Source organism: Micropterus salmoides, unplaced genomic scaffold, assembly GCF_014851395.1.
Source record: "Micropterus salmoides isolate LMB-PRFRI ecotype aquatic unplaced genomic scaffold, ASM1485139v1 Ms_hic_scaffold_8, whole genome shotgun sequence".
Lineage (NCBI taxonomy): Eukaryota > Metazoa > Chordata > Actinopteri > Centrarchiformes > Centrarchidae > Micropterus > Micropterus salmoides.
In genome coordinates, this window is record NW_024044570.1 from 801,251 (window position 1) to 872,126 (window position 70,876).

General features: G+C 44.4%; 3 protein-coding genes and 2 pseudogenes across 4 annotated transcripts in view; 3 read left to right on the forward strand and 2 right to left on the reverse strand.

Annotated features, from left to right (window-relative positions):
- The first annotated feature begins 12,989 nt into the window (after positions 1 to 12,989).
- Positions 12,990 to 18,389, forward strand: LOC119894067 (Fanconi anemia core complex-associated protein 24-like). Its single transcript, XM_038706568.1, has 2 exons — positions 12,990 to 13,198; positions 17,653 to 18,389. The coding sequence occupies exons 1-2, from the start codon at positions 13,016 to 13,018 to the stop codon at positions 17,902 to 17,904; spliced, it is 435 nt and encodes a 144-aa protein (XP_038562496.1). The 5' UTR covers positions 12,990 to 13,015; the 3' UTR covers positions 17,905 to 18,389.
- LOC119894059 lies at positions 14,149 to 16,929 on the reverse strand (annotated as a pseudogene).
- A 357-nt stretch (positions 18,390 to 18,746) lies between the features above and the next one.
- On the reverse strand, positions 18,747 to 25,875 carry LOC119894058 (annotated as a pseudogene).
- Positions 25,876 to 30,693: 4,818 nt separating this feature from the next.
- On the forward strand, positions 30,694 to 56,219 carry LOC119894070 (asc-type amino acid transporter 1-like). Its single transcript, XM_038706571.1, has 11 exons — positions 30,694 to 30,865; positions 37,295 to 37,499; positions 38,975 to 39,126; positions 45,342 to 45,467; positions 45,552 to 45,705; positions 47,345 to 47,468; positions 52,919 to 53,022; positions 53,111 to 53,207; positions 54,196 to 54,345; positions 55,730 to 55,907; positions 55,996 to 56,219. Exons 1-11 carry the CDS (start codon positions 30,709 to 30,711, stop codon positions 56,124 to 56,126), a joined length of 1,578 nt encoding a protein of 525 aa, XP_038562499.1. The 5' UTR covers positions 30,694 to 30,708; the 3' UTR covers positions 56,127 to 56,219.
- Positions 56,220 to 63,514: 7,295 nt separating this feature from the next.
- Positions 63,515 to 70,876, forward strand: part of dus2 (dihydrouridine synthase 2) — an 11,870-nt gene continuing 4,508 nt past the window's right edge. Inside the window, exons 1-13 of one of the 2 annotated variants that reach the window (XM_038706551.1) lie at positions 63,515 to 63,587; positions 64,235 to 64,414; positions 64,498 to 64,543; positions 64,644 to 64,735; positions 64,838 to 64,881; positions 68,161 to 68,221; positions 68,296 to 68,343; positions 68,463 to 68,528; positions 68,727 to 68,797; positions 68,875 to 68,961; positions 70,175 to 70,343; positions 70,427 to 70,548; positions 70,631 to 70,771. In XM_038706551.1, the coding sequence (XP_038562479.1) occupies positions 64,295 to 64,414; positions 64,498 to 64,543; positions 64,644 to 64,735; positions 64,838 to 64,881; positions 68,161 to 68,221; positions 68,296 to 68,343; positions 68,463 to 68,528; positions 68,727 to 68,797; positions 68,875 to 68,961; positions 70,175 to 70,343; positions 70,427 to 70,548; positions 70,631 to 70,771 (1,067 nt within the window). In that variant the 5' untranslated portion in view covers positions 63,515 to 63,587; positions 64,235 to 64,294. The remainder of the gene's footprint in view (positions 63,588 to 64,234; positions 64,415 to 64,497; positions 64,544 to 64,643; positions 64,736 to 64,837; positions 64,882 to 68,160; positions 68,222 to 68,295; positions 68,344 to 68,462; positions 68,529 to 68,726; positions 68,798 to 68,874; positions 68,962 to 70,174; positions 70,344 to 70,426; positions 70,549 to 70,630; positions 70,772 to 70,876) is intronic. The other variant, XM_038706552.1, reaches the window with a different exon arrangement.

Consider the following 70,876-nt stretch of genomic DNA (forward strand, 5'->3'; position numbering starts at 1 on the left):
GTCAGAAGCGTCTCGCCTGGGCTAAAGACAAAAAGGACTGGACTGCTGCTGAGTGGTCCAAAGTTATGTTCTCTGATGAAAGTAAATTTTGCATTTCCTTTGGAAATCAAGGTCCCAGAGTCTGGAGGAAGAGAGGAGAGGCACATAATCCACGTTGCTTGAAGTCCAGTGTAAAGTTTCCAATGTCAGTGATGGTTTGGGGTGCCATGTCATCTGCTGGTGTTGGTCCACTGTTTTCTGAGGTCCAAGGTCAACGCAGCCGTTTACCGGGACGTTTTAGAGCACTTCATGCTTCCTGCTGCTGACCAACTTTATGGAGATGCAGATTTCATTTTCCAACAGGACTTGGCACCTGCACACAGTGCCAAAGCTACCAGGACCTGGTTTAAGGACCATGGTATCCCTGTTCTTAATTGGCCAGCAAACTGGCCTGACCTTAACCCTATAGAAAATCTATGGGGTATTGTGAAGAGGAAGATGCGATACGCTGCATTGCTACAGTAATTATAATTATACATTCTAATTATATGACCAGCACCTGTATGTTTCAGCTGATTACTAACAAGTAGTGTCCTCCAGGGAGCACAGAATATTCTCTCTCTGTAAAATGTCAAATTCAGTTCATACAGTTCTTTAATAACAGAATTTAAGGTTCCTGTTGAACCTTGTTTGAAATGTTTCTTCATGTTCTACATTCTAGGTAAACAAATTTGACACAGACATTTCTAGAAATATTAATGTCTTTCATCCTGTCCAACCAAACAGTGAGTCCATCATTACAAATGCACGTATGGCTGCAGCTATGTTTTCAGTATTGATTCATCTACTGATTATTGTCTTTGTTAGCTGTGTGTAGTTCAAAACTAATCTCCTGTAGACTCCAACATTTGCACAGAGAACAAATATATCAGGCTGAATATTTCCATTTGATGGAATGTTGCAGCCAAAAAAAAGGTGTGATGTTAACATCTTTTTATACATGTCAACTGCTGTGTCCTTATTTTTACAACGGGACAACAAACCTGTTGCCAAGCAGTACTTCCATCTTTACAAATGCATTTATGGCTGCAATAATATTTTAATTATTGGTTAATCTTCTGATTTTTGTTTTGTTTTGCTGCATATAGTTCAAAAACCACAGAGCTTTAAATTTACATTCTAGTGTACATCCTAGGGCTGGGCAATAAAACAATAATGATAATTATCGCAATATAATTTTCCTCAATAACAAAATAACAAATGTTCAATATATCGTCAGTAAATATTTGATTTAATTTATTAGAATCACGAAAGAATTAGCACTTAATTTTTCCATTAAGAGGTTTATTTTGTTGAGGCAAAGAGATTTTTTGAATAAAGATTTTATCATAATAGTTTTGAATGTTCTACCTCAGATTTGTTAAGTGATCCACTGCTTGGCAGAAAGTGTTTGGCACGTTCTGACCATAAAGAATAGTTTAACCACACAATTAACCATCTAGCACTTCAATTTTCATTCGAGGGCAAAAATCAGCCTTGAAACTTGAACACTTGACATTTATTGTGAAAATGATCAATATCTCAGTGTGGACACTGAGTAACTTCAGAGCAGAATAATGACATGTTAAGGATAAAACTGATGTTTTTCTATAATATCCTTATTGTCAGCAGAGAAATAAGATGAATCAGGCTTTGGATCCACCAGTGTTATTCATTAAGGGGAAAACCAGGTTGTGATGTTAAGTAACATAGCAGAAGTTCAGGTTCTGCATTCTTGTGTAGATATGATGTCAAGTTTTTTTACTGATTACATGACGGTCAATGTAAATGCATAAACCATGTTTACTAAATAAAAAGTTGAGCCACAGTGATTTAATGCCTACTTTTTCATATAAAAACACATAATATGCAAAAACTTGCATTAGTAGTAGTATAGTTACTAAAGTAGTGAAGAATTTTAGTCGACATAGAAGCACAAGGAATATAAAAGAACAGCTGCAGTATTATAGAATCCAAAAAAAGTTAAAGTCAAGGGCAACTGGACTTGGTTGACCTCAGCGACACCCACTCCAGCACCAACTCCACACACCCACCCTTAGTTCTAATACAAACACAGGCAATTTTAAAGAAGCACTTGGCCATTAGCTTTATTGTGACACAGCTGAGGAGTGCCTAACAACCTTTTCAAAATTCAGACTCATCCAGGCCATGCTCGCATATATATTCAATAACTCAGTATGAATATAAAACACAAAAGGTCAATACAGTTTCAAATCAGACTGTGACAGTACTGTTCCTCCTTTTAAGTTAAAACAAGACAAGGAGAGAGAAAAAGCCCTTCAATGCTCGAGTAATTAGAGAAAAGTAAAATCAAACATTGAAGAAATTACTGCAAATCATTAAATCATAAAATCAACATACATACTTCATCTATAAAATTCAATCTTGACAGATTATGTGCAGAACTGAAATATAGATAATATGATGACAATAATAATATGAACAGAGGCTTCCCACATGTACAGCTTATTATATTGGAACTATATTTGCAGCTGTATCCTGTGACTTGTGATGTGCTGCTGACTAATGTTTAGGCCAGTTTTCCTGCTGTTACAGGGGAACTTGTGGTTGTTATTCATCTTCATTAATATAAAGGGAAGCACAAAATTGAGGTGGCAGGTGAGGATTCAAAGTATAATAGAATATAATGCAGTTAAGCTCTCAGCCTTCTGTGATGCTTTTAGATATGTTTCTCCTGTAGATCAACCTTTACAAGGTAACAAGGTAGGTTATTTGTCATGATACAACACAAGGTTGCAGAACGAAACAAATGTTTGTAGTCCCTTCTTACTATTTGAATGCACATTAAATGTGTATTCAAATATTTTCTCATGTAATATCATCTCTGCTGAGTCAGCACATGGATGATTTAGTCTTCCCTCCTCTTTTGTCTTTGTTTGGGGAAGTAAAGTTTAAATGTGACTGTGGCACCTTTTCTCACCTCAACGATAAATTTATTCTTTTTAATTCAGTTAGAAATTCCTGGACTTTAGTAGCTCCTGTATTTCAGCAGGACATTTCCTGTGAGCTAACCATTAATAATAACGTTTTTCAATTCAGGGTTTTATTTTATAAAGAATATATATATAAAGTTATTACACTACTATGCCACCATTACATTTTTCCTGTCGCGCACCCCCTAGAAGCAGCCCACCTCAACAGATTATCAATGATGTTGACCACTCCTTTCAGGTCTTCATTAATCTGGACCACGGATCTCTGGAATACTATCTTACATGGTAGATGGAGGAAATGATATCTCTCTATAGGTGTGTTAAAAGTGCACGACTTTGAACCTTTCTCGTCATGCTTGTTCTGCCAGAAACCTTGACTGGAATCCAGTACAGATAAGTACTTTGCATTAGGCTGAAACAACCCCTTCCACTGTGAGCAATGGATAGTGCTCTCTTTGATGGCTCTGTCTCTGAGATCTTGTAAATCCGTGCATTTTCACTGTCTTTTTTCTGTGACCACTCTCACCAGACTATTCACCCAGTCGGTCGGTTCTGTTTGCCTCGTTATGACTGTTCCATTCTGTGCAGCTCCTCCACTACTTTATCCCTAAGAGATACTGGAGTCTTTCTCAGGGCATGCACGACTGGTGCAACAGCTGGATCAGTGTGGATAAAGGTGTCTTCCTGGCAAACATACTAATCCAGAAAACATGTCATCATAGTCTTTGAGAATGTCTTTCTCTTTTCCAACACCATAGATTTGCTTTACCAGGCCTAACTTAAAGAGGTGGTATTATGTTTTTTGGCTTTTCCCCTCTCCTTTATTGAGTTATATCTCTTTTTTTGTGCATGTAACAGGTTTGCAAAGTGAAAAAGCCCAAAGTCCAGCCCAAAGGAGTTCCCATCTCCCACAGAAAGCACTGCTCTGAACTGAAAACAGCTCGTTTGTAGTCCAGCCCTTCACTTCCTTTACTTGTGACGTCACAATGAAAACGCGTCATAAAGCTCGCCAAGCGGCTGGCGGGGTCAGGCACGCCCTCAAACCAAACTAGTCTGAGCGGAGGTCCTTTAGCTCGCCCCCCCTTTGTTTGGTTTTCCATTGTAGAAATGTTGCACCTGTACCTGCTTCCAGGTACTTTTTTTCATATCACCTCACCTCCATCAAGGTTCCAAGCGAGCTGAGGGATACTAAAATGTAATGTGAAAACAGGACAGACTGCTGATTGGTCAGAGAGAATAATCACTATTCACTGCATCATCATCATTGCTGCAGCAACAACGGCAGAGGAAAACACAGCAGGAAGGTTTTCATACCACTTATCTGTCTTTACATTCTGATCGCTGGTGTGTGTGTCGCATTGAACATTACGTCGCGGCAGTTGTGTGTGGCGTCGCTATGACGACAAGCTACGTACTATCTCTGGGTACTATCTGCAATGGAAAACGGAGCAGGGCCGAGTAGAGTCGAGTCTATCGATTTGCGCTGTGATAGCATTTTTCGGCAAGGCAGCACAGATCGTCAGAACACCGGCAACAGTTCAACGTTTAGTCCTGATGGTAAGATGTGGAACAATGATGTTGTGGACTTGTGAGTAACTTATACCATCTGCTAGGTTACGGTCGCAGTCTGAAGCGGCTTTGATTTGGATCACACTACCTTGTTTCTTACGACCCGCCCTTCTCTGCTTCTGATTGGCTAGTAGTCCTTATCTGGGAACCTGGGAAAATTAAACTATGTAAACCTGTTCTGGTACAACCCCTAAATAAGATTTTGAATCTGAAAATGAGCAGAATACCACCTCTTTAAAGCATGTTGTTTTGCCCAGTATTGCTGGAACATGTTGCTGCACTATTTCAAACTCTTATCTTGTGTTTTGTCCTTTAAATGAGTGACTTTTTGCCCAGTGTGGCCAAAATATGCAACAAGCTTGCAGGTGGATTTTTGCCAACACATTCTCGCCTTTTAATGCCCTGGATACCCCTTTTGCATCATTTTTTGAGGGCTCTGCGGTCAAGTTAGCAACGCTTAGCAACAACAAATATGCAACTTCCACAATAAATTCGACAATAAATGTGCAATGTCCGGTGCGACTTTCTAAATAAAACGCTTGCGTTTCGAAACATCGCCATTTTGAAACGTTTGGTTAGGTTTAGACAACAAAACTACTTGGTTAAGGTCACTTGCCTGACTTAATAAAAATATTTAATGTTGACGTTTTGTTTCACACTGGACACGAACACCACTCTCCTGGTTTAAATTCAGGCTTCTGGCCCTCCAGAGACCCCAACCACCTTCTTACCCAGTCTTTTCTGTTAAATATCATATACCTGCCTTTCCCGTCAAAAACTGACGCTACAGGGCTTCCCCCACTGCATTGAGCTATGATGCTAAAGGGATCCCCACTGCGTTACAAACTGACGCCGATGGGTCTTGACCATGCATCCATATGTGACGACTCAGGGAGTGAGAACGGGGTATTTTTGCAGTTTCCCTCTTATGTCCAGTGAGGTAAATGTTTCTGCCAGCAGTACATTACACCTTGCTCCACTGTCAAGCTTAAATGTAAGATTCCTCCTCTTTATTTTCAGATCTTACGTCCAGTCATCATCAACTTCCACCTATGCATTATTAATATTTTAGATCCACTGTGCCAATAAACATGTTATTGTTGCCCTCAGTCTGCTCCACAGCGTGTATTTTCTTGGTGTGCCCCTGTGTTTTGCACATCTTTGCAAAATGGTTTACTTTATGGCATAATATGCATGACTGACCATAAGCTTGACATTTTCTGTCTCCATGTTTTTTACCACATCTGTTGCAGTAAACTTCTTTTGATCATCCTGTGGAGCTGGCGTCTTGTTGCCTCTATGTGTCTTGGGGGTTTTCACAGCTTATATTTTTTGCACTTCAGTTTCTTCATTGAGCATTTTAACCTGGCTTTCAGTAATCTCACTGGTGTGGCATGCATCAGTTGCCTTTTCTAATGTAAGATCTACCTTCCACAGTAGCCTGCCCCTCAGCTGATCATCTTTTATGCAACAAATTCCTGTATTAATGGGTTGTGCAGTTATCCAAACTCATAATTTCTGGCCTTGTTGTGCCAGAATGTACAGTACATTCCTCCTTGGTTTGCAGCTCAGACAAATAGCGTGCACATAACTCAAGAGAGAGCTCACGATTCGGTGGATTTCAATACAGTATCTCACACCCCTCAAATTATTGTATATTTTTGATTCTATCTTTTCATGTGACAAAACTTAAGAAATGACCCTTTGCTACAATGTAAAGTAGTGACTGTACAGCTTGTATAACTGTGTAAAGTAGTGACTGTACAGCTTGTATAATAGTGTAAAGTAGTGACTGTACAGCTTGTATAACAGTGTAAAGTAGTGACTGTACAGCCATTAATGTCTAAACCGCTGGCAACAAAAGTGAGGACACCCCTAAGTGAAAATGTCCAAATTGGGCCAAAGTGTCAATATTTTGTGTGGCCTCTCTGTCTCAAAGTCAAAGGGTTTTTCCCTCAGTGGAGCAACACAGTCCAATATCTCAGTACAAGTACAATCAAAGTGGGAGGGGCCTTTAATTACTTGTTTAATGAAATGTATGGGGCTGATTGTTCTTATGTTGTATATATGATGCTTTGGCAATGTTGTTGTTACATTCATGCCAATAAAGCTAATTTGAATTGAATTGAATTGAATTGAATTGGGAGGTGAGTTCCTCAACAATGAGATTACAGCCATCAAGATTGTACAACAATGAATCTTTAAAAGCAGCAGAAAAGTGTGAGGCAGTTAAAGGGTTAATTGCATTTACACTGCGTGCAGGAGCAAAGGTAGCAAAGGGAAAACCAGGTTGTCATGTTAAGCAACATAGTTCAGGTTCTGCATTCTTGTGTAGATGTGATGACATTTACACTGGGTGTCGTGGGTTGGTCTCTCTCCCCTCTTTTCCTCTTGTTCTCAGTTTCCCCACCCCTGTTGTTTCTGTCTGTGTGTGATTGGGCGTGTCCTGGCCTGGCCTGTGACTCATCAACGCCTGCAGTCTTAAGCTCTGGTTCAGTCTCCACTCGTCGCCAGTTTGTCCGTTTACCCACAGTGTCCTAGTTTGCCTAAATACCTTTTGTGACTTTGCCTAACCTCTTGTTTCCTGTCTGCCACAGTTCCCCCCTAGTGCGGAGTCGCTGCCAGCCTGCCTGTATTCTGGATCGCCAGCCCGTTGCTCACAGCCTGCCTGTATTCTGGATCGCCAGCCCGTTGCTCACAGCCTGCCTGTATTCTGGATCGCCAGTCCGTTGCTCACTGCCTGCCAGTCTGCCTGCCCGTCCTGACACCGTGCGATCGGATCCCCCCCGAGACTGGAAACTCTCCGCCAGCCCCCCAAACTCCTTTGCCATCTCTGAGCTCCTGCCTGTGTGCCTGCCTACTTCCGCTCACAAGTCCTTTCTGTGATCCCTAACACTGGGGACATGTCCCCATCACTTTTCTGAAAGTAGCTTGCATTGGCTGACTGCTGCATTTTATTTTGTTATATTTTTGTTTATGAATTGTCACATTTTATGTTTTCTGTTTCCCTTTATATAAATACAGACATTTCCACCTTACATTGGAGCAGAAAATGTCTCCAGAATGCAGGAAATTAAGTGTTACATGCTCCAATTTTCTGACCCCGCCCCCATATAGTTCAGCATTTCCTATTTCTTCAAAATGGTGTTAAAAATCTTTTCGTCTTGTTCTCGTCACGTCTCGTAATCCAAGTGTATCATCACACCCCTAATCTGCCCTTATGTCCCCACCACTTTTCAGCACAAAGTGACACCCTTGATGTCATAGTTTTTTTAATGATGACTGTCAATGTAAAAACACAACTTGTGTTAACTAAAATTGTTGAGCCACACTCATAATGCCTACTTTTTTTTTTACGGACATGTTATTGCCAGCAAGAAATGGAGAAAACTCGTCCCTCATTCAAAGCTTAAAGGGTAATTAAATCTTCTTTTAAAACAGCCAAATGCCAACAGGTCAGCGTGTAACGCTGTCTAACAATATGTGCCGTCATTCTTACATGGAGGCAACAAACTTGTGCCAAACCTCATTCAAAAAATATCGATGTGTAAGTTTGTTTCTCTTAAATACTTTATATAACCTTATATAATATGACTGCACAGCTTGTCTGTTTTAAATACTTCCACTCTTCAGTTCGGCTCACATGTCATCTATTTTAAATGCCTAAATAATGTAACCACAGCTTCTTGAATCCCTGCGTGCTCCTTGTTAATGACTGTGGGGAAACTTTAACTTGACATTTTACAGAAACAGACGTTGCTAATGAGATGGTATTAGTGCCGACGAGTTGCTGCTAAAGCGTCAGAAGAGTCTGTTAACTGTTTGATATTATCGTCTTTTGGTGATTAGAGTAGCTTTTAATGTGTTTCTGAGTGGAGTTCTGTGTGAAAGGAAAACGCCCACTAAAACCTGCATTCACATTTATTGGATGTTGTTAAATTAATGACCTCCATGACATTTTGTTGAGTTAATGTATCTCATTTTGTATCTGTTTTAACTGTTGATGTGGAATTTCTCTTTTCAACACTTTCTAAAGTTAAACTTCATGTCTCTCAGTAGTCAGTGTAAAAACCACACATGCTCCTTGTAGAGCTAAAACGATCGGTTGATTAATTGATTAGTAGATTGTGAGAAAATTACTGTTTTGATAATCTGCTAAATGTCATTCTTTAAACTAAATACTTTTAGACTGTTGGTTGGACAAGAAACGTAACATTTTAACATATAATAATAATAATAATACATTTTATTTCTATAGTGCTTTTCAAGACACTCAAAGACACTTTACAGGTAAAAGCAGAAGTTATGTACTTTTAAAACCGATTAAAAACATAAATAGCATTATATAAAATATAAGAATAGTAGATAAAAACCTGTGGTGCGGAAATACATGAGAGCAAGTGGCTCTATTTGATGTTAAAAGCTAGTCTAAAAAGGAGGGTTTTGATAAGTGATTTTTGAAAGAGTCCATGTCGCTGCAATCTCGGATGTGTATGGGTAAGGAGTTCCAGAGGGGCGGCTGTGACGGTGAAAGCTCTGTCGCCCCAGGTGCGGTGCTTGGTCCTGATTTGTGTGAGAGGAGGTTGGTGTCAAAGGAGCGGAGGTTGCAGGAGGGATTGTGGTGGTGGAGCAGGTCTGTGAGATAGGAAGGGGCCTGTTATAACTCAAAACAAAGGGGTGTCACCATTATGATAAATAGAAAAACACACTTCAATCATAATACCACTACTGATCCAGAGGGTCGATTCATTATTGTTCATTTCGATTCAAAATACTCCTTTATGCATTGTTAACATCTATGGCCCAAATGTTGACGACCCCTCCTTTTTTCATGCTTTCTTCAGCTCACTATGTGCTCACTCAGACACAGCTCTTATATTAGGAGGGGACTTCAACATGGTATGTAATCCAGCAGTTGACAAGTTGAGTACGGCAGGTGGTCACCGTGTTTGGAAATCAACAGACATCCTTAAACAACACATGAGCGATTTTAGTCTTTGCGATGTTTGGCGTTCTCACCACCCCAGTCTTAGAGAATATATCTTCTTTTCACCAGTCCACCACTCATACTCTCGCCTTGACTATTTTTTGGTTAGCAGCCCAATTATGACAGACATTTCCGACACTCAGATTCACCCTGTCACTATCAGTGATCATGCACCGGTTTCTATCACAAAGGGTCACACGGCCAACTAGAAGTTGGAGATTTAATGCATCATTGCTTAAAGACCTAGATTTTATAAGTTATTTCATAAAGGAGTGGGCAATATATATGGAAATTAATGACCTGCCAGGAACCTCGCCATGTCTTCTTTGGGAGGCAGCAAAAACAGTCATGAGAGGTAAAATAATCTCCTATTCATCATACAAAAAAAAGAAAGAAAGATCTTGTGAATCAGAGCTAGAACAAAAAATAAAAACATTAGAAACTGCCCTTGCTGCCTCCCCACAGGAACACATGCTGAATGATCTGAGAAAATCAAAACTTGAATTAAATGAAATTATTAATAAAAAGACCCAATTTCAGTTGCAAAGACTGCCTCTTTTCTTTGGGGACGGTACCTTCGGGTCTAAGCCCTAGGGGCCTTCCTGGGGCTGGGCGGGGTTGTCACTGACTCGGGGGTGCTGCTGGTGCTAGAGGGGCTCTTGCTATAAGCCCTGGGCTGGAGGCACCTGGCATCCTACTGCTTAGGGGGGTAGGGCACGGGACTGAATGATGGGGCCAGTCAGGAATCTGGTCCCAGTGGGGAGGACCATTCTAGCCTCCCTATGACCTCCTTCACCTTGCCCCCTTTGGTCATGTCTCTCTACATACACCCTTAGAACTCTGGGGGGCGGGCAGGCTGCAGGGCGTTTGGTGGGTGGGGCTGCTTAATTGCGGCCTCGCCCTTCTTCCTCCCCCACTGGCCACCCCTCAATTTTAATTACACACTAGACACAGAGGGCTTGGGGGGCTGGGAGGGGAACGATGGGAGGCTCCACAACCTCAACTCATTTCTGGGCGGGTGGTGTGTCCCTGGGCCTGGGGGCCCGTTGTCTCCTCTCTTCGCCTGGGCCCTGTTCGGCAGGGGTGGGGCTCCCGCTGCTTCCACCTGCCGGCTATCTCACAGTTGGGGCAATCGGGAGTCTCTGGGGCACATGGCCGGTGTTGTCGGGGTGGGTTTTGGTGCTCCTCCTTGGGGGTGGTTGACTGAGGGGGCTGGGCCTCCGTCCAGGGATGAGATCGGCCTCGCGTTTACGGGGCTCGGGGGCTGCTGGCTCTGCCTGCACTCTGGGAAGGGATACCTCTGGCTGGGCTTGGGGATTGTTGGCCTGGTTCTCCCTGGCAGCGGGGAGCATCAAGGCACGGCTTTCTGCTGTTCTTCCTGTTCCCGCGGGACATGCAGTCTGGGGTCCTTTGTGCTTTGGGGGGTCGCGGGGTGCCCTGGCTACTAGGGGTGGGGGTCTCTGGGTTGCGGTTTGGAGGGCTGCGGTGGAATTGTGGGGCGATTGTCGATGCATCTTGATGCATTGTGTTTTTTTTTCCCTTCCCTGTGCAGGGTCTCTGGATGGCTGCTGGGCGTTTAGTTTTTACATTGGAGTCCGGGGGAAGCATTTCCTCGCTGGCTTGGAGGGACCACTTTGCGTCCCTGATTTGCTTCGTTAGCCTCAGATCCATGCTTCCCCATTTCTCTGTCGGCCAGTTGTTGGACTCCTGGATACTGTATAAAGTTAGTATAAAGTTAGTTTTTGGGATGTGCAGTGTGGGTGCGGGGCAGGGCTGTGCTCCGGTTTATTCTGGGCTTGTGCCTGGAGTTCTCGGCCCTTGACGGTTGGGTGGGTTGGTGGTGGCATGCAGCTGAGCTGGTTGATTTTGCCTCGTTGCTGGTTTGGCGGGTGTTGCACGGCAGCCTGGGGGCGTGCTGTGCATGGGGGATGCCAGATGGCGCGGACTGCCTAAGTTTTTCTGGCGGTTGGGGGGACGGCGGACTTTTATTGGCATGTGCACGGTGACCTGCGCGGTGCGTTTGCTGCCGGACTGGGACTTGCTGCTGGTGTTACTCTGCGCTGGCTTTCGCTGTCGTGTTCTGCCGCTCTCTCTCTCTCGTTTGCCCGACCTCGCACGCGGGATTCATGGGGGGCTGCCGGGCATTGGGTGTCGCCGTGCTCGCGCAGTGCGCACGTTGGGCTCGTCACTTGTGCATTGGTGTTGATGATTGCGTGGCATTTGGGCGTTTTGGTTGTTCGGTGCGAGGCGGTGGGGTGCTGGGTGGGGGGCGGCACTGGTCTATGTTGTGTGCGTGCCACGGTCGGTCTGGGCGCTGCTCTTCCGCGGGTTATGCCTCTTGCGTTTCGTCAGCATTGCGTTGTCAACTGGCATTTGGATGGTCGTTTATTTGTTTTTTTGTAACTTTATTTTTGGGCGTCTGTTGGATCGCGCATTTGCATCACGGTGCATCTGGGAGTCATATATTTTGTTTTTTGGGGGGGGGTTTGTTTGTTTTTTTTTCCCCCCCCCCCCCTATTGGCTACTGGGGTTCTTGCCTGCCTGTTGCTGGGGTCGGTGTGGCACAGTCGTGGCGTCCTACTCTCACTAACAACTACATTCTTTAACAGGCTTATGCGCACACACATGTACACATACAGACACACACAGTCTCACACATAGACACAAACAAATGTAGGTTGTCCCTGGTAGAATTATTCCTGATGCTTTTCTTTCAGTTACTTATTTAAATTAATTATTATTCCAGCTCTCGTGGCTGTGCTGTGTTGCTTATCTATTGTGCGTGACTGTTTCTTGTTTTCATTTTTCTCTTAGTTGTCTTACTATGTCAGCTGTTTATTGCTGCTGTTCGGCTGGTTGTCTTTTACTATTATTATTATTTTTATTGTTTGTTTTTGTTTGTGTTTGTTTGTTGTTGTTTTTCTCCTCCCCAAGCCCCCCTCTCTGTTCTATTGCAGGTTTGGTTGCTTTCTGCAATTGGTGTTTCCCACTGCTTTTCCCTGTTGTCCCCACCTTCCATCCTCCTTCTCTTGCAGGTCTTGTCCTTTCTCTGTGCTGTTCTGTTTGTGCCCCCCATCCCCGTGTCTGCCCCCCTGTCCGGCCCGCTGACAAATCAATGACAAAGGAGTATATTAATACTCTCTTGTTAAAGTAAAAAAAAAAAATCCTTAGTTGCTGCCCTACACCTTTGTTACATGTGTGTAGTTGGCTACGCTCAAAATCAATATTAAAGTGTGATGTAGTTCTTCCGGTGACTCCTGCAGCGTGCACTTGACATTATTTAATGTGTTTGATGAAGCCTCTACTATGTGCTGTTTTTTATAAGTCTGTCACATTTAAAATGCAAACTGTCACAGCAGATTGAAGAACGGCGTGTTCTCGGCTTCATCTTTACTCAAACGTTAGGAATTTTACAGTCTCAGTGTGAAGAAAATGCTAAAAGCTCCTGTGTGCTGCTGTGTCTGATATGAACTCTGTCTGTCCTGTTTTAAAGGGCAGCAGTAGTTTCCAGGAGCTGGTGCTGGTGGAGAACACCAGACTCAGTGAGCAGTACTTCTCTGCTGTGCAGAAGTTTGTGGTGTTTGACCTCGGCCTGACTCTACTGCCGGTCAGCGGGCAGACTGAGGCCTCGCAGCTCATTGCTCAGATCGTAAGTAGTGAAGACAAAACAACAGAGCTGCAAGAAATCCCATCCAGCAAGGGATTGAGTTGGCCAATCAAATCCATGCAACCACACATTCCTGGCAAGACACTGCTGCAGGAACCTGAAGGCTCGACCCTGGGTCTTTATCTAACCAGGAAGGTTTGGATTCGATGCTAGTGCAGATACACTTTGGCTCACATGGACACCAAGTCTTTATTTGAACGTTCACTTGACACCAGCTGGTGAAACATGACCAGCTGTGAGACTAGAAATGGGACGTGTGTGTGTGAAAGAGTAATTTAGAAAGTCAGCAGATATTTTCCACATTATGTGAATAAAAACTAAATACATTAGCATGTTTATATACTGTATACAGAAAGCAGTGATGGTGCAGTCAGTGGTTTGTCTGTTAGTAGACTGATACGTGTGGTCAGACGGGTTTTGCACTTTGACGTCAGAGGGCAGCAGTGAAATGAAGGACTGAAAACAAACAGTCCATTTTGCTGTGACATGTAGATTACATAAACTGACCATCAGCATCCAGCTATATAATGACAAGATGCAGAAAAAAGGTTAAATACACGTCCTTATGAGGAAAGCTGTTGTGTATTTATTTCATGCTGTGAAGAGCAACATTCGTCGTCTGCAGTTGCAGTCTGCCAGTATGCAACACTTCTTATAGAAACAATGATCAGACAAAAGTTTTGGATTTGGCAGCCAGACATTTAAGGAACATGCAAAAGATTCTTATCTCTGATTATTTAACAGTCTTGAGGGCAGGTAATGCAGTCAGTAGAATAAATTAGACGACAGTAGATAAAATCAATCAGAGCTGTAAAATTAGTGTGTTGTAGTAAAAAAAGAAAAACAAATATTGAGAAAATTTGACAAATCAACAATGTATCAGAAATAAAAGATACATTTATTACATTAAATGTAGGAAATCAAATGTTTGTTTACTCAGTGTGATTGACAGGAGAGATGATCAGAGGGGCAGAGTTTTTACCACCATATTTAAGACCAGGATTAAAGTATGGGTAGAGTTTCTCAGTGAAGCGGCAGCCAGTAAAGGAGTAGATAAGAGCTGCAGCATCAACGTCATAAAAGGAGACCAGACCCTCCTCAAAATCCACAAACACCCCCACCTTCTCAGGCTGAGACTTCAGAGAGAGAGACTGAGGGTCATCAAAGCGTAGTACTCATTTTCAATCCTCAAACATATCGTCAGTAACCTTTCTGAGGACTCCTTGTGATTTGTCCCTTCCTGTTGATCGACTCTCTGGCCACTCCTAAATCCCACTCAGTCTTCCCTTTAACCTGAACCTCGTAGTAAAATCTTCCTGAAGAGAAACTCTGCTTTGCTAAGACAATAGCAGAAGGAAAAAATCTCTCTGGATTGTCTGGGAGATTCTTCCTTACATCACCAAGTTTAACTTGTTTTCCATCATCAGACAGATGAGCCAGGGATTTGCTGTATCAGGATCGAGGGTCACATCCACTGCATACTGCTGGACCCTCTTCATCTCGGCCTCCAGCAGCTTCTTCATCTGTTCACTGAGCGTCTCCTCCAGCTGATTCACAGCTCTCCTCACAGTCCCCTCATATGAAGGTGGACGGACGCTGACTTCTGTCCAGTCCTTGGTGGGTGGAGCAGCGTTCAGGGACGGGAGGCTTTGGAGGAGGTGGAGGTGGTCTTCAGAGCGTGAGAGCTGCTCCACCTCAGAGCTTCTCTTCTTCAGCTCAGAGATTTCCTGTTCCAGCTCTTTGATGAAGCCTTCAGCCTGTTTCTCTGTCTCTCTCTGCTTCTCTTTGATCGTGTAGATGAGCTCGGCCTGGCTTCTCTCAACAGACTCCTTCAGAGCGCTGAAGACCTGAACACCACCTGCTATCTCTCTGTCTGCATCTTCCTTACTGAGCTCCACTGAGCGTTTGATCTCCTGAATCCTCAGTCGTCTCTTCAGGATTTCAACGCCTTCTTCTTTCAGAGGAACAGCCTCATCTGTCTTGGAGTCTAAAACCATCCAGAGCATGAAGACACACATCAGACCCCCCAGGCAGAACTTAAGGGCCTTCAGTTTGGTGCTGCTGCTGCTGGCTTTCTGTTGAGCTGACTGTCTGAACTGAGCAGCCATCTCAGAGATGAAAGTGTTGACCTGCAGCTCAGGTTTTGTGTTGAAAACCTCTTTACAGTTGGGACACTGACACGGGACATTTGTATTCCAGTGTTCAGTGATGCAGGTTTTACAGAAGTTGTGTCCACATGGTGTGCTGACTGGATCAGTGAACACATCCAGACAGATGGAGCACAGAAACTGATCTTCAGTCAGTAGACAGCTGGCAGCAGACATATCCACACTCTGAGGACAAAAGTGAAAATGAGATTTATTTGAAAACTCGAATTGCCATCACAACACAAAACAGCAATTTTGCATGTATATGATACTCTACAGTTTGCAATAGCGCTCCAGCACAAAGGAGGCTAACGGGCTCACGGCCGATGTGCACAGCTGTAGGGTTAGCCGGTCGACATGCATATATTTACTGACTTAGGTTTAGGCACTAACTTATGCGATGGTTAGGGTAAATTGCCTTGGGGGGTTGTCAACTCCTTAAACTCCTTTAGTTTTGTATTTATTACCAAAGCATTTATCTGTAATACAGTTAAAATAGGGAAAATGTGAAAGGTTGCGTTGCAGGTTAATTTAAGGTGTTCGCCCCTAAATTTTCTGCCTAAAATATTCAGTTAGGGGCCACAGTGCTCCTAGTATAAACAGTTAGTCTGGAGCCCTGAAAGCTGAAGTGTTTTCTTGTTTGTTTCTTTTTTTTTTGTCCTGCCCAGCAGTCTGGTATAAAGTTTGGTGAGCTGGATACCATGTTGTGCCAGACAGATTTTACTTTAACAAGAGAGTATTAATATACTCCATTGTCATTGATTTGTCAGCGGGCCGGACAGGGGGGCAGACACGGGGATGGGGGGGCACAAACAGAACAGCACAGAGAAAGGACAAGACCTGCAAGAGAAGGGGATGGAAGGTGGGGACAACAGGGAAAAGCAGTGGGAAACACCAATTGCAGAAAGCAACCAAACCTGCAATAGAACAGAGAGGGGGCTTGGGGAGGAGAAAAACAACAACAAACACAAACAAACACAAACAATAAAAATAATAATAATAGTAAAAGACAACCAGCCGAACAGCAGCAATAAACAGCTGACATATTAAGTCAACTAAGAGAAAAATGAAAACAAGAAACAGTCACGCACAATAATAAGCAACACAGCACAGCCACGAGAGCTGGAATAATAATTAATTTAAATAAGTAACTGAAAGAAAAGCATCAGGAATAATTCCACCAGGGACAACCTACATTTGTTTGTGTCTGTGTGCGTGTGTGTACATGTGTGTGCGCATAAGCCTGTTAAAGAATGTAGTTGTTAGTGAGAGTAGGACGCCACGACTGTAACAGGCAGGCAAGAACCCCAGTAGCCAATAGGGGGGGAGAGAAAAAAATGACTCCCAGATGCACCGCGAAGTGTTTTCTTAATGTTGTTTGTTGAAACGCAGTAAATAATATCAGCTGTACTCACCAGTGTTCCTCAGAGACTCTGCTGTGTTGTTAAGTCAGCTGAACTTTCTTTCATGAGAAACAGAGACTCTTCTGTACTGCAGGTCTGCTGACACACAGACGAATGTTAAGTTTCATTTGAGAAAAACTCTCATGCTTTTCCAGTGCTGCTCAGCCTCTTCCTGCTCTACAGGTGAGGTTTTGTTGGCCTTCAGATTTGAGCTGATTACGACCTTCTTTTGGCACAAGGTAAGGGGCGGCGCCAGAGGGTGTATTTGCTATAGCAACACCAAGATTTGGCCTAGCAACTGCTAAGCAACCCCAAGGGTTTTTTTTATGAAACCAAAAAGATATTGCAGAAAAACACAGAAATATGCTTATTTAAAAAATCTGTGTATGGTTCTTTCTTTCATTATTCCGTTTTAAAACTTACTTGCTGCTGTGAAAGCTGTTATGCATATTAGGCAAAGCCTTAATGCTGTCTGAAACTCTTTTTTAGATTTGAAAAACTATTTTATTTGCGAAAATGAAAAAAAGGGCAATGCTTTTTCTCCACATGCAGACCACATTAGACCAGGTCCAGATCCAAAACCACTATACCTAGAGCTCTCAAATCGGGACTATATTATTCCTCACAGGTCTGCATGTGGAGAAAAAGCTGTGAAATTGCCCTTTTTTCTTTTTTCACAAATAAAATAAAGTTTTTTCAAATCTAAAAAAGTGTTTCAGACAGCGTTAAGGCTGTGTAAACAGTGATAAACCATCCACGTGACCCGAGTCTGTTTTAGTTTAAGAGAGTCGAACACAGAAGGGGTCAAACTGAGCCGTCTGGCCTGAAGCTCTCGTAGCAGTAGACTTTGTTGTCTGATTTTCCAACCTGCTCTGATCGTCCCCAGGTTCACGGGGAGGGCCGAGAGAACCCCTTCAGGAGGAGGACTTCATCTCGGCTGTTGGACCCGCTGGTCCCGGCTCTGGTCCAGCAGGTCCCCGGGGTCGGCAGGGTCAAAGCTCTGGCCCTGCTGCGGCACTTCTCCAGCATCCGGCAGCTCTGCAACGCGGCCCCTGCTGAGCTGGAGCCCATCGTGGGTCAGGCTGCAGCTCAGCAAATCCACAGCTTCTTCCACAAAGACACTGCTGCAGGAACCTGAAGGCTCGACCCTGGGTCTTTATCTAACCAGGAAGGTTTGGATTTGATGCTAGTGCAGATACACTTTGGCTCACATGGACACCAAGTCTTTATTTGAACGTTCACTTGACACCAGCTGGTGAAACATGACCAGCTGTGAGACTAGAAATGGGACGTGTGTGTGTGAAAGAGTAATTTAGAAAGTCAGCAGATATTTTCCACATTATGTGAATAAAACTAAATACATTAGCATGTTTATATACTGTATACAGAAAGCAGTGATGGTGCAGTCAGTGGTTTGTCTGTTAGTAGACTGATACGTGTGGTCAGACGGGTTTTGCACTTTGTTTTTAAGGAGGACGTCAGAGGGCAGCAGTGAAATGAAGGACTGAAAACAAACAGTCCAGTTTGCTGTAACATGTAAATTACATAAACTGACCATCAGCATCCAGCTCTATAATGACAAGATGCAGAAAAAAGGTTAAATACACGTCCTTATGAGGAAAACTGTTGTGTATTTATTTCATGCTGTGAAGAGCAACATTCGTCGTCTGCAGTTGCAGTCTGCCAGTATGCAACACTTCTTATAGAAACAATGATCAGACAAAAGTTTTGGATTTGGCAGCCAGACATTTAAGGAACATGCAAAAGATTCTTATCTCTGATTATTTAACAGTCTTGAGGGCAGGTAATGCAGTCAGTAGAATAAATTAGACGACAGTAGATAAAATCAATCAGAGCTGTAAAATTAGTGTGTTGTAGTAAAAAAAGAAAAACAAATATTGAGAAAATTTGACAAATCAACAATGTATCAGAAATAAAAGATACATTTATTACATTAAATGTAGGAAATCAAATGTTTGTTTACTCAGTGTGATTGACAGGAGAGATGATCAGAGGGGCAGAGTTTTTACCACCATATTTAAGACCAGGATTAAAGTATGGGTAGAGTTTCTCAGTGAAGCGGCAGCCAGTAAAGGAGTAGATAAGAGCTGCAGCATCAACGTCATAAAAGGAGACCAGACCCTCCTCATAATCCACAAACACCCCCACCTTCTCAGGCTGAGACTTCAGAGAGAGACGGACTGGAGGGTCATCAAGAGCGTAGTACTCATTTTCAATCCTCAAACATATCGTCCAGTAACCTTTCTGAGGACTCCTTGTGATTTGTCCCTTCCTGTTGATCGACTCTCTGGCCACTCCTAAACCCCACTCAGTCTTCCCTTTAACCTGAACCTCGTAGTAAAATCTTCCTGAAGAGAAACTCTGCTTTGCTAAGACAATAGCAGAAGGAAAAAATCTCTCTGGATTGTCTGGGAGATTCTTCCTTACATCACCAAGTTTAACTTGTTTTCCATCATCAGTCAGGATGAGCAGGATGTGCTGTATCAGGATCGAGGGTCACATCCACTGCATACTGCTGGACCCTCTTCAGCTCGGCCTCCAGCAGCTTCTTCATCTGTTCACTGAGCGTCTCCTCCAGCTGATTCACAGCTCTCCTCACAGTCCCCTCATATGAAGGTGGACGGACGCTGACTTCTGTCCAGTCCTTGGTGGGTGGAGCAGCGTTCAGGGACGGGAGGCTTTGGAGGAGGTGGAGGTGGTCTTCAGAGCGTGAGAGCTGCTCCACCTCAGAGCTTCTCTTCTTCAGCTCAGAGATTTCCTGTTCCAGCTCTTTGATGAAGCCTTCAGCCTGTTTCTCTGTCTCTCTCTGCTTCTCTTTGATCGTGTAGATGAGCTCGGCCTGGCTTCTCTCAACAGACTCCTTCAGAGCGCTGAAGACCTGAACACCACCTGCTATCTCTCTGTCTGCATCTTCCTTACTGAGCTCCACTGAGCGTTTGATCTCCTGAATCCTCAGTCGTCTCTTCAGGATTTCAACGCCTTCTTCTTTCAGAGGAACAGCCTCATCTGTCTTGGAGTCTAAAACCATCCAGAGCATGAAGACACACATCAGACCCCCCAGGCAGAACTTAAGGGCCTTCAGTTTGGTGCTGCTGCTGCTGGCTTTCTGTTGAGCTGACTGTCTGAACTGAGCAGCCATCTCAGAGATGAAAGTGTTGACCTGCAGCTCAGGTTTTGTGTTGAAAACCTCTTTACAGTTGGGACACTGACACGGGACATTTGTATTCCAGTGTTCAGTGATGCAGGTTTTACAGAAGTTGTGTCCACATGGTGTGCTGACTGGATCAGTGAACACATCCAGACAGATGGAGCACAGAAACTGATCTTCAGTCAGTAGACAGCTGGCAGCAGACATATCCACACTCTGAGGACAAAAGTGAAAATGAGATTTATTTGAAAACTCGAATTGCCATCACAACACAAAACAGCAATTTTGCATGTATATGATACTCTACAGTTTGCAATAGCGCTCCAGCACAAAGGAGGCTAACGGGCTCACGGCCGATGTGCACAGCTGTAGGGTTAGCCGGTCGACATGCATATATTTACTGACTTAGGTTTAGGCACTAACTTATGCGATGGTTAGGGTAAATTGCCTCGGGGGGTTGTCAACTCCTTAAACTCCTTTAGTTTTGTATTTATTACCAAAGCATTTATCTGTAATACAGTTAAAATAGGGAAAATGTGAAAGGTTGCGTTGCAGGTTAATTTAAGGTGTTCGCCCCTAAATTTTCTGCCTAAAATATTCAGTTAGGGGCCACAGTGCTCCTAGTATAAACAGTTAGTCTGGAGCCCTGAAAGCTGAAGTGTTTTCTTGTTTGTTTCTTTTTTTTTTTGTCCTGCCCAGCAGTCTGGTATAAAGTTTGGTGAGCTGGATACCATGTTGTGCCAGACAGATTTTACTTTAACAAGAGAGTATTAATATACTCCATTGTCATTGATTTGTCAGCGGGCCGGACAGGGGGGCAGACACGGGGATGGGGGGCACAAACAGAACAGCACAGAGAAAGGACAAGACTTGCAAGAGAAGGAGGATGGAAGGTGGGGACAACAGGGAAAAGCAGTGGGAAACACCAATTGCAGAAAGCAACCAAACCTGCAATAGAACAGAGAGGGGGGCTTGGGGAGGAGAAAAACAACAACAAACAAACAAACACAAACAATAAAAATAATAATAATAGTAAAAGACAACCAGCCGAACAGCAGCAATAAACAGCTGACATAGTAAGACAACTAAGAGAAAATTAAAACAAGAAACAGTCACGCACAATAAATAAGCAACACAGCACAGCCACGAGAGCTGGAATAATAATTAATTTAAATAAGTAACTGAAAGAAAAGCATCAGGAATAATTCCACCAGGGACAACCTACATTTGTTTGTGTCTGTGTGCGTGTGTGTACATGTGTGTGCGCATTAGCCCTTTTAAAGAATGTACGAACTATTATTCCTCACAGGTCTGCATGTGGAGAAAAAGCTGTGAAATTGCCCTTTTTTCTTTTTTCACAAATAAAATAAAGTTTTTTCAAATCTAAAAAAGTGTTTCAGACAGCGTTAAGGCTTTGCCTAAAATGCGTAACAGCTTTCACAGCAGCAAGAGGGGCAAAAAACAGAGAATCGGTCGCGAAGAAAGAAAGTTAACTTTCACTTAGGTTTCCCTTAAGTTTCCCCTTAACTGCCGAATCGGAAGCTGACTTCAGCGTCGTCTGCCAGAGGCATTTAAATTCCAGCAGTCTCGCAGAAAATACGGAAGAGAGGCCTCCGCTGCCCATCAGTAGACCTCCGCTGCCCATCAGTAGACCTCCGCTCCCCGGCAGTAGACCTCCGCTGCCCATCAGTAGACCTCCGCTCCCCGGCAGTAGACCTCCGCTGCCCGGCAGTAGACCTCCGCTGCCCATCAGTAGACCTCCGCTGCCCACAGTAGACCTCCGCTGCCCATCAGTAGACCTCCGCTCCCCGGCAGTAGACCTCCGCTGCCCACAGTAGACCTCCGCTGCCCGGCAGTAGACCTCCGCTGCCCACAGTAGACCTCCGCTGCCCATCAGTAGACCTCCGCTCCCCGGCAGTAGACCTCCGCTGCCCATCAGTAGACCTCCGCTGCCCACAGTAGACCTCCGCTGCCCATCAGTAGACCTCCGCTGCCCATCAGTAGACCTCCGCTGCCCATCAGTAGACCTCCGCTCCCCGGCAGTAGACCTCCGCTGCCCGGCAGTAGACCTCCGCTGCCCACAGTAGACCTCCACTGCCCATCAGTAGACCTCCGCTGCCCATCAGTAGACCTCCGCTGCCCATCAGTAGACCTCCACTCCCCGGCAGTAGACCTCCGCTGCCCGGCAGTAGACCTCCGCTGCCCACAGTAGACCTCCGCTCCCCGGCAGTAGACCTCCACTGCCCATCAGTAGACCTCCGCTCCCCGGCAGTAGACCTCCACTGCCCATCAGTAGACCTCCGCTGCCCATCAGTAGACCTCCGCTCCCCGGCAGTAGACCTCCGCTGCCCGGCAGTAGACCTCCGCTGCCCACAGTAGACCTCCGCTGCCCGGCAGTAGACCTCCGCTGCCCGGCAGTAGACCTCCGCTGCCCACAGTAGACCTCCGCTGCCCATCAGTAGACCTCCTCTCCCCGGCAGTAGACCTCCACTGCCCGGCAGTAGACCTCCGCTGCCCACAGTAGACCTCCGCTGCCCACAGTAGACCTCCGCTGCCCATCAGTAGACCTCCGCTCCCCGGCAGTAGACCTCCGCTGCCCACAGTAGACCTCCGCTGCCCGGCAGTAGACCTCCGCTGCCCACAGTAGACCTCCGCTGCCCATCAGTAGACCTCCGCTGCCCGGCAGTAGACCTCCGCTGCCCACAGTAGACCTCCGCTGCCCACAGTAGACCTCCGCTCCCCGGCAGTAGACCTCCACTGCCCATCAGTAGACCTCCGCTCCCCGGCAGTAGACCTCCACTGCCCATCAGTAGACCTCCGCTGCCCATCAGTAGACCTCCGCTCCCCGGCAGTAGACCTCCGCTGCCCGGCAGTAGACCTCCGCTGCCCACAGTAGACCTCTGCTGCCCGGCAGTAGACCTCCGCTGCCCGGCAGTAGACCTCCGCTGCCCACAGTAGACCTCCGCTGCCCATCAGTAGACCTCCGCTCCCCGGCAGTAGACCTCCACTGCCCGGCAGTAGACCTCCGCTGCCCACAGTAGACCTCCGCTGCCCATCAGTAGACCTCCGCTCCCCGGCAGTAGACCTCCGCTGCCCACAGTAGACCTCCGCTGCCCGGCAGTAGACCTCCGCTGCCCACAGTAGACCTCCGCTGCCCATCAGTAGACCTCCGCTGCCCGGCAGTAGACCTCCGCTGCCCACAGTAGACCTCCGCTGCCCATCAGTAGACCTCTGCTGCCCGGCAGTAGACCTCTGCTGCCCACAGTAGACCTCCGCTGCCCATCAGTAGACCTCCGCTGCCCATCAGTAGACCTCCGCTCCCCGGCAGTAGACCTCCGCTGCCCGGCAGTAGACCTCCGCTGCCCACAGTAGACCTCCGCTGCCCGGCAGTAGACCTCCGCTGCCCGGCAGTAGACCTCCGCTTCCCATCAGTAGACCTCCGCTCCCCGGCAGTAGACCTCCGCTGCCCGGCAGTAGACCTTCGCTGCCCACAGTAGACCTCCGCTGCCCACAGTAGACCTCCGCTGCCCATCAGTAGACCTCCGCTGCCCATCAGTAGACCTCCGCTCCCCGGCAGTAGACCTCCGCTGCCCATCAGTAGACCTCCGCTGCCCACAGTAGACCTCCGCTGCCCGGCAGTAGACCTCCGCTGCCCACAGTAGACCTCCACTGCCCATCAGTAGACCTCCGCTGCCCATCAGTAGACCTCCGCTCCCCGGCAGTAGACCTCCGCTGCCCGGCAGTAGACCTCCGCTGCCCACAGTAGACCTCCGCTCCCCGGCAGTAGACCTCCACTGCCCATCAGTAGACCTCCGCTCCCCGGCAGTAGACCTCCACTGCCCATCAGTAGACCTCCGCTGCCCATCAGTAGACCTCCGCTCCCCGGCAGTAGACCTCCGCTGCCCGGCAGTAGACCTCTGCTGCCCATCAGTAGACCTCCGCTGCCCACAGTAGACCTCCGCTGCCCACAGTAGACCTCTGCTGCCCGGCAGTAGACCTCCGCTGCCCGGCAGTAGACCTCCGCTCCCCGGCAGTAGACCTCCACTGCCCATCAGTAGACCTCCGCTGCCCATCAGTAGACCTCCGCTGCCCACAGTAGACCTCTGCTGCCCGGCAGTAGACCTCCGCTGCCCGGCAGTAGACCTCCGCTGCCCACAGTAGACCTCCGCTGCCCATCAGTAGACCTCCGCTCCCCGGCAGTAGACCTCCGCTGCCCGGCAGTAGACCTCCGCTGCCCACAGTAGACCTCCGCTCCAAATGATCCACTTCAAAATAAGTCTCTTAGTCTGTTACATTATAATTTATCTGTCCCAAACACTTTACAGTCTGTCATCCATCACAGCAACTAATCCCTCTGCTCTTCTCCAGAGTGTTGCAGTTTTTCTCTCTCTGAAAGATTAGAAGGAGGAAAATAAGAGTTTCAGACTGAGATGGAGAATCTGATTGGGCCACAGTAGCAGATTAATGGGCTTCTCTCTGATTCTCTGTTTTTAAAAGTGCAATACTTTGTGACAGTAATGTGTTATTTATTTTAGAACGTGCTCTGAAAAAAAGCTCATCAGTGACATTAGACAGAGTTGTACCACTTAGACTCTGATCTCACTGAGCTGCAGCAGTCATGTAATCTGCTGCAGCATCACACTGTGTGGTTATTTATTCAGAGCGCGTCCTCATGGCCACAGGCTGCAGTTTGTTCTGAACTCCACTAGATGGCGTCCTCGGGTGTCACTTATTCTCTACAAACTCATGATCTAAAGTCAGGTCTGAGAACCGCTGATGGTGTTTTTAATCACATGATTTGGTGTCATTAGAAACGTCATCAGCGGTTTTTCACAAACTAATTGAATCAGACACAATAAAATTATTTAAAAGAAAAAGAAAAACAAAAGGCTTTTGTCTCATTTATAAACTGCTTTTCAGTAATTTGTGCCAGTTTGCAACACTTCTTATAGAAACAATGAGCAGAAGGTAAGAGGTTTAGATTTTGGCAGCCAAACATTCAAAGAACGTCCAAATGCTTCTTATTTCTGAGGACATTGTTTTCTGATTATTTGTTGAAGGCAGGTAATGCAGTTATTAGAATAAATTAGACAATATTAGATCAAATCAATCAGAACGGTAAAATTGGTGTGTTGTAGTAGTAAGTAGCAACGAGACACATCAAAGAAACATTTACAGAAAAAAAAACACATTGATCAGATACTGAAAAATTATTACATTAAATGTAGAAATCAGTGTGATTGACAGGAGAGACGATCAGAGGGGCAGAGTTTTTACCACCATATTTAAGACCAGGATTAAAGTATGGGTAGAGTTTCTCAGTGAAGCGGCAGCCAGTAAAGGAGTAGATAAGAGCTGCAGCATCAACATCATAAAATGAGACCAGACCCTCCTCATAATCCACAAACACCCCCACCTTCTCAGGCTGAGACTTCAGAGAGAGACGGACTGGAAGCTTTGTACTCATTTTTATTCAACACTAACCTCCAGTAACCATCCTGAATACTCAGTGTGAAGTTTCGCTTCCTGTTGATCGACTCTCTGGCCACTCCTAAATCCCACTCAGTCTTCCCTTTAACCTGAACCTTGTAGTAAAATCTTCCTGAAGAGAAACTCTGCTTTGCTAAGACAATAACAAAATAATCAAATCTCTCTGGATTGTCTGAGAGATTCTTCTTTACATCACCATGTTTAACTTGTTTTCCATCATCAGACAGGATGAGGTAGGGATGTGCTGTATCAGGATCGAGGGTCACATCCACTGCATACTGCTGGACCCTCTTCAGCTTTGTAGGGCCGTGTACTCACCAGGGTTTGGCAGAGATTCTGCTGTTTTGTTGAGAAAAGTTGAATGTTTCTTTAGAGACAAACAGAGAGACTTGTCTCGACCGCAGCTCTGCTGACACTCAGACTAACTTTGACTTGAGGAAATGTGACGTTGCAGCTCTCCTCTGTCACTGTTGCTCCTCCTCTCAGTGCAGCTCTGAAGTCAGGTTTTATCCTCCTTGAGAAATAACTTGACACAGCTTTGGAACAAGATGAGTTTATACTTTTTGTTTCTTCTTTTTTTTTGTTTCTGGGAGCAGGAGCCCGTTGGCTGACCAGCGCTGTCCGGGTCTCTCTCCAGACCTGCCGACACCAGCACTGGCCAGAACTGAGTGGACTGCCACCTCCTTCTCCTGGTCAGGGAAAAAAGGGGGATTATATTCAAGCATGGCCATGAATGGAGTCATACCTGTGGCAGCGGGAGAGAGGGGGTTATGGGCGTACTCCACCCAGGGTAGCGATCTGGACCAAGAGGAGGGGTTAAGGATTGTGACACAGTCTCCAGGTCCTGGTTGGCCCACTCTGTCTGCCTGTTATTGCCCTGAGGATGATAGCCAGACTTAAGGCTGGCCGTGGCCCCCAGCAAGGTACAGAACGCGTACAGGTGCAGATGGAGCAGGCTACGTCAGAGCTCCTTTCCGCTGCAGAAAGACGTTTGGAGAAGAAGGCGCAGGGATGTATTTTGTGTCCTTTTGTGAGCGCTGGGTCAGCGCAGCTCCAACCCCCGAGTCTGATGAGTCCACCTCCACAAAAAGCTATAACAAGACATCAAGGTGAAACAGGATAGGAGCAGAGGAAAACAGAGGGACAAATGGAACAGCAGGTGAGGTGAGTTGTGTGAGTGGGGCAGCAACTTTACTGTAATCGCGAATAAAACGGCAACAGCAGTTGGCAAACCCCAAAAAACGCTGGAGCTGTTTCCGTGAGACGGGGTGGGCCACTCTGTCACGCCAAAGGTCTTCTTAGGGTCTTAGACGTAATCCTAACGTCATCATTTAATGAGAATTCATAATATTTTCAAGTCCACCTGCCCTGTACTCTGCTGTGCATTTAGTTGTTGCTCTGCTGATAGTGGGCCATCCCCTTTAGACCACTTGACCATCACAGTTTGGGACCGCATGCTGCATGTGAAACCGAAACCAACCGAAACCAACCGAAAACACTTGTGATCAGGCAGAAATCTCACACGAGCAGCTCCGATAAAGTGCAGGTCACAGTTCCAAACAAAGCAAGCTTGTACCTCAGTTTTAGATGTGTATATATTGCAGCCAGTTACGTGACCTCTCGTCACAGCTGTCTGGACTCACAGCGCTAGGGTGCACTTGATTATTATAACTGCCGGTGTCGCATCAGCTTGGCTGAGCTGATTTGCGCTGATTCAAAAAACATCTCTTGCGCTGCCCCCTGACATTTTATGCCCCACACAACTGCCTATGTCGCCTAACTAGAGCAGTCTTCAAACAAGTCTCAGAATTCCTCTCACGGAATGACCTCCTAGATTCATACCAGTCTGGTTTTAAGAGTGGCCTCTCTACTGAAACGGCTCTTCTGTCTGTAAGAGAAGGTCAGCTAAAGCTGCAGCCCAATCAGCGGATCACGGACTGTCTCTCGGGCATATCTGCATGGATGAAGGCTTTCCACCTTCAACTAAACCATAACATCTATCCACCATAACATCAAACTACAAACTGACTCCTCAACCATCACTCCAACCAGGGCGGTGAAAAACTTGGGTGTCGTGATTGATGACCAGCTGTCCTTTTCAGACCATGTTGCTGCTGTCTCTAAGTCGTGCCGCTTTGCTCTATACAACACCAGAAAAATCAGGCCCTACCTTGCTCAGTACGCCACCCAGCTTCTGGTACAGGCCATGGTTATCTCTGTTAACAGGCCAGTTTCTCTTCTATCTAAGAGAAACTGGCCCGTAGTTCTCAACTTGAGTTGGGTCAAGTGAGGGCTTTTTGAGTAAGGGTGTAACCCGAGCCCTTTTGAAAGTGGTCGGGAAGGTTCCTGAAGCCAGAGAAGTATTTATCACGTGAGTGATTGATATGGTTTTCCTGTGCCGTGTTCACACAGTGGGAGCTGACCAGGTCGGGAAAAGGTTGACTAGTTATAGCCGCCACTTTGCCTGTGAAGAAGGCAGCAAAGGAATCAGCAGACAAGTTAATTGGTGGTGGAGGAGGAGGAGGAGGATTTAGTAGCGCTTTGAAAGTGGAAAATAATTTCCTTGAGTCAGCGGCACTGCTTATTCTGTCATTATAGAACGCAGTTCTAGTTTTGGCAGCACTGATGCTTGTTGAGAGGGAGGATAGGAGCAGGTGGTAGCCCTTAAAGTCGGCGGGATCTTTGGTTATTTACCATTTTCTTTCAGCAGCTCTGAGATCAGTACGGAGCCCACGGATGGTATCAGTTAACCACGGGTGGGGCTGGTTCTGGCGAGCAGGCTTGGTGGATAGAGGACGCAGGCTATCCAGGCACGAGCGTAGTGTAGAGCACAGAGATTGTGCAGCATCATTGACCTCAAGTGGGGAAAATGTGTTGAGGGAGGGTAGAGCAGAACTGAACCTCTCCCCACTGCAGCTGAATGCAAACCCCGCCCACCTCCACAATGACAATCACAGAGACCTTTACCGGAGCGGAACCACGACCTGCAGTTCTTAGGGACAGAGATATTGAAGCGAGTATGGCTCACCTGAACTCCCCTCCCTAATGGCGAGCCTGCTCGTTTAACTGGGGACATTTCGCAACTTGATGACCTGTACAGTATATAATTGATCATACCTCTTCAATGTTTCTTCATTTTAAAATAGCCCTAGTAATCCTGAAACAGAAAAGGTGAACTATATCCATAACTGAAGCTAAAGAGGGTTTAGGAAGCAGATAAATGGAAGCCTGGGACTAAAAGGGTTCTTCTGTTTTGCACATTGGTTTGCCATCATTTCTGTAACGTTTCCAGATGCTTCCTTGTCTTCACTGAATGTCTTCAGTGAAAAATGCCTATAGTTCTGATTAATTTAGGAATGTTAAAGAAGCTAGTGTGATCTGATGCTACAAGACAACAACAAATAAGGCAAGAAAAATACTTCTTAATAATGTTCCATGCCATTTTCTGATTCATATGTTAAATCCAATAATTTGTCATGTTCACAGACAACTGGCAAGAGTCCTGTGGTGGTCAAACTGAACTCTGGTGTCGATTATCGATTATGGTGGAAGAAGAACTCAGATATTATACGTGGGTAAAAGGAGTAATACCAATTAAAAATAATCTGTTATATGTACAAGTCCTGCACTGAAGTACTCAGTACTAACTTGTGAATTTCACCAAATGATTGATTATATTTTGTATTATTAATCTAAATCCACAAAGTAACTAGTAACTTAAGGTATCAAATGTATGTGGAGTAGAAGTATGACGTAGAATAACATGGAGCTCAAATGTGTATTTAGGTACAGTAGGCTCACTTTTCACCACTGTTAATTATAAAATCGTCCCGACCCACCCGGATGGCTACGTGCACATTGCCAGAGCAGATTGTGCAGCACATGAAAGGAGTCAGCTAAATACTTTTCATTTTTATTTTTCAGTGAGTTAACTATCGTAGGTTTTTGGTTCTGTAAATTAAAAGTTAAGAACAATGTTCATAATCCATTTAAACTTAATTAGTTTTTGTTTGCTGAAGTACCCCTGAACAATTTCAAGACACAAGATAAACAAAAACTATGATGCCATATGATTGTAGTAAATCAAAGTACTCACCAGTAAATATAAAAGTAGTAGAGGCAGCTCCTACATTGAAATGTTGTTATTTTATTTTTATAGATGAACACTCACTCACTGGAGACCGGGGATGGATGTAAGATTTCTGACATTTCTGTCTGTGGCTCGGAGCTCTTTTAAGCCGGTGCGTTCGAAATGTGAACCAAACTAGTTACAAGTGTCTGCAATTAAAGTGAGTAACTGTTATCTCTGCAACACAGACAGGAATTACATGGTTTAGTCTTAAACACAAGGAGTGAAACGTTACAATTCACCCCTTAGTCTGGGTTAGTTGTAACGTACACCAGGGTGAAATTTAACATTATGTAATAAGGAAATGAGACAAACGTGATATTGAGAGCTTTGTGTGTGTGTGGTCAGTCATAGTACTGATATTAAAAGTTAACAGAACAAATGTGCACTAACTACATATCATTGTGTGTTTGTGCTTGTTTGTCTTGCACCATCAGGCAAAGAAAACATATAAATATATAGTTTACAATAGTTTACTTTGTAGTTAAAACTAACCCAGACCAGCCATAAATTAACATTAGCTCTAACTGGCGTGAAAGATCTACATACACACAATAAACATGATTAAGGTTGATGAGTTTAACTACAAACCCAGCAATGCTAAAATATTAAGTTCACAAAAATGCTTTCTTACCTCAAAATATTTTTCCCCATTTCCCCATTAGGCCTATAGCTTAACTAGCTGTGCTGCCTCAGGGTGGAATAAAGACTAAACTGAGCAAACAGAGGGAATCAGGTGATTCCTAACTTGTTCCTGATTGGAGAAATTCTCCCCTACTGTTCTGAAGTATATTTGTACAGAAGTTAAATACATAAATGGTATTAATGAAGTAGTAGCCTACATGTAACATTTTTACAGCACTGGAGTATTTGTAATGCTGCATTTGAAATCTGTAAAAACAATAATTTGATAACTGCGACCCTCTGAAGATGCGCGCTCAACCTGGAGACGGGAAGAGGAGCAGCGCGGTTCCTCCCGATGTCCCTGAACGCCTCACGGTGAGCCCTGGGTATTTAACATTCTACCCTGGACAGCGGCAGGTTGTTGCGCAAGCGCAGCCCATTCAGTCTGCATGAATACGGAGTGAGGAGAGGACAGGAGCACTGGGAGTACTGGGACTGGACGGACACAGTGGACTGGACGGACCGGACCCATGGATGGACAGAACGGCAGCAGCAGCATCTGCTCCCGGCCGCACGGCACCGGGACGGACGGCAAGAAGAAGAAGAAGGAGAAGGAGAAGGAAATCCCCGACAGAGTGACTCTGAAGAAGGAGATCGGGTTGCTGAGCGCCTGCACCATCATCATAGGTGAGGCAGGAAAACAAGAGGGATCAGTTCTGCCTTTTACTTTATTACTGCTCAACTTTCACTTGACTTTCTCTAAAACTGCTGCAGGACTGATCCGTTACTAACAAATGTTAGAATCAGGCTCAAACTCCATCTGGACTCCTGACTGTTTGGGAGATGATAGTTTTGTGGTCATAAGGGACATGGAGGGACTCCATGTTTGAGACTCGCATCAAACTGGCTTGTTGCGCTTACGTGGCTGAAATATGTGAAGTCCAGAAGCAGGCTGGTGGCCGAGCAGAAGAACATTGTCCGCTGGAGCAGAATGACAGCAGGGCCCTTTTTAAACACACCTAAGCACAGTAAATATGAGCCTGATCCAGGATGGAGGGGGGTGGGGGGGCTCCAGGGAGCCAGGCTGCATGCAGAGGGCCGGCTGCACCTCTTTGCTCTCAGTGCAGGAGGGTGATGGAGATCTGGTTCCCCCAGACTTCAGAACAAAAACCAGAATCTTAATATCAACACCGAAGATTTATTAATCTGATTTCTGAAATTCTATCATGCCTCAGGGGACCCGGAGGCTCCAGGGTCACAGTGGGGCCCTTAGCTTGTGCTAATTTAATAACCTGCAGATGTGTTTGTATCTGTATGCATCACTGAAGCACATCATTAGCTGAAATGAGAGAGGCCTTAAAACAACTACTGCTTATCTTGAGGCCCCGTGTTTTAGAGGGGCCCTGAGGTAAAAATCTGGTCTGGCATATTTTAGTGCACATTTTACTAACTGCTCTTAATCAAGTTATAATAATTGCTCATGGCCAGTGCACACAGAGTGGGCTACAAGGGCCCCACATAGTGTGCTAATATCATGTGTAACTAGACTCCCAGTGGCCCCCAAAGCCCTAGATTCACTGTGTGTTAGTTAGTTTTTAGTACAGTTCGGCACTACTTTAATATCATTTAAATTAAGGCTGCTTTATCACCTGATCTTGTGGCCCCTGTGACGTGTAGGGGCCCCATGTCAAGACTACTTTTAAGACTGTAATTATTTTGAGCTAAAAAGTTTTAACCATGGAAACAGCAGTTTGCATGTTCTTACAGAGATCATGTTTGCACAGTATAAACTAAAGTAGCACAGGGTCCATTTATTAGCTGTTCTGGAGCTTTTGATCGTTTCACATGATCTTCATCAACAGATCGTCCTTGAGAGCATTTCGTCAGATGCTGTTTCCACAGTCCCAAATGAACTTTTCACCCAAGAAGTTCTTAAAGTGCTAAGGAGAGAGAAAAAAGACCATCTGCTGATGAAGATCATGTGATATGTTTAAAAGCTCCTGAACAGCTACTAAATGGACCTTGTGCTGTGATGATTTTAATTTATCTTGTGCATACAAAGCCAACATTTCTAAATTAAGTTGTGTTTAATAAATCAGTCAAATGACCACAGAGCAGCTTGCTCATGGTTCCGTGTTATTCCAGCATGAGATCTGTGGGGATCTTTTAGTATGTAGTCTATGGTGGGGATGTAGAGACCCTAAGTCCCGCCCCTTCCGGTGGAGACCACCATGTGACCTTATTTTGCCCCAAAAATATACGTTAGTCAACGGTGAGAAACTATTAATATTTTGATCCCCGTTTGAATTGTGCCCTGAATTACACGCGTGATGTTTGTGAATTTAAAACCTAATTTTGCAAGTCAAGAAAGTCGCAGTTTGTCGTAAAACTGTTTAAGTCTGAGATTTTTTCTGTCAGTGACTGAAGCTAATGTTACTGAAGCTGACGCCATCTTCTTCATTGGTCCTGCTTGTTTCGTTTTGCACCAGAAATGGAAACATACGAGCAACATGGTCAGATTTGGACAGATGTTCCCTTCTTTTAACACTTTCCTCCGCGTCCTGGAAGAAAGAGGTGACGAATACTGTGCGAGAGGAGAGATGAAGTTCATGAAGCGGGTTTTAAACTAAATGTTACTTTCCTTTTTTTTTTACAACAAACTGCAACTTTTCTCTTTCTATCTTTTAAATTGACAAACATTAATAAATAGGGGAACAATTCAAACGATATAAAAAGGTTAGAAGCTCTGTCTATGTCATGTGTTGTCTGCCGAGGTGTTGCACTCGAACTTGGAGGCGACAGGATGTAATTGATGAGGGTGGGGGGTCAGTAAGGGGACAACGTGTTTTGTGTTGACCCCCATCTTTGTTCCTCTTTCTTCTTCTATTTGTATAAAAAGAAGGAGGAATTTTTTTTTACCATAATATTGTTTGTTGTCCACTGAAGTCTTTGGCTTTTTCAGATTTTTTCTTGCAGCGGTGGCTGCAGATGTAGCAGTGGTAGGATTTCTTAATGGTCATAGTGATATTTATTTTAGCCAGAGACTTCTTTTCAGGACAATATTCATCTCAAAACCTCTTCTGGTTTCTTCACTAATGGTCATTTTTCTGCAGATTGTTCCACAGTAGCAAGCAGAGCCTTTGGCAGAACGCTGCAGGACGATCAGAGCTCTATCGTATCGATCTGTCAGTGCAGTAATTTGGTTATGAAATAATAGGATTTGCTGCAGAAGCAGTTTTTTCATGAAATGTGAGGCTGAGATGTAGACTCCTGTTTTTCATTGCCTTTACCAGTTTCCTCCCGTGGTCACAATTCTCCTGTTTTTATCCCAAATTCTTTCCTTTTTAAGTATCACAACCTGTTTTTGGCCCTTTACAGCAGGAAGCCTGTAAGAAGAGCCGCTCGCACCTCGGCCTGCTCACAGAGGGAGAGAGAAATAGAAAGTAATAAGAGAAAGAAATATTCAAGCGAATTTCAGACGTCCTGGAAAGAAGTTTATGCCAGTGGGGCAAATTTATTATAACAGATTATTATATCGCTGTCTTTGAGGTCTCAACGTTGGCAAGCATGGATGGAGCCACTGAACAGCGCAGAACATGGCTGAAGTATAACAGGACTTTGAATTTATTATTTACCATCACCATCTTTTCAGTTGTTTGTAGACAGAAATTCAAACTTGCGATACCACAAGGTGATAGAGTCCGTCTCTCTATGCTGTTTGACTTCCTGTCTGTGGCTCCCAGCGCCAGAGCCCATTGGTTCCTACTGTAGACGTAAATCTTTAAAAACACATTCACAAACATACCGTCGTGTTCAAAAAGGCTCAGTAACTTCCTAACAGCTGATTGCTGTAGTTTTTCCTCAAACGGGAGGAAGTAGTGCATTTTCAGGGACTATTTTCAGCAGCGGATGAATCCACATGTGGCGCAGGACGGTGGAAAAACGACAGTGTGTGTTTGATGAGAGCTGACAGCGTGGAGCTGAGCCTGATAAGTTAAATGTTAGATGTCTTAAAATGGTCTCTGAACCGGATAAACCGATATGGATATATTAAGAATAACTGCGGACCAGGTTCCAAGACGGCTCCCCATTCGTTCCTTTGAAAGTTTTTCACCCGGTTTTAGTTGGTGCCGCCCTAAAGACAAAGCTTAAATTGTGTTTTCTCTGCCAGTGGTAGGGATGTAGAGATTTAAAGTTTCTGGTGTGTGATCATGAGCATTTCAGCCGGAAAGGACCTCTAGTCTGACTCTTTGCACTGACTATTTACTAATTGCAGGGTCCACATGTCTAAGTGTCCTTAGCCCCAAAACGCTCCCGTGGTAAGACCAGGACCTCACATGATAGTTTGCTGTGTGTGAGTGTCTGAGTAAAGGGCAAACTGGGAAGTGCTTTGTCTATGAGCTCTATATAAATTCAGTAAATTTACTATTTGCAGACTTTTAGTCTTGTTAGACTTTTAGTTCTGTAGCGGAGCAGATGGCTTCAGGATCCTGTTGAAGGTGAGATAAATTATAAAAATTTATATTGATAAACATTATCTGTCTATTTCATACCGAGCCTGTTAACCGAGCAGGAGGTGTAATTTCATCTTTGTTAGCATTTTCCATGTAAAATTTCAACCAGTCTTTTTAAATCTGTCATATTGAATCATGTATCATTTGAACTGCTTGTTTTCTGGAGCACAAAGTTTGCTAGTTCATATATTATGTCTATAAGAGATGTGTTCACGAGACAAACAGTAATCTTTATCTTTAAGTGTGTTTCAGTTGCATTAACTAATCTTTAACAGCCGTTTTCTCAAAATGACATGTTTCCTGTACGCCAAGTCATTTTCCTCGCCTTCGAAGGCGGTTAGATCATCACGACTCAGAACTGAAGAAGTCCTTTGGATGAGGGACGAAACGTCGTCCACTATCTTCAACCAAGTCCAGTTGCCCTTGACTTTAACACTGTTTCTTAGGTCTCATACCAAGACATTTACTGAGAGTTTTTTAAAACATCTTTAGTTGATCAAATTTTATGTGGCATTTTATCTGTAAATATGTGGGGAAAGGGTCCTGTCACATAACCCTTCAAAATATTATCAAAATAAAACCAAAAAAATCTTTTGTGTGTGATTTGTGTGAAATGCAAATCAGTCATTTTTAAGGAAAATACCTTTTTTGCATATAAAAAAATAAAAAGCTTCTATTTCTGGTTAAATTCAGCTCGTGAAGTTTAATTGTGATAGGAGTAAAGTTGGGGGGAAAGGCCCATTTGACTGTGGTGTCTCGCCTGAAGGGCTTTTGCACATTACAGTGGCCTTTGTGAGGTCCAACCTGGGACCTCCTTGGTTTATGGTGCAGGTTTGGCTAACTGGGCCCCTCTTCCTGTCGGCTAAGCTGTTGTTACTTGCTCAAGGCGGACATTTTTGTAAAAATCCTTCTCCAGAACAAGAGAAAGGTCCTGTGTGCAGAATGCTGAAGCACCTTTCCATTCAGAGAGAGGACTGAGTGAACAAGCTTGCAGCTCCGCACACTGGACCGGGCTCAGCGTCAAGACTCATGTGCCATCAGATTAAATTGAACCGAGCTTTTTGTAGACCTTCAGCTCAGTTTCCCCCCCCCCCGCGTGTCACTTTTAGGAAGGTGCAGGAATAAACAGATGCAGAAGGTGAGTCGGTCACTTCCCACCTCTGCAGCTCGGAGTGGATAATTTATGTCTGGTTATGTAATGGCCGTCTGTGCCACTTGGCTGCCTTCTGCTGTGCTACTGGTAGCGCTGTAGTCTGAATGTGTCGGATCTGCTGGTACTCTACGTTGCATACTGAGGCTCTGGGCAGGAGGGATTGTCCCGGCCTGAGTGATGGCCTTTACCTCCTTCTCTAACTCACTCTGCTATAGAGCTCTTTGTCTTTTACTGCCCTCTGTATAAACTCAGGGGGAAACACGTTTGGGACCGCGGTTGCTCAAGAGTCTCAACGGGGTCACTGCTGTTTTTAGGGTGCAGCTGCAGCAGAAAAGCTGGAGATGTTCTGGGTGATGTGTACCATGTGGAAGCCAAGTCGAACAAGTCACATGTGAAAAGCACATGTGCTGTGCTCATGTGTGGAAGTGTAACACTTCATGAGCTGGATGATTGTTTCTTCTGGTTAATTTACACAATAAGAAAACATGCAATGCAATTCAAATACAGAAGAAACAAATGTGCATTGTTCAAGAAAAAGAAACATAATCTAAAAAACAAGTTACTGATTATAAAATAACCTAAAAATGTGCACCAATCAGCAACTTTAACAACTTCTTGACACAGTTTCTTTATGGCCGAGTTTTCAGTTCTCTCCCTGTGAACAAAACAAAAGAGGAGGGAAGACCAAAAAAACGTTGATCTACAGATGAAACATATCTGAAAGCAAGAAGGCCTGAGAGCTGCACTGCATTGTATGCTTTTATATTTTTATATTTTGAATTTTTCAACCTGTCACCTAAATTTTGTGTTTCCTTTTTCATAAATAAAAATATTTCCGCTATAAACTTGTGCAGAAACTTTCACAAGAATGCAGGAAATGATGTGTTTAGTGCTCAAAATTACTCATTTATCTAGACATTGAACATTAATTCAAAACACTGTTCAAGAGCTTTATCACGAACCTCTATGTCCCCATAACTTTTTAACACAAAGTGACGCCCTGGAACATGATGAACTCCGGTTGAACTGATTCAGTATTTCTCCTTTACAGTTCTTTTAACTGACAAAATAATCTCACCTCAAGGTCCATTTAGTAGATGTTCTGGAGCTTTAACACATAGCCATCAACAAGTCATGTGACTCGACTACTGTTGACATACAACATACATTCATGCCACTCAAGCTGATTTGCACTGACTTGACTTGACTGACCTCTGATTATGTGCAAAAAGAGAAGAAGTGTATTTCACTACAGGCCAGATTCCCGTTTTGCTGTGGATGCATTTCCAGCTTGTATTAATGTGCTATCAGTATTTCGGTGTCTCGCATGTTAATGTAGATGTAAATTCATGCAGAACACATTGCAGCCCTCACTATATCTGGAGTCGGGACACAAACCTTATATTCTACTTTGCTGAATTAAAAATCCTTCTCCTCTCTCGTCTTCAGGGAACATCATCGGCTCTGGGATCTTCATCTCTCCAAAAGGGGTCCTGGAGCACTCGGGGTCAGTGGGGGTGGCGTTGGTGGTTTGGGTCCTGGGAGGCTGCATCGCGGCCTTGGGCTCCCTCTGCTACGCTGAGCTGGGCGTCACCATCCCCAAATCTGGAGGAGACTACTCCTACGTCACAGAGATATTCGGTGGTCTGATGGGGTGAGTAAAGAGCCTTTACTTGAGCCTCAGGTCCGGGCTTGTAATCCGGCAGCTCTGTCTGCTTGATACGTGATTGTAGTTAGCTCTTGGTTAGTGACCATGCAGTGCGGGAAAGTTTGAGTTTACTATACATGGTAGGGTAAAAGAGTGGACTATAAAGTAAATAATAAAAGATTTTGGACACAGCTCATGATGATAACTAACTTTACGAGTTGTGCTACACTGATGAACCCGCAGAGGGTTATCAGCTGAATCTGCAGCTTCGCTCTGCTTTACGGAGCTTCATAGTGAGTTTCAGCTCATTGTTTATCTGTCTGGCTGCAACTTTACTGTTCTGGTTCACTCTCAGCGCTCTCATAGCGTTGTTTTCAGAGAACAATTTGTAAAAATCCGGAGACAGACACAGTTAGAGAGCAGCTGGTGAACATAGTGGTGCATTTAGCAGCTAAAGAGTTTGATATTTCCCTCAGGAGCTGGTGGAGACCAAACACAGAGCTAACAGAGAGACACAAACTCGACTCCACATGAACCATCATGTTCTTCTGTAACTGCTAGATGTGGGATTAAGCAACTGTGTGCTAACAAGTTCACCATGTCAACTTCAAAATATGATGAAATGTCAATGTTGTGTTCAAAACTTGTTTGCCCCTAAGTGGCCAAAGAAATCAGTGCAGGTTTCATCCACATGAATGTCATGCATTTGGTGTATTTGCTGTTGAAAATCTTACAACTTTAATTTGAAGGTTCCCCTTATAGTGCAATGTTCACACAGCCTAAATGTGACACTCATGTCTGCCAGACTCACTTATAATCAGTCCCTCCAGGATTTGTTGAGGCCTAAAACGCCTGATTTGGCAGCAGTTTTTCAAAGAACATTTGAATAAAGTTTTGATGTTTTGGGGCATTTTTTGTGATGAAATTGTGGGAATAAGTGAAAACTGTAAAGGTAGATGTGATTAAAGATCATTAAACATTCCCTCCGCTTGCAATTGACCGGGATGCAGCAGCCTGTGTGACAGTGATTTGACTCATCCTCCATGTGTTTCTGCTCCTCTCCGCGAATGTTTCACGCTGACAAAGATTATTTCCTTCTACTGCATGTTTGCAAAGCTAACAAGCTTGGTATACCTGGTATACTACAGGTTCGTCGTTCATCATTGGTCGAAGTAAGTGACCAGTTTAACACATTCAGGTCAAAGCAATTTTAGATTCCTTTGAGTCAAGGTGGAAAATCCCCCAAAAAGGCATTTTAGAAAACCAAAATAGATAAAAACTCTCGACTGAAAACATAATACTACTACCACAACTATTATCTCTAGTAGTTCTAGTAAAAGTAATGTGTATTCATGTGTGTAATCTAATGTAAATCAGGGGAAGGTTTTTCCATCTGTGCTCGGTTCGTGCTGAGTCTCTGTACTTTGACACACCAGTTGTTGAATCTGTGTCCTGGCATTGAACGTCTTTCTCTTGTTCAGGTTTCTGCTGCTGTGGAGCGCCGTCCTCATCATGTACCCGACCACCCTGGCTGTCATCGCCCTCACTTTCTCCAGCTACGTCCTGCAGCCCGTCTTCCCAAACTGTGTTCCTCCATACATGGCGATGCGGATGCTGTCCGCCACCTGTCTCTGTAAGTGTAACCCCTCAGATGTTGAAATGACCGGCTCCACTATTCCTCTGATTTTGATTCAGCGTGGAGGGATGGTGAATATTCCTGCTGACGCAGTGCGCTTGCATTATTCATGAAGGATGACTTGTGGTGTTGCTGCTGGTGGATCCTGATTCTGAAATAAGACATTTCTCTTCTCATGCTGACCATTATTGAGCTCATCAATAAACTGCAGGTCCATTTGTTTGGCTCATGTGTCAGAGGGGAGGAGGCCACATGTGAAATTTCTCTTATGTAACTTCTGGCTGAAGGCTTTTTAAAACCTTTTTATGGCTGTAGTAAATAATGCACAACGTCCCTTTAGGAGGGAGGAAACCAGGACGAGAAGAATGTATGAGGGGGAAGGTTTGGTTTCTCTAGTCTGGTAGACAAACGCTGTTGAATACTATAAAAACTGCACAAGCTAGACTTTATTAATAGAGTTTTTAAATGCTTCTGGAAGTTAAAATATACGCCTAAATGAAACATGATTTATAATGAAATAGATAAAAAACATGTAATCAAGGACTGACAGTAGATCAGAGACATCTTTAATCCATCGTCAACCGGGGGGCTGGAGCCAAACCCAGCTGGCATCAGGCAAAAGGCGGGGTTCACCCTGGACAGGTCGCCAGTCCATCGCAGGGCCACACATAGACAAACAACCACTCACACCTAAAGACAATTTAGGGTCAACCTAGTCTGGATGTCTGTGGACGGTGGGAGGAAGCCGGAGCACCCGGAGAGAACATGCAAACTCCACACAGAAAGGCCGGGGCAACCGGGGTTTGAACCCACGACCTTCTTGCTGGGAGGCCACAGCGGTATCATCCAGACCCACATCTTTAATCATTTAACAAAAACAATCAAGGCATTTTTGTTTAAGCTACTGAAAATGTAACTAGACACATTCGACTGTAATATTAATGCAATTTAACGATACGATTTTGGTGTTACTGGTGGGAACATCAGTATATCTTGACATCTGCAGCTCAGAGTGAACTGAAGAGGGACAAAAAGGATGCTTCTTTTTCAGGGTATCGTTGAGACAAACTAGTTTGTATAAAGTGTTTCTACCTGTTCCAACAGCCACACTAGAAGTCATAAGGTGGGTCTCCATCCACCTGTTTTTATGCACATTTTCAATTTGCCATAGGTATCATTTACACTGGGGACACCACATTTTGAATTGGCTGATTTTGTCCCCATCGATTTTTGAAAGCATTTGTTAGAAATGTTCTAAAAAACAGCTTCCACCAAGAAATGTTAAATAAATGAAAATGCTTAATAAGAAAACATGCAATGCAATTTCAAATATAGAAGAAAAGAATGTGCATTGTCCAAAAAAAGTAACTTAAGCTAAAACAACAACAAGCAGCTGATGCATTATATTCCAATATATGTTTATGAATAAATAAATATCTCAAAAACGTTTTTACGCTTGCCTGAGGTGGAAAAGTTGGTTTGTCGATAAAACCAAAATGCGACACTGTGCGACATTCTGAAATGAACACGCAAAATTAACATCAATGCCATATTTCCGTCTTGTTTTCTTCACTGTTTTCCCCCCTCAGAGCTTTGAGTAGTGCTCATTTAATCTTGTGACAATAAACACATAGCGTTAATGGATAGAAACACATATACAAGAAACGATGAATTAAACAAATGTGGATAACAGAGGACGGTGACGGACACTCTCTTCTTGGCATTCATTGTGCATTCTCGTTTGCTCGCCCAAAGAGGAACAAAAGTTCAAATGCTGCCTACTGTCACACCTCCACACACCTGAGTAGAATAAAGGGAGCTACAGACTTCTTCTCATTATGCAACCCTGTTGTAAAATGAAAAATAAGTTTCCGACTATGTTCAGCCGACGATTGTTTACTATTGTGTACCAGGCCTGTGTAGTTTACTGGCGCCTTTACACGCTGTACAGTAGGACTAGAACAGCTTTGGAAGACTTTAATAGAACAATGAAAACTTGAATATAGACATTAATGGCAGATATTACTGAGCATCCTGCTGGATTTTTACAGAGGTTAAAGCAGCTGAGAGCTTCTTCACTCCTCAAACATTCAAATGTTTCCATCAAATATGTATTGTATAAAAAAAGAAACGCTGCACGAGGACTGTTGGGTCAGTCAGTACTAGAAGAAACAGGGCCGGTCAAGCAGACTTTAGGAAAGATCTCAGAGTTTTGCTGCCCTGAGCTGGACCTGTCAGGCTTCCTAATTGCTCCGTGTGTGTGCCTGAGAGTACCTGCACTGAACAACATTAATTCACACAACCTCTTTGTCTTATCAATGAATAAATAGCGTCTGGCCTGAAAGTCGGCGAGGTGAAACAGCAGGACTCCAGCGTTTGATTCCTCGCCTCTGACGCCATCCTTCACACTTGTTTTTGGAGCTGGATGCTAAAACGTGGGCTCTGCCCAGCCGGGGGGGTTGGTGTGCGTGTTTGGGGGGGGGGGGCTCGCCACGTTTTGTCTGCTCTTTGCAACGGAAGTGGTTTGTTTTGTGGGGCTGACAGCTCGTCTTTGTGTTGGAGAGCGAGGCCACCATGAGAGAGAGCGGGGCAAAGCCGGTGACAGTGATGGACGAGGTGAAACAATCATGCCCTCCCTCACTCGCTCATTTCCCACATTCCTGCCTCCCATGGCAACTGGCTGCTGCCGCCCACCGCCGGCAAGAACACCAGCACCGGTTCCCCAGTGTAGGGATGGAGCTGTACGGATACTGATTTAAAGGAGCACTCCACCAATTGTACAAAGTCAGTTTCCTTGTCATGATTAGTAATGCTCGGCCTGTGAAAACAATGGTATAAATCTGCTCTGGCTCTGCAGGAACAAGACAATGTGACCTCGATGATGTCATACTGTAGTGATGTCATGAGGGTCTCAGCTTGGGCTTGGAAACACCAAACAAACAGAAAGGCTGCGTTTCGAACTGGAGGTGTGGGGTTGTAAGATGTTTCCCAGGTAGGGAAGGTCCAACAAAACTGTTGCATCATCTGAAATAGAAGATCCAGGGTTTTTGGAGCTTTAAGCCAAGTTCACACGGCACACTTTTAAGCCTGATTTATCAGTCGCTACGTTGTGCTGTTATCAGGGGCAAATCCGCGATCAATCTGTGCTCTCCAGTCGTTACGTGTGAACTACTCAATGTCGCATCAAAATGGCGCGCCAGATATCTAGCGTGCTAAATATCTGGAGGAGTCAGGCAGCTACTTTTTCACTCCAACTCTCTGTAGACAGACAACCCCAGCTAATTCCCCCATATTCTTTGTCTTAATCATTGTTATCTTTATAATAATAAACAACTCCTGTTTCATGTAGAGTTTCACGTCATTTCCTGTTTCACTTCTCGCATGTGTTTTCTTGACAAAAACATGATTTGCTGACCAGACAGAATCGTCAGGTGATGGGGCGGCGACTAGCTCACCATCAGTACATGTCCCATGTATAAAGGCCTAAGCCCTCAGCAATGCGTAGGCATTGTTCACATACTTGCCTGCGTACTTTGCGTGTACCTGGAGGATTTAACTTGAATCCACTAAGGGGCAGATCAGGTCATCCCTCCCTCATTAACTTCTTTGACAACATCCGAAACAACGTAAACAAACCAAACATAGCGACGCTCGAGCAGGTCAAGATTTGAAGTGGTGCTAATTAGCAGAGTTTCAGGAGCGGGACCACACATCAAGCGCGTCATCGCCAGCATTTCCAGAAATACCCACACGTCCTAAGTCCTCCCCTTCGCCCTCGTATCCTGCCTCCCTCCCTCCCACCCCTTTCTCTGTCCTGCCTCCTGATCTCCTTCCTCCTCTCCATAGGTTTATAGGGGGTCCGTCGTGCCCGGGTGCTACGGCGGATTTCCCTATCGTAGCTTCCCCACAACGCTTTCTAATGTCTATTCAGCTACCGCAAGCTTCATGCATCTTCTGTTCGTTATTCAATAAATCATTTAATCATACCTGTTGATTGCGGTCCTTGCTAGTGAATGAGACATCATAATGATCACGGTAATTGCAGACTAGCTCCAGGAGTTTTATTGTAAACATCCTTTTTTTAAGTCTGCTGCTGACCTTCTTCTTCTTCCTTTGTGTTTAATAGCGATTAGCATTAGTCCTTGCTCCAGAAGACCGGGTTCACGTTCGATCTGTGGCCCTGTCCTGCATCCACTCTCTCTCTCCTACATCCTGTCTCTCTCAAGCTGTCCTATCACGCGTAATCATTTAGATGTGTGGACAACGTTGCACATTTTGCAACATGTCTTTATACCTAACAAAATAGGTTATTTGTCAATGCCAGTCTGGTGACCAGACCTCAACTATGCAGTTTGGTTAGGTTTAGGCAATAAAACTACTTGGTTAGGTTTAGGAAAAACATTGTGATTTGTGTTAAATGAAGTACATTACTTATGTCACCTGAAGTAAATCACGTGACTTAAGTCAGTAACACAGTTTAACTTTATGAAAAACCTGGGTTTGACCGATCCATCCATCCCATCCACCTTATATGGACTTTCCCCTTCTTTAAATTAGTCACCCACTTCCTCCTTTGCTACCGCCGTGCAGCCGCTAGAGGTCGCAGCCACAATAAATGCAAATATATATTGTAATAACGTGCTTTTAGTTGTTTTTCTGGTGAGGACAGGCTGTGTAGACAATCGCTATTGGACCGTCCCACAAGCAGTTCTGATGGATTATCCTGCCGCCTTAAATCAGTAAATGTCTGTGGTTTGATTTTGATTATGGATTATTATCTGTCCGTTAAAAGTCCCCCAACTTTATCAACTTTAACACTTTTATCCAAAGCAACTTACAGCTGCTCTACATGTCAGAGGTCGCACGCCTCTGGAGCAACGAGGGGTTAAGTGTCTTGCTCAGGGACACGTTGGTGTCTCAGTGGATTCTCACACCAAAGGCATGTGTCTTATCCACTGCGCCATTGCCAGTGCAGTGCTGATTCAAAATGTGCTCTTCAAATTGGTTTTACCTACAGTAGAAATATCACTTAAACTAGATAATGCAGAGTTTCTTTAGAACTTCATTACACTCTTACAACTCTGTTTCAATACGTTTGTTTCTGACGTGTATCAAACCTGCGTGATGATGACCTGCTCCACTCTGCGCTGTTCTCTAGTATATTTATTTATTTATTCTGACATGTCCAAATTGCACCAAAAGTGACCCTGCACTCCCTTGGGTCTGCAGCAACACGCCTGCCACGTGTGAGGTCGTTTGGATGAACTGTTCTTGACATAATCAAAATACAAACAGACACACACACAGATTCCCGCCTTTATTAGAGAGATAATGCCAAAAGACTTAGAACATGATGGGAGTAAAACTCTCACTGAAACCCCTCAAATCATTGATTTCTAGTTTCTCTTCACTCTTTGTTGTATTTTCTGCTCTTTTATCAACAATCAAGTGCATGAACTAAGTAATAAGTGTTTTTCCTGGTCCCGCCTGAAGTATTGTTGGCACAGATGTATCGATACAATATCTGAGCGTTAGGTTTCATTCTTCACCTTGGGCACCTCTGTGATAAAATATTCTAAACTCAAGGTTCACTTACTAGCTCACCACCTTCTTCAGGTGTTTAGTATTATTTATGCCAATGTTACTGAAGGTGAGGGTGTAGCATTGACTTCACCAACATGGCGGGCAGCTGTGAGGCTGACCTCTGCTGGACTGGAACAATTGTGAAATTGATCATCGGTACAAAATAATAGGTCAATTTTGTGGCATTTTTAGCCATGCTAACAGCGTAGTGGCCTAGGGATGGCACTCTCGGTCTGTTGGTCCACACCACTGGAATATCTCATGAAATGTGGTTCAGACATTCATGTTCCCCTCAGGATGAACTATTTTGGTAATCCCTTAACTTATCATCTAGGGCCACCATCTGGTCCACATTTTTCAGCCTCACAGAGCTGTTAGCGTGGCTCCGTAACCATTTTTAACCATTGTTGTAATGCTGTGTTTGTAAACCAGTCATCAGAATCAGGTTTATTGCCAGGTGTGTGAAGAACATTTATTTATGCATAAAATATTATTAAATATTTTTTCTTTACAATTTCACTACATTGTCCATAATTATTGATTAATCAGTTAGTATTCCCAGAAGCTTGTCTTTCCCCGTGTATGTCCTCCTGTTTGACTGCTGTCCTGACAGTGTGTTTTCTCTTCAGTGCTGCTGACCTGGGTGAACTGCTCCAGCGTTCGTATGGCCACCAGGATCCAGGACATCTTCACAGTGGGGAAGCTGATGGCTCTGGGCCTCATCATTGTGGTTGGCCTGGTGCAGATCTGCAATGGTAACATCCTCGGTCTAAGGCCTAAAGCTTTACTGCTCCCTGAAGTTAAAAAACAAACCTTTAAATGTCTGATTTGTCTTCCAGGGAACTACGAGGCGCTGACTCCTCAGGTGGCCTTCTCCGTGGACAGCATGCCGTCGGTCGGGCAGATCGCGCTGGCCTTCCTGCAGGCCTCCTTCGCCTTCAGCGGCTGGAACTTCCTCAACTACGTCACGGAGGAAGTGGTTGAACCCAGACGGTGAATATTTCTGCTTCTAATCACATTCTCAGCATCTGCCACTGCTGGAACAGTGCAAATGTTCAGCTTCCATCTCAGCTTGTTTCTTAGTTCTGTTTGATTTCGCTGGTTTTTCAAGGGCAGTTTTCATCTAAATCAAATCTTAAAGGAATAGTTTGACATTGTGGAATATTTGTTTTATTCACTTTCAGGCATAGAGTTCGATGAGAAGACTGATACCTCTCTAATATCTGTTCATGAAATATGAAATATCCAGCAGCCAGTTAGCTTAGCTTAAGGTAAAAATTGGAAACAGGGGGAAACGAGTAGCCTGGCTCTGAGCAACGGGAACAAAATCCGCCTACCAGCACCTCTAAAGTTCACTGATTAATCTGTAAAAGTGTGTTTTTAGTTTGTACATAAACTAAAGTGTAAAATGACAATTCAACTTTTTCACAGACATTATATATTTCTCGGCTAGGAGCAGTTACTTCCTGGGATTTCTGCTAGTTGCCTGCCAACTCTTTGGAATAAAAGAAAGCCTGGCATATTAAAAGGAATTGTCATTTTTACACCACGTCTTTTGTGTGGATAAAACAAACAAGACATTTTCAAACTATTCCTTTAATATCTGTCCTTAGACTACATCTACACTTTTTTGTTGAGTGATATTCCACATTGTAAATGTTCTGTTTTTATTGTTTTGTTACCAGATTAAAAAACAAATTATATTACAATAAGGGTGAAAAAAATCAGCCTTTAAAAATACCATTTGCAACACAAACACCCTAAAGTTTAACAGTTTCCTTCTAATTTTGTAGACGGAGTCATAATCAGTGGCCCATTTGCTTTTTCTCACACTTTCTGAACTGTGTTCATGTCTTCTTGCAGCAGGAAACACAATACAATTTGAGTATGTGTGTTCATTGGGAGATAATCCATTTAAATGGAGTGTGTCCTTTTAAAAAGGAAAATTTTAAGAGGTAAAATTGATTAAACAAATCAAAACACAAATTGTTCAGCCTGTTCTCATTCCCAGAGCGTCTTTCTCCGTCTCATATCCGCACTTATGGCATCCTTTTGCTGTTGGAGCCATTGTTCAATGCCGAAAGTACTACTATAGTGTACTGTTTATAGAGTAAAGAGGTGGTTTGGGGTGGATATTGTGGGACCAAAAACGACTTTCACCCAGGAGACCGGTGTTTGTTAGTAAAGTAATTATTTTAATCCAAACCATGATCTTTTCCTAAACCTAACCAAGTAGTTTTGGTGCCTAACTTTAGCGAACTGCGATGGTCCACAACGTTAACCACTAGTTTTATTTCAAACTGCAACCAGACGTTACAAATTTATACTTGCGACCTTGAGCGTGAAGCCCTATACGAACAAAATCAACGTTAAAGGGTACACAGGGTGTTAAAAAGCGACACAGAGGGGTCTTGACAAAGCGTCCATATGTGACACCCTGAGATGAGAACAGGTTGACTTTTTACAGTTACAGATTTTTTGTTTTATAAAGAACATGAATATTTCAAATACAATTTAAATAAACCCATTACAATTTCTCGCGCCTTAGATGAACTTTGATGCATGTTTCATTGCTCTATGGTTTTGGTTTTGACTGTATCATCATCTGTGCATGGTGTGCGGCCTCGGTCAGGAATCTACCTCGTGCCATCTACATCTCCATCCCATTGGTGACCTTTGTGTACACGCTCACCAACATCGCCTACTTCTCCTCCATGTCTCCCGAGGAGCTGCTGTCATCCAATGCCGTGGCAGTAGTGAGTAATGTGGCCTCATGATAACTTTTAACCATTTAGGTCAGTGGTGGTCAGGAATCAATTATTAGATCAGGAACATTAGAAGCAACCAAAGGAGGAATAAAGGTCAGAGGCGTTAGCCTCACTTTTAAATGTGTTTCTTGAAGGTTGTAACCACCTTTATTTCCATCTGCTCTGCTGTCCATTTTCTGTTGTTGGATATTGATGGTGGTACAGTGTCGTACTCTTAACTGTGTCTATTTTGTAACTGTGGTCATTGTTACAAATCTGTTCAGAGAAATCGAAGACAAATTTCCACTAAGGTGGACAATAAAGTCTAACAATAATAATAATTATAATAGACTTATGTTCAGTAAAAATTGTATTTACTGAGTCTGATGGCAGCAGGCTACCCACTGGACTGGCCAAAGCATTGGGAAAACATGGGGTTCAGTGTCTTGCCTAAGGACACTTTGATATATGGCCAGGTGGGAATGTAATTAAGTACATTTAAGTTGAGGATTTCCATTTTTATGCTACTTTATATTTCTACTGCACTAAAGTTCAGAGAGAAAAGATGGTACTCTTCACTCCACAACATTTATCTGACAGTTTTAGTTACCAGTTACATTACAAGCTAAGATTTTACACTTAAAGGAGTTGATGAATGTGTGACTACCCAACAGTATATAAAATAGCTCAAATCAGCTCCACCTTGACCAACTACAAAAGAAAAATGTTAATTACACATGAATGCATCAGTAATAATAATAATCTGATGATACAATCAGACTCAGAGCACCTACATCGCCCGACCTGCGCCCACGAGCGGTGCAATGAATATTAGGAACACTTGGTGCTAAAAATAGATTTCATATCCCTGATGGAAAGTAGAAAGGTAGCGTGAATATTACATATTATATATTACATACATGACACTGGAACCAAATTTCACGTTGACTGGCAGCCATCATTCACACTTTACTCAACTTGTAGGAGAGTTTTGGTTTATGCTGATTTTTTCCCTCCTTGTCAAAAGTCAAACAAACTCTTGGTTGAATTTTCTGCCTGTAGTTTAAAAGTGTCACGCTCTGCCGGTTGGCCATCTATTGTGTTGCACTTTTGAGCTTAGTATGTTGAGTTTTGGGTTCTGTCCTGTCTAGTGTCCAGTATCTGTTATATAGTCTGCTTGTCATGTCTAGTCTCTCTGTTTTCCTCTGCTCTCTCTCTGCCTCGTTAGTCTCATGTCTGTCACCTGTGTTGCTCCCGCCCTGCTCGTTAGTCCCTGTGTATATATACCTGGTGTTTCTGTCTTGTCCTTGTCCGGTCATTGTTCATGTTACCCCCCAGTCTGTCGTGTGTGTACTCTCTGCCTGTAACCAGCCCTGCTTGTCTCGTCTTGTCTCGCTTTGTAAGTGTGCTCGCTTTTGTTTGTTTATTAAAACCCTTCGTTGTACCATACCTGCCCCGCTCTGTGTCCTGCGTTTGGGTTCTCCAACCTGCCTCCACACCACGATCGTGACAGAATGACCGGACCAATTAAGAGCCCAGCAGACACACTAACTGAGGAACAGACTGACGTGGTGAGGGAGCTTCTGACGCTGAGGAATATGTGGTATGGGGCTAGTCATGTTCGCCATAAGGCAGCTATCGTGTCCCTTGCCTGGAAGAGCCTGGCTGCTCAGCCAGGAGCAGCAGACTCTCTCCCTGGGTGGGTTTGTGACTTCCTCCACACCTCAGCCAATCCCCCAGCCAAGTCCTCATCAGTTCCTCAGTCTGTTAGCCTGGAAATGGCTAACACCCGGACCGCTAGCCTCCGGCCGTCATCTCCCCGGCCTGCTAGCCCTCTGCCTGTCCTGCCTGTTACCTGTTTGGCTGGCGCCGCTAGTCCTCCGCCTGTCCTGCCTGTCCTGTCTGTTACCTGTTCGGCTGGCGCCGCTAGCCCTCTGCCTGTCCTGCCTGTTACCTGTTCGGCTAGCGCCGCTAGCCCTCCGCCTGTCCTGCCTGTATCCTGCTCGGCTAGCGCCGCTAGCCCTCCGCCTGTCCTGCCTGTATCCTGCTCGGCTAGCGCCGCTAGTCCTCCGCCTAGCCTGTCCGTCCGCCTGCCTGCCCTACCTACCAAGGACTCAGGGACTATGACTCTCCTGGCCTACCTGACCATGAAGGCCAGGGAGTCAGAGGCAGAACGGGCAGCTAGGCTATGGCCTGATAGCCTGGAGGCTAGGCTTTCCCGGAGTCGTCCTTTGAAGGGAGTCGCCTAGCCATCTTTTCGGGTTCCCGTGGTGGTCATCGGAGGCGACGAGGTCACCATCAGCGACCTGTCGGCAACAAACCTGTCCCCTGGCTTGCTAGAACGGCTAGCCGCCTGCCTGATTCCCGGCCCGCTAGCGCTGCTAGCTCCACATCAGACCTGCCTGATCCCCGGCCTGCTAGCGCAGCTAGCCGCCTGCCTGATCCCTGGCCTACTCCTGCTCCCAGGTCTCACTCGGTCGTCCTACCGACACCTGTTACTGGTCCCTCATCGAAGGTCCGACTGACACCAGTTCCAAGGTCTCCGTCGGTGGCCAGACCGGTTCCCGCTCCCCGTGCCCCGTCGGTGGTCCGACCGGCACCTGCTTCGCCGGTGGCCCAGCCGACTCCTGTTCCCTCATCGGTGGTCCGACCAACACCAGCTCTGTTGGTGGCCCAGCCGACTCCTGTTCTCCCGTCGGTGGTCCGACCAACACCAGCTCCGTTGGTGGCCCAGCCGACTCCTGTTCTCTCGTCGGTGGTCCGACCAACACCAGCTTTGTTGGTGGCCCAGCCAACTCCCGTTCCTCGTGCTCCGTCGGTGGTCCAGCCGACTCCTGTTCCCTCGTCGGTGGTCCGACCGGCACCTGCTTTGCCGGTGGCCCAGCCGACTCCTGTTCCCTTGTCGGTGGTCCGACCGGCACCAGCTCCGTTGGTGGACCAAACGACTCCAGCTCCTCGTGTCCGGTCTATGGTCCCCAGCCCAGCTGTCCAGTCGGTGGTCAGGCCGACTCCAGCTCCTCGTGTCCGGTCCATGGTCCCCAGCCCAGCTGTCCAGTCGGTGGTCAGGCCGACTCCAGCTCCTCGTGTCCGGTCCATGGTTCCCAGCCCAGCTGTCCAGTCGGTGGTCAGGCCGACTCCAGCTCCTCGTGTCCGGTCCATGGTTCCCAGCCCAGCTGTCCAGTCGGTGGTCAGGCCGACTCCAGCTCCTCGTGTCCGGTCCATGGTTCCCAGCCCAGCTGTCCAGTCGGTGGTCAGGCCGACTCCAGCTCCTCGTGTCCGGTCCATGGTTCCCAGCCCAGCTGTCCAGTCGGTGGTCCGGCCGACTCCAGCTCCTCGTGTCCGGTCCATGGTTCCCAGCCCAGCTGTCCAGTCGGTGGTCAGGCCGACTCCAGCTCCTCGTGTCCGGTCCATGGTTCCCAGCCCAGCTGTCTCGCCGGTGGTCCTCAGCCCAGCTGTGCCTCCAGAGCACTCAAGCTTTGGGTGCCGACCTCCGGAGAGGTCTTGCCGTCGGCCTCCTGCTCGGCCCCCAGTGGGGTTGCTGCCTCACTGTTGGCCGTCCTGCCAACCCCTTGAACTCTGTGGCCCCCCTGTTCTGCCCGGCCTCATGTGTCGTCCCATGGGACGGTCTCCTGAACTGTGTTTTCCCCCTGATTTGCTTGACCTGTCGGGTCATCTCCCGGGACGACCTCCTGAACGCCGTGATCCCTTTGGTCTGCACGGCCTCCTGGGACGTCCTCCGGGACGGCCTCCTGAACTGTGTTTTCCCCCTGATTTGCTCGGCCTGTCGGGTCGTCCTCCGGGACGGCCTCCTGAACTGTGTTTTCCCCCTGATTTGCTCGGCCTGTCTGGTCATCCCCCGGGACGACCTCCTGAACTCCGTGATCCCTTTGGTCTGCACGGCCTCCTGGGTCGGCCTCCTGGGTCGGCCTCCTGGGTCGCCCTCCGGGACGGCCTCCTGAACTGTTCTGCCCCCCTGCCCTGCCCTGCATGTTAGGCCAAGTGCCTTACCTGCCCTGTTTCCTGGGCATGATCTGCCTGTTGGGTGGTTCCCCCGGACTGTTTTGTCCCCTTGGCCTGCTTGTGCGACCTCCCGAAATCTGTCGCCCCCTTGCCTTGCCCTCTGGCCACCCACCTGAGAGTTTCTGGTCTGGCCCTCCTCCTGTCCTCCCTCCGCCCACCCTGGCTCGACTTGCCCTCCTCCTGTCCTCCCTCCGCCCACCCTGGGCCGGCTTGTGCCTTGTTTTTGTGCTGTTTTGGGTTTTGTTGACCGTCTGGAGACGCTCGTCGGGGGGGGTACTGTCACGCTCTGCCGGTTGGCCATCTATTGTGTTGCACTTTTGAGCTTAGTATGTTGAGTTTTGGGTTCTGTCCTGTCTAGTGTCCAGTATCTGTTATATAGTCTGCTTGTCATGTCTAGTCTCTCTGTTTTCCTCTGCTCTCTCTCTGCCTCGTTAGTCTCATGTCTGTCACCTGTGTTGCTCCCGCCCTGCTCGTTAGTCCCTGTGTATATATACCTGGTGTTTCTGTCTTGTCCTTGTCTGGTCATTGTTCATGTTACCCCCCAGTCTGTCGTGTGTGTACTCTCTGCCTGTAACCAGCCCTGCTTGTCTCGTCTTGTCTCGCTTTGTAAGTGTGCTCGCTTTTGTTTGTTTATTAAAACCCTTCGTTGTACCATACCTGCCCCGCTCTGTGTCCTGCGTTTGGGTTCTCCAACCTGCCTCCACACCACGATCGTGACAAAAAGTGAATTCTGATTAACCAAAGTTAGCTTTGCTCAGTTAATATGTCTGTGGGATGAGAACCATATTTTCTTCAGTGGAGGTAAATGTACTATTGCATTTCTCCTCTAACTAAAGTACACTTTAATTCATTTTCATTCAAGTTTCTCTGGGCACTATTAAATACATAGCATTTACATTATTTGAGCAGAGCTTATGCATCCAGTAATTGGGCTAAACTAGACTAGGCTCTCCATTCAGCATGTCCTCAAACTGCAAACTTAAAGGCATCTGAGAATCGGCTTGTCAAATTGTCAGACTTACCTCAACGTTCAGGTCTACCTCGGCTTACTTTGAGACAATAAAAGCATGCTGACAGGAATTTGATCATTTTATTGTGTGTAAGTGCAACGTTAGATATGGGTTACATTTGACCTGTTTGTAGCCCTACATGAAGTCAGAGGATCACCATAATGTCCATACAAAAATTCATTTCGATTCCTTTTGAGATTTACTCAGTAGCTCATGTCGCCACCCCCGTCACCATTAGTGTGGCTGAAAGTGTGCAGCTTTAAAAGTAGCATCAAACGGACCCTGGGTAGCCTTGTTTCTCACTCAGAAACATTTTCTGAAAAGCACATAAACCAGCCATGAAAGCCCACGTGGACCACCTGGAGTTCATGTTGTAGTGTTTCCCAGGTCTGTACACATCAGTGATATTCTGTCTGTTCTGCTGTTCAGACATTTGGAGAGAAGTTGCTGGGAATGTTCTCCGTCATCATGCCGATCTCCGTGGCTCTGTCCACCTTCGGAGGAATCAACGGCTACCTGTTCACCTCCTCCAGGTGAGATCCACTGCTCTGCCTGCTCCTTCACTCTCCGATGCTGCCGTACTGTGGGTGCTGATGGGCTGTCTGATGTTTCTGCCTGCAGGTTGTGTTTCTCCGGAGCCAGAGAGGGTCACCTGCCCAGCCTGCTGGCCATGATCCATTATAAGAACTGCACACCTATCCCTGCCCTGCTGGTCTGCGTACGTACCACCTCACTCTGATGCTACAGTACACTGATCTCAGTTATTGCAAGGGGCTCTGTTGGATTGAGATCTGGTGACTGTGGAGGCCGCTGGAGTTCAGTGAACTCATGTTCAAGAAACCAGCTTGAGATGATTTATAGCTTTGAGACATGGTGCATTATCCTGCTGGAAGTAGCCATCAGGAGATGGTACACTGTGGTCATAAAGAGATGGACACGGTCAGCAAAAAGACTCAGGTAGGCTGTCGTGTTTAAACGATGCTCAGTTGGTACTAAAGGGCCGAAACGGTGCAAAGATAATATCCCCACACCAGCAGCCTGAACCTCACAAGAGACTCAAAAGACCAGGCAACGTTGTTCCAATCTTCTGGTGTCCAGTGTTGGTGAGCCTGTGCGAAGTGTAGCCTCAGTTTCCTGTTCTCAGCTGACAGGAGTGGCCCCCGGTCTGGTCTCCTGCTGCTGGAGCCCGTCTGCTTCAAGGTTCCACGTGTTGTGTGTTCAGAGATGGTGTTCTGCATACCTCGGTTGTAACGAGTGGTTATTTGAATCCCTGTTGCCTTTCTGTCATCTGGAACCGGTCCGTCCATTCTCCTCTGACCTCTGACATCAACAAGGCGTTTTCGTCGTAGAGATGGTTGTGCGTGAAAATCCCAGCAGATCAGCAGTTTGTGAAATACTCAGACCAGCTCGTCTGGCACCAACAACATGCCACGTTCAAAGTCACTTAAATCGCCTTTCTTCCCCATTCTGATGCTCGGTTTGAACTTCAGCAACTTGTCTTGACCACGTCTACAAGCCTAAATGCACTGAGTTGCTGCCATGTGGGTTGGCTGGTTAGCTGTTTGCTAGAAATTGAAGTGTACCTAATAAAGTGGCCGGTGAGAGTATTTCAAAGCTATTTTTAGCGTTTTAAAGAGCCGCTCTAATAATAAAATTGGTAGTGTGCCCCTTTAATATTCATCACATTGCCTCGCTGTGTCTTTCAGTGCTCTGCCACCGTTGTTATACTCTGCATTGGAGAAACACACAACCTGATCAACTACGTCTCCTTCATCAACTATCTGTCGTACGGCGTCACCATCGCAGGCCTGCTGTACTACCGCTGGAAGAAACCCAACCTGTACCGACCCATCAAGGTAGCAACACTTCTTTTTTTTTTTACCAGAAAGTAACTCACAGTACATTTACTCACCTACTGTACTGTCCAAATGTGAGGTACTACATTCAGACAGCTTTGGTCACTGGTAACTTTACAAATTAAGTTTTTGCAAATAAAAGTATAAAATGTTGTGTTTTTTTATAAAGTAAACTACCCAAACGTTTCATGGTTCAGCTTCTCACATGTGAAGATTTGCTGCTTTTCCTCTGAATGACTGAAATAATTGTACTGTTTGTTAATAATGTTGAGGTTTAGACGTTAGTTGGACACAACAAGGGTTGTGAAAGTGTTCTTGGTAACTGTGACAGCATTTGTCACTTTTTTCAGAATCTTTACAAACCAAACAATCAACTAAAGGAGAAAATAACCAGCAGATTAATTCATAATGAAAATAATCCCAAATAGTTCAAAATGAGCTCAAGATCAGCAACTAAAGCAGCAAAATCCTGCTTTTACATTAATGCATGACGAATATCTACCATACAAGGTTGTTTATTTGTCATTATGCAGCACAAGGCTGTTCCTTCATGCTACACACACAACATGTAATTAAGTTTAGGCCTGTATTAAAATATGGTAACAAAAAATAAAATAAAACAATACAGTTAATTATATATACGTATATACAGACACATATAAGGAAATAAGGATTATTATTATATACACCCAGAATTTTCCACAGTGCATTTTTTGAATTTGCATCTAGGGTGAATGTAAACAGCAGCAACCAGATGATAATATGAAAGTTTCATCTTCACAATAAACAGTCTGACATTTTGGGAAACAAGAGTCCATCCTGACTGAGTTTGAGCACCGAGCATCATCGATGTAAAACACCTCCTGTCTTCTTGCTGGAGTCTTGCACTGACAGCTCGGAACACGGACCACCTGCCGAGTGCTTGATGTCGATGGGGCAGGTCTCCGTAACGATGTGGGCACAACAGTCTCTGAATTCCGTTGTCTGGTCAACATGAGTCCCATTTTGTGTAGACCGGATCTTTAGGAGCAGAATTAAGTCCAAGCAGGGCCAGCATTGGCTCCTCTCCTGGCTCTCTTTGCGATCACTGCACCGTGGCGCCTGGTCCGGTGGATTGGGCCGGGTGGATCGTGGTCCGCTGCTCTTTAATCCAAAAACCCCGTCTTCGTCTTCCGATGACTGGATTTATGTCAGAGGTAACACGTGTTTTGGCAAGAAAGCCAGAAGAAAACAAAAGTGTAGCAAAGTTTGAAGGAGCTACCGGCTGCTGCTTCTACAAGCGCTGCCGGTTTGATAATAATAGTACGACAGTCACCCTGGATGTTCCTGATTATACTTATTCTCACTTTTACTTTACAAACCTTTAACCGCACGTTGTCTGCAGGTGAACCTGTTGGTTCCTGTGTGCTACCTGATGTTCTGGGCGCTGCTGCTGGGTTTCAGTCTTTACTCAGAGCCGGTGGTTTGTGGCGTTGGTTTAGTCATCATGCTCACCGGGGTGCCCGTCTACTTCCTGGGCGTCCATTGGAAAGAAAAGCCAAAGTGTATCTACACCTTCATTGGTGAGTCTTTTTAAAAAAAGGAGGTGTGATTGAAGGTTTGGTCTCTGTCTGTCACAGTTAACATATAACTCTTGCTGTTTTCCTGCAGAGAGGGCGACGTACGTGGGCCAGAGGTTGTGTTTCGTGGTCTTCCCTCAGTTTGACCCCATCGAGATCGCCGGTCCTTCAGAATGTACTGACCGGTCATCAGGCAGGATCAGTTCGTCTGCCAATTCTTAAAACTTCTTTTCAGAATATATAAGAAGATCTTTGTTTTTATTCCATTACTGAGTGAGTCCAGACGCTTCCTCATGGAATGGGAGCTTCCTGTCTGACCTTGACCCTCCAAGACTCTGGTTTCCCTTCAGTCGAGTGGAACCACCTGTTCTTCTGTGCGGGCTGCTTGCACTTTTTATTTTCTTCTCTTTTCTACTAAGTCGTCAAGTACAACAACCTAATGCCAACAGTGTGGCACAGTGAAAAAGGACTTTTATTCCCATTTTTAGACCCATTTGTTTCTTTTTCTGTAACATGACAGACCTCTGACCGACTGACAGTGCGCGGTTTTTATTTCTTCTGAATGTTGCTGGTGTTTTATCGTGCCTTATGGCCTTTTCACACCAAGTTCCAGACAAATATATAGTCATTATTCTGAAAACAGAATGAAAACAAACGCTAATTATTTCAGAAAAGATCTGCAGTTGAGTGAATGCCAATCCTGCATCCTCGTCTGCTGGAACAAGGGTTTGAAACAGCATTTTAGGCATGTGTATCACTAATGATCAATAACGTACAGCCACCGTCCTTATAGAGCAGAGCTTCAGATTCTGTTACTGTAACATAAATTACTTAAATTCCAGCCCTGAACAAAAACTTAAAACAGGATAAATCATAATGATTTTGGTGATCCACTGACTTTTCCTCTAGCGCCACCGTGAGGTTAACATTTGACATTCCCATCAGCCTCATCTTTACTTTGCATTTAGAACTAATCAGCAAATGTCAGCATGCTAACATGCTAAATGAAGCTGGGTACACGGTAAACATTATACATGCTAAACATCAGCATCACTGTCATTGTGAGCATGTTAGCATTCAGCTCAAAGCACCGCTGTGCCAACGTACAGCCTCGCAGAGCTGCTAGCATTGCTTTAGACCATTTGATTTAAAGATATAATGTTAAAGAACACCTTTTCCCACAAGCCCAACATCTTCGAGGTTAGTAGTTTGTAGTTTTGGTTTGCAGCTAACAAATAACTTGCTCTAGTAGATACTCATTTATCGTAGAATATGGTAAGTAAACAGAACACGTTTCACTTTTTCAGAAACACCAGTAAAAGTTACTCTCAGTGAGAGATTGCATTGAGTTTCAGAAGCTAGTGGAGCGGCATCCAAGCAGGATGTTAACGTCAAGACTTCAACTCTCTCTACTCCATCTTGTTTACTTTCAGTTTAGGGTCTCTTCTGAATTTGTTTTAGACAGCAGAATATGGATTTTGTTATTACGCAGACTTTAAACCCACATGAACAACACCGAAATGAAATGGTTCTGAATAAAAATGCACCATTTTTATTCATGTCACGTCATGGATTTGAATTTATTCTGGGGGTTTTATTAGGGAGTTTCTTGGAAATGTCAGACTTGGTGTGGAAAGGCCTTCAACTGGGGAAATATGTGTATATTCAAATGTTGTTTATTAACTGATTCGCTATATTAGATTTTAATATATTTTGTGAGTGCCATTGTGTATTGCATTTGATTATTTGTAGAAGCACTTTGGTTTCCCTGCCGTTCAGTATGAACTCTTTTCCTCTCATTTATACAAACCAGATGGTGTTATATCCTGGAGATCAGAAGCAAGCTCGAATTTATTAATCTCTTGTTAACAAAATTGTAAATTTTACTTACTGCTGGGCTCCCATCGACCCACATCAACCTGGTTTGTTGAACTGATTAACTGACTTTCACTGTGATTGTACTCAGATATAGAAATGCAGCAAAGTAAGATTTTAAAATGCTGTTGTGGCAGCTTTTGTTATGTTTATTATGTGTGACTGCGACAGAATTGTCCCTTTTTACAAATATATCTCCATGTAGTTCTACTTCTTGTTAATCCCTTTGCTTAAGGTGGCTCTATCAATAGTACAAAGCCTACATCCAGTAACTTCTGACTCTGTGTGTGTGGTGACTTATTATATATTTAATATGACACACAGCACTCTGCAGGTGTTACCACTGATATATCTTTCAGCTTTTGTTGTCAGACAACTGTGCTGTTATAAAACAGTGACTTAAATCAGCATTAAACAAGAAGTTACCCCTAACGTATCGGTCAGTTAGCATGTTTAGACTCTGGATCAAATCATTATTTCATACCTGTGCAGTTGTTTGACACATAAAAACAGACAGATGTATCGATGACTGAGTGCCTGTATTGTGATACTCCACTATGCAAAATATAATAATCAATAGCAGAGTTTATGTTCATGCAACAAACAAGCCTACAGTTTCTCGAGTCTCATGGACGTCTCTGAGCAACTGTGCTGCACGTATAATGGTTATAATGGTAATACGTGCTGTTTGCCAGTTAAAATCTAAAACTTTTTTTTTTTACAATAAATCTGTGTCTCTGGTTTAAACAGTTCAGAATACAAGTTCATGACATACACACTTGTTACCAGTGGTTTTGAATGCTAGCAGGCTAACTGTGTAGCCTCAAGCTGTGCCCCAATGCCATGAAACATACCAACTGTATATCACATGTACTGTGTACCGTAAAACTTCAATTAATAGCCCAAAATGACTTCTATAAAAATCTGGCTTTTATTGGTTTCAATCACTGAACTCACCCTGTTTGTATCTGGGACGAGCCTTTAATTCCTTTCCCACAAAACACTCACTCCGCAAAGATGGGAATGAGGCTGTATCAAATTGTTTATTTCAACCACTATGAATATTGTGTAAAAATGTGCCTTTTTTTCGTCTCTGTTCTTTACCGTACCGGTAAATCCGAATTGTTTCGTTAAAATGAACTAAACGATTGAATTGTCTATCGATCTCACTGTATCGAGGTGCAGCATGTCCACCTTGACAAGTTTAAAGAGGTGTTATTCTGCTAATTTTCAGGTTCAACATCACTTATTTAGAGGTTGTACCACAACAGGTTTACATAATATTTTTGTCATACTGCACATTGCTGCAGCTCCTCTTTTCAGCCTGTGTTGAAGGCTTCGTTTTAGCTATGGAGTGATACATCTTGTCTCTAAATGATCTTTGTTGGGAGCTGCACATGCTCAGTTCCTAGTTAAGGACTACTAGCCAATCAGAAGCAGAGAAGGGCGGGTCGGCGAGAAGCCGGTAAACAGCTCGGGTTCAGCCGACCGGCTCGGCAACACGGACTGGAGCGAGAGTTTCAGAGCGGTGAGTTATTAATCTGTATCCATAAAGTTTTAACTGAGCTCTGTCTCTACATCACAGGAACAACTTTATGTCCACTGACTGCCTGGAGGGTAGCTAGTGTTTGGAAGGGAGAGGAGAGCTGTGTGCTGCAGCTCGCTGTTTCTGAGGGCGTGTCGGAGTAGCTGCTTGGCGAGCGTTATATGAGGCGCATTTAGCGTCTGGACTACAAACGAGCTGTTTTCAGTTCAGAGCAGAGTTTTCTGTGGGAGATGGGAACTCACTTTGGACTGGACTTTGGACTTTTTCACTTTGTAAACCTGTTACATGCACAAAAAAGGTTTATAACTCAATAAAGGAGAGGGGAAAAGCCAAAAAGCAGAATACCACCTCTTTAAACATTTATATTTGTATACACAATCTAAGCAGCTTAGAAGCAGAGGTTAAGAAATTCTACAAAAATCACACCAGGCTTCTAATTGAGACCTGCGTTTATTTATCCCGGCCAGTAAAAGGGACAGGCGTCAAATTGGGACTCAGCTTTTAATTGAAGTTTTACGGCACTAATCTTTGTAATAACATAGCAATCTAAACTAGTATAAGATACTTTATAGCTAATGAAATATCACTGCCAATGTTTGTTTTTAAAGATATTTCCATTTCCCTGCACTGTAGCGAATATACAACCCAGCGTATATCAAAAACATGTATTCTGACTTTTTTGAGTGCACTTAAAAGGTAACTTTTCCAGTAAAACCACGCTACGTTTCAAAATGTGTATTACATTCTTTCCATTTGTTTCGACTGCTTCTGCTTTAATGTAGAGAGCAGCTGACTGAAAATATTTCTGTATTTTAATATTTTGTTTGTTGTTGTTTGAGTATTGACATTACAGTAGTGATTTTAAGACTAAAACAGAACACGAGTTGAACTGTATTTTAACACAGAAGTCATATGTCAGTTCTTCCAAGACTAACCCCAAATAAATCAACATGATTTTATTAAGCCTCTCATTGAGAAGCAAAATGTCTTCAAGAATCCACAGCAAATCCACTCGCCTTTGACTGTTATTATTATTTTATTTTTTTGTAGCAGAAGTCTTTAATGGCCTCATGTAGACACATCTGTGTTTCCATCTTTATAGACTAGAGGGGGTGGGGGGGATTCATTCTGTTGGTTAATAACATATAAAAAGATTAAATCCAGGGGATCAGGAACACCACAGCCTTCACCTGTCTCGTGATGTCTTGGACATGCAGACACTTTTACACTGTAAATTATTTGTAAAGCATCCAGTGTTTACGATGGGATCATTACCTGGAGTGTTAACTTGGATGTATTTTAGAGCACTTTTTTTGTAAAAATGAGTGAATAACTGTAGTAGCAGAATAAATTGAGAATGAACTGGAATACGACTGGTGTTGTTCATCTTTCTGAGCCGTGCTGATGGACTTAAACTACACTACCGGTCAAAAAACATGTTTGTATGTAAATATAAGTAGTTTCTGATTACAAGTTACCCTATTTAAAATGTAATAGTAGTGTAACTATTTCAATTCCTTTTTTATTACTTTTCAAAATTTCTAATGGATATTTTTTGCAGTTAACGGCAAATGAAGACACTGTCCTAACTACCGTTATACATTCCTCTCTCACCTCTGGTATTGTTCCCTCAGCTGCAATAACTCCTATACTTAAGAAACCTGGTGCAGACACCAAGAATTTCAACTACTTCCGTCCTATTTCTAACCTGCCTTTTCTTTCTAAAATCCTTGAAAAAACAGTTGCATCTCAGGTCCATGCACACGTCTGACGATAACCTCTATGAAAAATTCTGGTTTCCGTTCCTGCCATAGTACAGAAACAGCGATGGTAAAAATCACCAATGATCTTCTCATGGCAGCTGATTCCAGACTACTAACTATTCTCATCCTCCTTGAGCCTTTGACACCATCTCTCATAACATCTTCCTTGACAGATTAGTCTCTATTGGTTTCACTGACACACCCTTGGACTGGTTTAAATCATGTATCCCTTGGCCATATCTTCTGTAAATTAAACATCCATATCCACTGCTATGCAGATGACACCCAGCTCTACCTGTCCACCAAACCTACCACATCCCACCCTCCCACCTTCCTCTCTGATTGCGGAAATCAAATCCTGGTTCTCTTGCAACAGTGACAAAACCGAGGTTCTCCTCATTGGCACCAAATCCACTTTGACTAAATCTGACAGTTTTTCTCTTACCCTTGACAACTCCACAGTTTCCCCCTCCCCTCAGGTCAAGAGTCTGGGTGTGATCCTCAACAGCACACTTTCATTTCAAGCTCACATTAATAAAATCACTCGGTCTGCTGATGATCGTTGATTATTGTAATTGTCTTCTCGTTGGTCTTCATCTCAAATCCATACTTAAACTTCAACTGGTTCAGAACTCTGCTGCCCAGATCATCACCAGAACTCCTTCTATTAATCATATTACTCCTGTCCTTCCGCAGCTTCATTGGCTTCCAGTTAAATACCGCATTGATTTCAAGAATCTGCTCCAGACCTTCAAGACCATTCATAACCTCGCTCCTCGGTACCTCACTGACGTCCTTCATATTAACACCCCCATCCGTACTCTTATGTCTTCTTCTTCTATTCGCCTCACTGTGCCTCCTGCTCGTCTGACCACCATGGGGTTCAGAGCCTTCAGCCGCTCGGCCCCTCGTCTCTGGAACTCTCTTCCACCAGACATCCGCAACACTGACTCGCTTTCCATTTTTAAATCCCGCCTGAAAACGCATCTTTTTAAACTGGCATATCCCACGTGATCACTCAATCTTTGTTTCCAGTTGGTTTGTACCCTGATTTTATGCACTGTAATTATTAATTTTATCGATTATTGCTGTACTGTTTTATTATGTTTTGTGAGGTGACCTTGAGTGTTCAGAAAGGCGCCTATAAAAAAATATTTATTATTATTATTATTATTACTGTGCACATGAAAAACATGCAAAGAAATGAAATGAAATAAATCCCTTCACTAAATTCTATTGGTGCAGAATAACTTCATAATAGAATAACATTCATTACTTGAGCCCTGAAAGTTGTATGTCTCTTAAATTTACATTATTTCTCAGTTTTGCTGACCTAAACTTTGTCTTCAGCTTCTTTGGTTATTCTGTAGCAGTGGAAGGAAATTAAGCCTTGAAACACATTTTTACAGTAAACACTTTGGAACAGCCTGAACACCCTCAGAAGCTTTATTTGTACAGTATTGCAACAAAAAAGGCAAATAGTGAAGGAAGACAGACCAGTTGGTTGTTGATAGATCCTACAGTGAAAAACTTAACAAAACTTCTTAACCCTTTCATGCCACTACAGTGGACAGATGTTTGGAAGCCATTTTGGGCATTTAAGTTATTTCCCAACCACCACGTGGCGGACCCCCAAAGCGTTGTTTACTATCCCATATGATTACTATCTGTTACATCTCTGTCATTTTGATATAGTGCATCTTAACTTCAAAATAACAGAAGGATGTGGCGATGCACCAAGTTTCTCAGCAATAACTGTAAAATCCTTTTATTCTCTGAAAACTAGACCAGTTAAAAAAAATATTTTCCAACTAAATAGGTTGTTAGAAATACTTTAATACAGATTTTAATTCTATATTTATTGTACATATTATGTGACACCTGCCCACTCCAATGGATGTTATGCGCCAAAGGGTTTGTTCTGCCTTTGTAGAATCTGCCTTAGTTTTATTTAAAATGATGATATAATTTGCACTTGAATAACTTTATGTATTACATCACTTGTTTTTAGTAAATGTTTTTAAAAAATTGTTTTTTGGACCTACATTGAGTGCCACTGAATCACTTTTGGTGCACATTTCAAAATTTAACGTGTTGTTGAAATAAGTTTATAGGCATAATTTTTATTTTACTTGTTTAAAGACAAACAAAAATGAGTACTTTGTAATTTAATAATTAATGCATGAAAGGGTTAATTTACTTGTTAATTTTAAATCTGAAAATGTTTTGGTGAAGTAAACGTTGTTTTTAAGTTCTCATTTAAGGTTTTTCACTGGACTTGAACTACTTAGATTTACACTTTTAAAGGTCTTGAAAAAGAAAAAAAAAGAAACTTTTGAGTTGTTCTGTTGTTCTAGATGAACTGGCTCTATGTGAGGTGCTGATCTACACTATCAGTGATCTACATGGTGACGTAGAAGTCTAAACAGGAAGTGCAGACAGCACGCGTTTCTGTCCCCACATGACCGCACGTTACAGCTACTGTCACCATAAATGCCGGTGAGTTTATTTAATTCAGAGTTAGACAGATTATAGATAAACGCGTGTGTCAACACAAGCGTGTCTACAATCTGAATGACTGTTTATTGTAGCTAACGGCACGTCGAAGCAGAGAGTGTAGAATGTTAGCATAGCATAGCCCTGATTGATGCGTTCAACCAAACTACATTCAGAAATGTCGCAGTTTAAAAGATGCGTACTTGTTGGTCAGAGAACGGACTTGCCAGAGTATGAATTTTATCTAATTAAAAAATCTTTATCGCTCTCTAGTTTCTTCGGTTTACGTTTGATTAGTTAATTTCAATTTCATGTCTGTAAACTCTTTATTTATTTCAACTCTTACCGGTGGAGAAAGCCAGATTCATTTGCTGACCTGTAGGAGTAGCTGGAGACAGAAGCGGTACAAAAAGTTAATGGTATTTGTTATATATGTGGCATGGTGATGTTATTGTTTGCCGCCTCGAAGAATAAAATACACAAATTCAGGTCTGAAGTTGAATGTGTTCAGTTGTCTTTTACTTGGGCCAGAACCGACACCACATTAAATCAGCTGATTTTTTTAACAGAGTTTCGCGTGTGGTGAAAACGAGGCTTCCCGCGGTAAACGAACCCAGAACTGTCGATAACTTAAATCCCAGTGTTTACAGGTGAGCGTCTGGATGACTGGTGCCCGTCTGCGTTGTTGACAGGACGACTGAGCCGCCAGGATGGCAGCAGGCAGGCTGAGCTTCAGAAACATCACCGCCCTGGCTCCGATGGTCCGGGTGGGGACTCTGCCCATGAGGCTGCTGGCTCTGGACTACGGGGCTGATGTGGTTTACTGTGAGGTGAGGATGGAGGCTTTGACAGAGGAAAATAAATCAGACATCAGTGTTTAAAAGTGTTGTTAACTGTTTGCTGTCTCTTGCAGGAGTTGATCGACATCAAAATGGCCCAGTGTCAGAGGGTGGTGAACGGTAAGAGTCTGTTCACACTCACACCGGAGGCTGAAGATCCAGACCGACACGGGACAAAGGCAACAACACACACCTCATGTTTGTTTTTTAATTGTGTCAGACGTGCTGGAGACGGTGGATTTTGTGGCTCCAGATGATCGAGTGATGTTCAGGACCTGTGACAGGGAGAAGGGCCGAGTCGTCTTCCAGATGGTGAGACGGGAAACAGTTTGGACCGGACAGCGTGAACGTTTTCCTCCCATGTTTTCATTCGCAGAGCCCTGAGTCTTCTCTTCTTTTTTTGTTGTTTTTCAGGGAACCGCTGACCCAGACAGAGCGCTGAGCGTGGCCCGGCTTGTGTGAGTCTCTGACCCTTTAATTCCCTGCTAATGACACAATATGAACGTAGTTTCAGAGTGAACACCATACGTACAAGATAAGTACGTAGCGTGACATTAAGACACAGGCTGAAAATCTGTTTTGGGATAAAGGATAATTTGGATATTTTTAAACCTGGACCCTATTTTCACGTATTTTGGTGAGGAAATGACTCGTTGGTACAAAAAGATTTCAGATCTGTACATTAGATGCTTCAGCCAGCAGCAACATATTCCTGCGGGGCAACTGCGCCCGTCAAAATGACGTCCACAAAAAGCGCTTCTTGTTGCCACAGGCTCAGACTGTTACCGCAGTGACATCATCGTGGAAAGGATCCCTATGGGGGACTACAGGGGCCCCCTCGTTGGTTTTAACAGGAAACTGAAGTCTCGCTCAGGGACAGTTATGGTGGCGATGGAGCAGTGGATAAGACGCTTGCCTCTGGTGTCCCTGAGTAAGACATTTAACCCGTAGCTGCGTGTGACCTCCAACATGTACAGCAATCGTAGGTCAATTTGGATAAAAGTGTCACTTTGTGTTGTGGTGGGACATAAAGGCGTGAAGATACAAGTGCGTCACGAGACCTGACGATGGTCAAAAACAACATGAGAAGATTTTGAACAATATTTCTAAGAAATATGAAATGCTGAGATATGAGTTGGGTTCTTCCCCAGAAGATTTAGAGTTTTAAACACTTAATTTCCTGCATTCTGGAGACATTTTCTGCTTCATTTCACCGTGGAAATGTCTTTACTTATATAAAGAGAGTTGGCAGGTGACAATTCATGAATATAAAATATAACAGATAAGCAGATTTGTTTCTCCTATATTTAATTCACGCTCTGAAAACTCGAGAGAGGCGAGTTGTTGCCGGACGACAAAACACGAGTCAGAGTTGGAGAGAGGAGTTTGTTGTGTTGGAGTACATCAAGTCTCACCTGCAGGTCCTTTACTTACAGAAATAGGGCTGAACGATGAATCCTTTTCAAATGGAAATCACGATTTGAAAGAACGCGATTAGCTAATCGTGAAGACGGCGATTAAAATGTAGGTTAATTATACATCTGACTCGTTTTAAACAGTCATGCAGTTACAAATTAAGTCCGTTGTCGTCCTTTGTGACCGACCTGGGCCTTGTTTCAGGAAGCAGGTTCAACAAACTCTGAGCTGTCAAACTCCAAGTTTTCGGTTTCAGAAAGGCCGATCGGAATAAGTCAATGGAGCTCCGATGCTACGATTCACCACGGCAGCGGCTAAATAAAGGCAGAGCCTTTTAATCGGGTGGAGCTAGAAATATGAACACTTGCCAACGCAGACCATGATAGGCTCTAAAACGCAGGATTGATACGTTAACAATATCAGGCTCCATTTTATACAGCGCTGCTCATTCATCATTTACCAGACTGGAGTTTCCTTAATGAATAATTCTCCTGCAGCCTGTTTTAAACAGCTACAGTCCTGTTTATTCAGCTGGAGCCTGACGGGACTAAACGCCGGTGGCAATAACTGAAGATGAAAATATTAATGGAACAGATTAGACACAGTTTAGGCTCCTCATGGACCTGTGATTGGAAAGCCACAGTCCGCCTCAGTAGGTCTATTAATGATTTCTTTGTAATGTAAAATGTGTCTAGCTTCAAACTGACTGTGAAGTTTTAGACGTCTATGTTACATTAATAAAATCTTGCTCATTTCGTATTTTATTAAATGCTGTCAAAACACATTCAGACGATCAGCAGAGAATGAAAAACTCACTTTTAAACTACATGTATTAGTTTCAGCTGCACCACAGTCATCCTCACTCAGAGATATTCACATCATATCCAGCTGATAACTACGACAGGAATGTTCAGTCAGTGCGACTACAAGATGAAAGGTCACTGTTCATTGATCAGTTTTATACAGATTAGTAATTTAAACAGTGAATACTGCAGCACTGTAGCACACAATAAGTGTTTTTGTGCCAACCTGACAGCTGCAGAAATGTCCACAGAGTCACTGAGTTATTAAGAAGGACAGTGTAGCTTATAGATTTTATTCTGTGCTGAGGATAAGTTTACAATGTCCAGAGATAACTCTCTGTCCAAACATCGATGACAGACTGATCATAAAAGCATCATGTTTGGGTAAAGAAAAAAACTAACAGCCTATTTAACCGTGATTTTGATGTTTCTAAAGACGTAATTGCGTTCATATATGTGCTATGATATCGACAGTCTGAATGAGGAAATGTCAGAAGGTCATTTCAGGATCTGCAGGAGGGGAGGAGTCAGAGAGAATCTCAGCGTTAGTTGACGTAAACCTCGTCCCGAGCAGGTCAGGTTCACGGCGTAAGTTGCCGGGGTTACAGACCTAGACTTTGATTTGTTCAGATTTTTGTGCTTCTACCAAGGTTAAGTAGCTACGGAGTTAAATTGTTTCTGTACGACCAGTTTGTCTCTGCCGTTCTGCGTCTGGTTCATCTTCTCTGTGCTGCTTGATGCGGCTTCCGTCATAAATAGACTGGCAGTGAATATCAACTTTAGCTAAACTAAAAAGTTTTAAAAAACACAAATCGAATCGTAACGGCAATATCTGGCAGAAAAATCGCAGTTAATTTTTTCCCTCAAATCGTTCAGACCTTCTTCGTGCATAACAAACTCCTTTATTGTCGTTCAGATTATACAACAGCAGAGTGAAATAGTGTTTCTCCAAGCTCTATGTGCAAATATAAACATTAAAAGGCAAATACACGTAGCACAACAACAAATAGACAACATAAAAAACATTATACAGTGTTGGATTATTGCACAGAGTAACAGTAAATAAAATTCTCACAAGATTTCAGAGTGAGAACTGTCCTAAAGCGAGACTTCAGTTTCCTGTTAAAACAAAGTCGGTCACCAGGAGTCCGTCGCGGCGACCCTTTGTGATGTCGACCTGCTGTAACAGTCTGAGGCAGAAAGCTGGTGCATTTTCCCTGAAGGAATATTTTGCAGCCGGTTCAGCTGCCGGCTGAAGCGTTTACTGCACGGATTCAAAACTTTGTACCTTCTAGTCATTTCAACACCAACAGATGTGAAGAATACAGAAATGATCCTTTAACATTTAAATATGAAAGAAGAATTATGCTCAAAGTACGAACTCACTCGCAGAGTCTAAAAGAATATGACTATAAAAATATAATAAAATGAATAATAATGAATAATCTGCAGCGGTGAACGGGCCATCTTGTATCCCATGATGCATTGCTGAATCTGGTTAATGTTGTTGTCGCTCAGGGAGAAGGATGTGGCTGCTATCGACGTGAATATGGGCTGCCCCAAAGAATACTCCACCAAGGTGAGTTTCCTGTCTGTGACCAACCTGCTGCTGCTCTGACCTTTGACCTCTGGCTGACCTCTGACCTCTTGCAGGGCGGGATGGGAGCAGCTCTTCTGTCGGATCCTGACAAGATCGAGGCGGTGAGTACTTCAACCGGACGACAAGTGTGTCAGCTGAGCGGCAGTAACCTGATAACCAACCACCTCTTTACATTTATATCAACAAAAAGACGACGGATTAACTGTGAAAATATCTGTAGATCCTCAAGAAGCTGGTCACAGGAGTTTCCATACCCGTCACCTGTAAAATCCGAATCCTGCCTTCGGTAAGATCGTTTGTTTTCTGTTTCTATCCTTGCTGCTTTAAATATCTCTTCCTCTTGATGTTATTCAGAATCCGCCTGTAGTCATGAAATGTGTCTCACTCTCCCCATCAGGGTTGTTGTGATTGTTGTTAGCAGATTTATCACGCGTCTCGCAGTAACATCTGCTGTACCTGGTGTCGTGTTCTTCACTGCTTTCAGGTGGAGGAGACGGTCAGTCTGGTCCAGAGGATTGAGAAGACCGGCGTCGCTGCTGTCGCTGTTCACGGCAGGTAAACCGCTTACAGTTTACGCAGCAGCACCGCTGGAGAATCACATGGAGTCACCGTTTGGCATTTCTGTTGTTCAGGTTGAAGGACGAGCGTCCCAGACACCCCGTCCACTGCGATTACATTCAGGCCGTCGCTCAGGCGGTTTCCATCCCCGTCATCGCCAAGTAAGCCTCAACACCTGCTCCTCCGTCTTTTTGCTCCAACAGGTGTCAGACTTGAAAAGTGTCTGTGACCACAGGTAAGACCTTTATTTTATTCTCAGATAAGGATTATCAAAACAAGTTCATCGGATTAAAACAGTCAGCGCGGGCATGCGGTTCTGCAATGACACTCGTTTTGTCTTGTTATAAACCCAGCACACCTAATCCTTTACAGCGGAGCCCCCCTCCCTCCCTGAAGGCCCAGACCCCAGTTAGCTTGAGCCAATATGTCGGGGTAATAAATGCTGCATCGTGTTAATAATCGTGAGTTTTGCCTAGTCGAGCCGCCCTATTCTCAAGGTTCTATGTCTTGACCTGGTTCTACAGTTTCAAGCAGGGACTGTTTAGAAAACCCGTGTATTCAGCACGCTGAGGAGTTTTGTTCCTTTAAAATTAAATCTAACAGATCTGTCTAGCCGTCCTGGAAGAGGGATCCCTCCTGGGTTCAACAACGGAGATGATGGTACAGATTGTAAAGCCCTCTGAGGCAAAGCTGTGATCTCGGGCTGTTTAAGTTGACCAGAGAAAAAGAAATGTAATTTGTGACAAAACCTGAATTTGCTCATCTGCTTTTTACTCCTCTTTATAACAAAGCTAAGTTATTTGTGGAGATTACTTAAACCTGCAGTGGAGACGTTGTCTCCCCCTTCTGGTAGTGAGAGTAACTACACAAACACTGTCGACGCCCGCTCATGACGTGCAAAAACAGAGACTTTTCCACATTTCTGGGCAATAAACAGCCACACAGACGACTCCAAAGAGCAGTAACGTGACTTCCTGTCTGCCCTCACAGCTACACCAGTAATTATCCACGTTTGTCCTCGCCGTCCTTCGCTGTCTGTCTGACTGTAATCCCTCCTCTGAACGCAGCTTTTCTCTTTATCTCGAGCGTCAGAAACATTTTCTTGGCTGCATACAACACAACGCTGCCGAAGCCTATTTACATCAAAATAAACTTAAACAACCAGACACATTTTCTCCAGTCGACCTATTTCTACTTTTTCCACAGCAGTGCCGGATCCTGCAGCTCTGGGTTGCTCCCCCTTCAGCTCTGGCGAACTAATCATCACTAGCTGGCGTAAAACTGCAGATTTAAAAACTTGTGTATACTGCGAGTACAGAGAGATTTATCTGGCGGTGAGAAGCCTAATCTGCGTTGTAATGGTCTCTCCTGCAGCGGAGGCTCTCTGGATCTGGTGAAGACAAACGCCGACGTCGAGGAGTTCAGGAAGGCGACGGGCGCCTCGTCGGTCATGTTGGCCCGCGCCGCCATGTGGAACGCATCAGTGTTCAGCAACCGGGGGCCGCTGCCTTTAGAGAAGGTCATGGAGGACTACCTCAAATATGTGAGTTTCTGTAGTTCTGCTTCTCAGCGGGGGAAACCTTGGCTGCCCGATGACTGACGCTGTTCCCGGTTGTGTTTTCTCAGGCGATCCGATACGACAACCACGTGTTCAACTCAAAGTACTGCCTGTGTCAGATGCTGAGAGACAAGGTGGAGTCTCCTCTGGGGAAGCAGGTGCAGGCGGCTCAGACCAACGCTGAGATCAGGTATTAAACCAGAGGGGACGCGGCCGACTGTGTGACGTCAGGCGTCGGCGATGCAATGTGACGTGGTGTGAATGTGTTGCAGCGAGGCGTACGGGCTGCGGGAGCTGTACCGGCAGACCCAGGAGCGGCTGCAGGCCAGGAGGGCCGCCCTGCAGAGCGGCTGCCAGCCGGACCCACTCGTAATGGACGGAGACGTCACCACCATGGCTGTCAAGTTTGAGCGGTCAGTAAACAAGCTCGGTCAAAATAATGAGTAAAATAAAAAGTGGGCCTCAGTCTCGCATCCCAGCGTTTGTGCCGCCGCACGACTTGATTTAAAAGGATGTTC

What these genes read in the sequence shown, in the direction of transcription:
- LOC119894067 (XM_038706568.1), top strand. Translation starts at nt 13,016, where the DNA reads ATGAACTCTGTCTGTCCTGTTTTAAAGGGCAGCAGTAGTTTCCAGGAG. An exon ending in CGCAGCTCATTGCTCAGATC is followed by an intron (nt 13,199 to 17,652) that starts GTAAGTAGTGAA and finishes GATCGTCCCCAG; the next exon opens with GTTCACGGGGAGGGCCGAGA.
- LOC119894070 (XM_038706571.1), top strand. Translation starts at nt 30,709, where the DNA reads ATGGATGGACAGAACGGCAGCAGCAGCATCTGCTCCCGGCCGCACGGC. An exon ending in CATCCAATGCCGTGGCAGTA is followed by an intron (nt 47,469 to 52,918) that starts GTGAGTAATGTG and finishes TCTGCTGTTCAG; the next exon opens with ACATTTGGAGAGAAGTTGCT. An exon ending in TACCTGTTCACCTCCTCCAG is followed by an intron (nt 53,023 to 53,110) that starts GTGAGATCCACT and finishes TTCTGCCTGCAG; the next exon opens with GTTGTGTTTCTCCGGAGCCA.